Genomic DNA, 72,089 nt, shown 5'->3' on the forward strand with positions numbered 1-72,089 from the left:
CCACATATAAGGCATGTCCTCAATAACTCACAGCCTTATAAAGAAGAAAAAAAAACACATAAATGTTTTTCTGTGCTAAATTAATTGATTACCTCACTCAAAGGATTGCCTCACTTTTGAGAATATTTATAAGAATAAATTGAATTAACTAAATGTGAGCCATTTCCTTATGCAAGCCAAGAGGCTAACAGTATTTTCATAGTAAATAAAATCTTTGAGTAAAAAGATGCGGTCCTACATAAAGTCAGATTCACGTTCTATTTAATGCTATTGGCAGCTTTTTGGACTTTTTTCAAAGATCGAGATTCTTTAATCATTGTAAGTTTTCAAGATCAGATAAGGAATATGTGATTCCAAACACTTAAAAATAAATTGCTTTGCCATCTATAGGGAAAAAAGCGCATAGAGATGGCCTCAAGCACTGTTATCAGAAGCTGGAAATAAAATCAAAGACCCTGCCAGACTTCTCGGATCAAATACCTGTTCATCACTAGCCACTCTTTGCCATTTTTGTTAATTATACTATTGTTAAATAAAAACTGAAAAAACATGTAGTAATCTATAACATTGAAAATATTGCTAAATAACATTTTTAGAATGCAATAAATTAGAAATCAGTCAAAATCTATGGCTACTTAGCTTCTAATAATGATTTATTAAAATTTTGAACTTAACAAAAAGTTAATTAAATAATTTATAGGACATACCAGTGTGAATTGTGTAAAAAATTAATAATATTACTAAGGTTAACTCAAGAAAGTTTGTGCCTATAAATATACATAAAATGTCAATCTCTGTATGTAGGTACAGTACAGTGGGCCTCTATATCTGTGAGTTTTGCATCCTTCGATTTAACCAATCATGGATCCAAAATATTTAGAAAAAAAGGATAATTGTATCTGTACTAAATATGGACACACATTTTTTTCTTGTCATCATTCCTGAAACAATACAGTATAACAGCTACTTACATAGCACTTACATTGTATTAGTTATTATAAGTAACCTAAAGACAATTTGAAGCATACAGGAGGTAAGATGTTTATAGGTTATATGCAAATAATATACATCATTTTACATAAAAGACTTGGGCATCAGCAGATTTTGGTACCACCTGGGGCAGGGGTGGCGAGCTGAAACCAATTCCCCATGAATCATAAGGGTGACTGTATATAAACTGCCTAGCACCAAGTATGTCTTTAACACACAATTTTTAATAGAATTGCATTAAACCTATATAATAATTTAGAGAGAACTGACATCTCTTTCACGTTGAGGTTTATAATCCGTGAGCATGATATGTCTTCTCATTTATCTAGGTCTTCTTTGATTTCTTCCATCAGCATTTCATAATTTTTTGGGATACATATGCTCTGAAGTAAGTTTAAGTAGAACCGTGTTTTAATTTTTGACAAAAAGGTGGTTGGGTTTTGTGCATTGTTTTGTGCAACCTTGGGTTTTGTGCAACCTTGTTGAATTTGCTAAATAGGTCTAGGTTTTATAAAAATAGATTTTATAACATAGGTTTTATAAAAATAGATTATTTAGGAATTTTGGTGCAGATGATCACATCATATGCTAACAGGAACTATTTTATTTCTTCCTTTCCAATCTGTATAACTTTTTTTTTTCTCCGTTTTGCACTGGCTAGAACTTCTGATTGAATAGAGTAGTAAAACCAGACATCCTTACCTTGTTTCAATCTTGGAAGGAAAAATAGTCCATCTTTTAGTCTTAGGTGTGATGTTAGCTGAAAGTTTTGGTAGATGCTCTTAACTCCACTCTATTTCTAATGTGCTGAGAGTTTGTTTCTTTGTTTTAATCATAAATCAGTGCTGGATTTTTGTTAAATGCTTTTCTGTGTCAACTGATACAATCACATGACTTTTCTTGTTCAGCCTGTTGATATGGTGAATTAAACTGATTGATTTTCAAATGGTGAACCAGTCTTTCATACCTGGGAAATATTCCATATATAATGATGGTTAATTATTTTTATACATTGCTGGATTTAATTTGCTAACGCTAAGGGCTTTTATGTCTAAGCTCATGAGAAATATTTGTATTTTCTCCTTTTTACCCTTTTTACTTTGTGCTGTTTTTATGGGTTTGTATGATAGATCTAGATAGTATCTAGACGACGGAAATTTGAAAAGCTCTTGGAACCATTTTCTCACAGCTTTTTTGTCTTTTTTTCCCCAACTTTGCAGAGATTCACCCTACACATGCACATCTTAGTAAGACTCAAGAAAAACCTGATCAGATTTCTAGATTTCTGTATAGATCCCTCTTTTTCACAACTCTGCTCTATAGCTTCCAGTTAATTTAGACTTTCTAATCTGTGTCTTCTCAAATCAGTGATACTTCTGTGTTTTTGGGGGGTGAGGGAGAATTTGTCGCTATGATGGTTAATTTTGTATGTCAACCTGGCTGGGCCATAAGGCCCAGATAGGTGGTTATATTTATAGATGTTCCTTTGAGGGTGACTTTTTTTTTCTTAAAATTAACTTTTAAATCTGTGGACTTTGAATAAAGCAGATTCTCCTTCATAATGTGTGTGGGCCTCACCTAATCAGTTAAAGGCATGAATTAAACAAAAGACTGACCTCCCCCAGCATGAGAAAATTCTGAAGCAAATGAATTTCAGTCTTAAACAGCAACACTAGCTTTTCCCTAAGTCTCCTACCTAATGGCCTTTGGACTTGAACTGGAGCACCGGCTCGGCCCTGAGTCATCTCTAGGCTGCTGGCCCACCTTGTAGATTTTTGACTTACCAGTCTTAATAATGCATGAGCCAATTTCTCAAAATAGTATATTTTTTTCTGTAAATACATATCCTATTGGTTCTATTTCTCTGGAAAGCCCCGACTAATGCACTTTCTCTGCTCTGTGATCTGAAATATATCTCCAGGAAGAAAAATTGTATGACATAGTACTCACTTTTATTTGCTTCATTTCTCTCAGAGACCACAGTTCTGTGCTGCTTGTAGTTCAATGTTTAAAAATTTATTTCATATATTTTTCTGTATTTCATATAGTTTTCTGTTTTCTAATTACTTTTTAGGGTGTGAGGTTAAATCCAGTTCCTATTACTTCATTATGACTAAGTCTAGCTTAATTTAAAGTCTAAGAAAACAACTCAATTTCCACATCCTCTATAATGTTTTGTTTCTGTTCTCCAAATACGTGTTAGTCCTTTAATTAATTTGTAAATGGAAATGTGAATGCTTTTTATTTAACAGAAAGAAGACATAACATTTGTCTATAGTCAAATAAATACGAGTTTACATACTAGCTCCACCACACACTAAGTGCTATGAGCAGTTTATATGCCTTCTCATGTCTATTATTTCCTCATTTAACAACTGTGAGTAATAATTGCTTAATATAATTATTGGATGTAAAGCACCTGGGACACACTGTACCCTCAATAATTGCTAGTGTACTGAGAACAATTTCCTGGGAAATTCTCTACCCTTCTCCTCCATGTCAATGTAAAGTAAAGCCATAATGCCGTTTTGTGTATTAAGTCTATGTTTTCCAAGCTGCATTCAGTATAGGTGTAGACACCTGGTAGTTGTAAGATTTAAAGCTCAAGTATTGTATGCGGCAGCCATGTTTCCTATCATCATGAATAACAGAGACAAGAAGGATGAAGACAACAAGGAGGAGGACAAGCAGGAGGTAAAAGAGGAAGAGGAGAAGCAGAAAGAGAGAGAGAGAGAGAGGATTTCTGGATGACAAAATATTTTTCTGGTAATATTCAATTTTTGGATTAATTTTTTTCTTAAGGTCCAGACACGAGCTGCATTCCATTCTGTGAGTTTCGTGAAACACCTCAGTATCTTTACAATGAAGTTTCACCTTGATTTGAGTTAGGTTAAATTTAAATTTTGAGCTTTGCAATCCAACAGTTTTCCACTAATAGTGTTTATCTGTTCTTCAGCCTTGATATTCTTTGTTACCTTGGACATTTTAATTCATATATTTTTCCTTCTGTAGTAACCCAGATAATGATTTACTCTTTCACTCTCTAATACTTTGTAAGATTTAAAGAGAGTTTTTAAACAATATATATTGAGTTTATTAATGGTGTGCGGTACAGAAGTCAGCATAAAGTGAGTAGCAAAACTACTCATCCTATGAATACATTTTATTAGCCTTTAAATGTCCCCACTTGCACTGTTTCTCATAATCCTAAATCTTTAATTATAAATAACTTTAATTACAGTCCTTCTTTGGCATGGCGAAAGCAATGAAATATGGAACTTGTTGTTGGCCAAACTTACATGAATTCATAACTTAACAATTGGTGTGAAATATGTAAATATTCAAACACGTCTCCAGTGTAACAAAAAAAATGTAACAGTGAGTCACAAAATAGGTTCACCCCAGTTCCACCTAAATAAACACTGCATAAAGCATTATTCAACATTAATTTATTTGTTCAATAACTCACTGCAGTGACAGAAAGTCCCAGGCAACAGTTTCAAAATAATATGAACTATCTTCAAGAGAGACCCAAACTGGATCTAGCAATCAGAAATCTTGACTTAGAAATCTAGAATGGACATAAAGAGAATATCTGTCGCAGATTCCTGCTTTCAAGTAGTTGATATCATCAAACTTTATTTTATGTACAGGTAACTGGGACCTAAAAATATATAATTCTTTGGCTAAAGTCTCATTCTCTTTTTGAAAATGAAATCATGGCAAGAATCTAGTGTTCATCTATTAATTCAATTATTTACATAGCAAATAACTATGTAATGAATACTTATTACATGCCAATCACTGTGTTAGTTGGTATGGGTAAATGGCAAATGAACCAAGCAGAAGATTGGGTCTTATAAATTTTATTTTTAAAAAATTACATTTCTTCTACATATATTATTTACAAAGAAGGTTTCTAATTTTCTGTATTTATGCTTAATGAAATCATCAATTACCTAATCAATAGGCTACAACTCTCTCTTATCAGTTCTTATTTTAATGCTCAAATTCTCACAGATCTGTCCAGTGGCAATGAATTAAATTTGGATTTTATGTCCTTTTGGCTTATAATCATTGCTGTTTAACAGCTTTCTTATTTTCTGAAATATCAAGTTGTTTCAGGATTATTCTGAATATTCTAGTTTCAACTCTGAAATTAGGCATTTCTCAAGGCAGTCCTTTGTTATTGTTAGTGAAAATAGTTTCTAGGAACCCATATGTGGGTAATGGTAGTCATTGCTAGATGTCTCTCGATACAATGCACTAGAAGGACTCAATGCCATATCTGTGGTATATCTCCTGAATGCGTAACATAAATCTAATCTTGAGTAGACCTCAGACAAGCCAAATTGAGAGGAAGTCTACAAAATAAATGGCTCACACTCTTTAAAAATACTAAGGTAATGAAAGAAAAATATATTCTGAGGAAATCTACTATACTAAAGGCAACTAAAGAAATATGACAACACAATGGAACATGTGATCCTGAATTGGATCCTACCACAGAAAAATTATAGTACACAACAAACTATTTTAAGTATAATTGTGATTAGTGCTACCATGGAAAAGTGGAAGATGCAGTGATCTCATGAGACCAATATGGAAAAGAAGATAAAGGAAATGCAAGTTATTTACTATATGGAATTTCCTGATAGCTTGGTATGATACGATGAATATCAGTTTTGGATGAAGAGGACACAAGTTCAATTCCCAGCCTTATTCGAGTATTAGTTCCTCAACTATGAGTAAGTCACTTACTTACACTGAGTCTCATTTATTGTGAGATAATTATGTGAAAATGTTTTAAAAACTACAAAGCATTTTATAAATAATAATCATTGTTAAATATAGATTAGTGTAGTCTTCTTAATCTATTTCTTTGACTTTAGTCTGTTATCCTGGGTCCATAGTTCACAATGTTACAGTTTCACCTCCCTCAACCAAAGTTACTGGAAAATATTTTCTTCGTGACTGCTGCTCCATAAAGCATACATTTTTCTGTATGCCATGACATAGACTGAAACCAACTTGATGGCAAGGAGTGCTTCATTGTCTTCATATCTTGCCAGAACAAAAAATAAAATACCTGGAGAAAAAAGGATAAATTCAGTAATGTTTGATGAGTGAACAAATGATTATGGGTAGCTGGTAAAAGCCGTTGGATCCGGTATCCAAATACCTCACTGTACTATCTTAGGAAAGTCAACACACTGCTCTCATTTTTGCTTTCTTACTTGTAAAATCAATAAAATAATATCTGCCTTAAATGGCCCTTGTGAGCCAATGAAAATAATGCGCTTGCATGTGCTTAGCACAAGTAATATGCCATGTGTATTAGTTTTCTAGGGCTCTTTTAACAAAGCACAACAAACTTGGGGTAGCTTAAAACAATATAATATTTTCTCATAGTTCCACAGTCCAGAAGTCTAAAATGGAGGGGTTAAGAGGGTTGGTTCCTTCTAGAGGCATTGAGAGAGAAACCGTTCCATCCTTCCCTCCTAACTCTTGGTGACTTCAACAATCTTTTATGTTCCTTGCCTTGCAGATGCATCACTTCAATCTCTATCTTCATTTTTGCATAGCTTTCCTTTTGTGTCTGTGTGTGTCTGTCTCTTCTTTTCTGTATGTGTATAAGGATACTTGTCATTTTGTTCAGAGTATTCCAAAAAGGGGGAAGGGGAAGAGAAGATTCTCTCATTTCCTGAATGGAATTTGATGTTGCTTCTATGCATTAGTGCTTTGCTAATGATGACAGTGTCTCAGCATTTTGATGGGGTTGATATGGTGCGCAGCACCTCTGGTGGTACCCCATCCAAGGTTGTATAGATGATAATAGCTGATAGCCCACTCTGTGTAGTAGGAAAGGCTGGTGCAATTGGTAAAACTAGATGATAGCAGTTTGGGAATTTCTGCAAATATTTGTCCACCAGGAATACTGGTAGTGATACCCCTGTACAATTTTATGGGCCCAGGCAATATTAACAATAGCCCAATGGATTGCAGATAATAAAATCATAGAAGAAGATGGAAGATATCAGATAGAAGAAACATAACCTAGAGAGTCTTCAGAAATAAGTGAGACTATCTGGCGTATCAAAGGTCTAGCAATTTCTAATATATGTGAGTTAGGAAAATATAGCTATTTCTTTGTTTCAGGCCTGTGAGGTTGTAAAACTTAGAAGCTTCCCACAAGTTATTTAGGCATAACATTCCCTTTTAAGTTATTAAGATATCTAAATGTAATGTATCTGGATAATTTAATTCAATAATTACTTATTGAATCCATATGTCTTAGGCAGAATGTTCCCCCAAAGATGTCCATACACTAATCATTGGATTTTAAGAATAGATTACCTCAGTTGGCAGAGGAGACTTTGCAGATATAATTAGAAGTAGAGAATTTAAAATGGGGAAAGTATTCTGGGTAGTCTGGGTGGGTTCAATTTAATCACACATTGAAAGCTGATATGTTATTGATTAGAAGTAAAGAGTTTAAAATAGGGAGATTATTCTGGATAGTCTGGGCAGGCTGAATGTAATCACACAAACTGTTGAAATCAGAGAAGTTATTTGGTGGGGGGCAAAGGAGGTGTACAAGAGGGCAAGTCAGAGAGAATCAAATCATGAGAAGGGCTTGACTTGCCCTTTCTGGTTTGAAGATGGTGGGAGAAACACCATGAGAATGCAGGTGGCTTTATGGAGCTGTGGCAAGCTCTCTGCTGACAGTCAACATGTATAGAAGGACCTCAGCTATACAGTCACAAGGAAATGAATTCTGCTAAGAACTTACATGAGCTTGGAAGTAGATTCTCCTTTAGAGCCTCCATAAATAAACTCGGTCCTATTGGCACCTTGATTTTGATCTTGTGAGACTTAAAACAAAACAAAACAAAAAAAAACAGATAAGCCATGCTGTATCAGGATTCTGACCACAGAACTGGGAAAAGTCGTATTGTTTCACCCACAAAGTTTATGAGAATTTGTTACCATAGAAACAGAAACCTAATTCTACAATTAATATAGAAACATTTTTCTAGGTGCTAGAGACATATAGAAATTAATAAAATGTGATGGAGCCATTTCCATTATTTAGAGTTACAAATAAGAAAAGGCAAGAAAGTAGAGGGATTTCTTTTGATTCAAAATATTAAGAGGGACTGCCTAGAAAAATTAGAATATGAATTGAGCTAAGAAACATTTTCAAGATAAAGTGAATTTTGCTAAAATGAATATTTACGTCAATTTATGAACAACATCCTCTGTTCTTTCCGTAAAGTTAAGAGTGATCATTCCAATCTAGCTTTCTTTGAATGTCCATATAGTCTGGTCAAATGTTAATTATCCCTACCTTTTCTGATGGATGGATAGATCAGTAGCTAGCAGGATAATATACGCATAACCATTCAAGAATGGATTGTCTTAAGTATAATGCACATGAATTTATATGAAATACACTTGATTTCCCTTTTTTCTTTTCTTTAACCTTTTTGTAGATTATAAAATTAATGTTTATGTAAAAAGTTAAATATACCAGGACTTCAAAGAAAATAAAAATCACCTGAAGTCATATCAAGTGATAAATATATTACATATTAGAATGTATTTTTCTAGTCCTTATTCTAAACAATATATTACACAAATACAGTTATTTGTTTAACATCATATTGGAATCACATAACATTAAATACTTTTATAAAGTCCCTTTTCACAATATATTATTATATTATATAAAATATTACATGTCATTGTTAATGCTGGCATAGCAGCAACACCCTATGTGTCACCAATTACTTGGAAAAATAGATTGTTTTCCGAATTTTTGCTATTTTAAGATATGCTGTAGTAAAAACTATTATAGAATAATCTTTCTATAAATAAATTATTACTTCTTTAAAGGAAGCATTCCATCTTCATTAAAATGTACTGCCTTAAATTGTCCCATAAATGGTGTATCATGGAACCAGTGCCTAAAGGAGACACAAAGAATCAAACTAGAAAACAACAAAACAACCATATTTTGAGATATGGAGTCAGGGTGTCAGAGTTATGAAAAGGGAACTATAGTTCCTATAAATTAGTTTTGAGCAAAAACCTGGGAAGATATCCAACTGTGGAAGTATGAAAAGTGCTTTAATTTTTTTAAAACAGGGCAGCTATTAAGTTGCTTTTAGCTAATGAGTCTTCTTAGTATTATATTCTTATACCAAGGATCAGTCAGTAATTATTTTGATCAGGATTTTAAAATTTCCCTTGCACAACAAGTAAGAGATCTATTTTGGCCTTAAAGCTAATGGATTGTATAGATTTCCAAACCCAATTCTCCTTGCTAAAGGAAAAGAAAAGCAACAAAAAACTGACAGCAACAGAATGCCTTTTATGAGTGGGCCACTAGTCTGGCACTTTATAGATCTTATTTAATCCTCATCCCAAACCCTGTGAAATAGATAAATATTTACTCCATTTTGTAGATAAGGAAACTGAAAGTCTGAGCACTTAAATAATATTAATATACCCGAAGTAGCATTGTTAATAAATTGAAAAACCGTAATTCAAAAACCACATCTGCACAGTCTTAAAACTCAGATTTTCCTCAAATAATGCTGTTCCCATGAGATGAAGGAGTGGAATAAGGATGTAGTGAAGAAGAGAAAAGTATAAAAAGAAATGAAAAAGAAAAGAACAGAGAGAGAGAGAGGAGAGAAGTAGGAGAGAGAGGAAGGGAGGGATGGAAAAAAAGCGTGACAGTGTGATGTCAACACTTTTTTCTTATGCCACTAAGTGTATTAGCTTGAATGACATAAATAGAAAAATTGTACGATTTGCCTTAGACAACACCCAAAGAAGAAATAATCAGCTTTTGTTTTCAGTAGTTTTTCTTTAAAATATTTTTATAAAAGTATGAAACTATAATAGAATTAGTTTTCCTCATCTCTTAGAGGCTTTTATTTTTTCCATCTTCATAGTTGGAAGGAAAATCAATGGTATTGCTGAAAGAACTTCATGGCATTAAAGACCTAAACTCTAAAATCTTCATATTCCATTTGTTTTTAGATATTTATGTATCTCAAGCTATGAAGCTTAAGTTACTTTCGCTTTTGAGTTGGCTGATTATTTCAGCTAATTCTCAGAAATCTATATATCCCATCTCTTCATAAGAAAACATTCTAAAACCTCCTGTCACTTAGAGGTAAGGCATTGTATTCGGCTACTTCCTTCTGTGGACTGACTCTCTTGTTTCAAGGTCTGGAATAGCCCCTTCAAAGCCAAACTGTATTGTCCGTCTCCAGACTGTGTCCATGTCTTCTGTGTTAAGTGCCTAGCTATACCCACATATATATATATGTAAAAACTGATATGGAGATTAAACCTCAATGGATAGCTCAAAATAAAACAAAACAACAATTATCTATTAGAAAAAAGCTGATGATTCTAAAACTTCTATTGAATGTAATACTTACTGAATACATCTAAAATTTTTTGCCATAGAAGGAAAATAAGTTGTTCACCATGGATCATTATTGGTGTTTTCTCTAGGTGAAAAGCATATCCAGAATAGTTATTTTTTTTCTAAAAGGGACTTTAAACAGAAATATAGTATGTGAGTCCTTAAATGCATAAAAACTTTATTCAATAATATTTTCAACCATATTTTCGTATGATTTTTTTCACACTCCCTTTAATTTTACCTTACCATTATTTCATATCTAAACTCCAAATTAGTAGTACTGTGGATAAGCTGATCCAACAGAATAAGTAAACAATCATCAGCCAAAGTTTTCACCTCTGCCTTTACAAAGACAATACATCTGAAAAGAAAGACCTATCACCAAGGAAACACCAAATCACTAAGGTTTCTATTTCCCAGAACAGACTTGTAAACCAGTACCCACCTTTCAGGTTCAGTTACCAAATACACTATTGAAATTTACTCATGCAGTTTTCTCTTTCAGACACTAGCTGTGTCAATATGCATTCCTTTTATATCTCATTTTTCAGTTTCCTTCAAGAAAAAAAATAAGATAACATAGAGTAAATGAATGATGTCTTTTTGGGCTGTATATAGGAACCCCATTAAAAATGTTTTTATTAAGATGCATATTACTGTATATGGTGTAATTCCAATTTTAATGTAAATATAAGATTGCTTATGCTGTATGTGGAATTGTCAAAATTACGCCATTTGTGTTTTGTAGCTTGCGCATACACAAGTGTTTCATTCTTGCCAGAGCAGTGAAACTTAATAAAACCAAAACAACTGCTTTTGCTTTACTTCTTGATACCTGCACATTCTAGTAACATTTTCTACTTTTATCTTAGTAATAAGTGAAGAAGGATTGAAAGGCAAAGAAATGATGTTTCGTTTTATTTTTCCCTTTCCTTCTATGTTATTATTTTCAGTGCAAGTGGTTGGCTAATACAGAAAAGTAACATGAATGAGAAAGGATATGACAAGGTTCTTTGGTCACTCATGTTTCTTAGAACACAACTGCCTTCTTTCTGCATACAAAGAAAGTTTCGGTTCAATTAGAAAGCATGTTAGTGCCACTAAATTAGTTGTAGTCAGAGCATACTTGTCAGGCACACACTCTGAGTCTCTCTGCATCTCAAGTCTACCAGAATTCTATGTTCATGGTACACTATTACTATGTGTCAGTGGAAAACGGGACATACATATTGTACACAATCCATTGTTCTATCTGGACATCACTTACAAAGTATAAGTTCAGAGTTCCTAGATAAAACTATTAAGACTTTCAAGATAATGACAGCAGAGCAGTAAACCAAGTATTTACCCCTTCTGAGCTTGAGGCCCTATATGAATGCACAGTTTGCATGTTCATAAAGCCATTCTTGTAATTGCCATTCATTGACTGCCTGCATATTCCCAGTGCTTTACATGCATTTTATTTGTCAATCATGACAAGATTGTTATCTTGATTTCACAGAGAATAAAATAAATTTTTGAGAGTAATCATTTACAAATTAACATGTTCAATTGAAGATTGAGTCAGAGATCAAACTACAACATAATCTGGACTTGGATAATTTTAACTAGCCCTTTAATATTGCCAGAACGTATAATCAAAATTGATGGAATTGTTTTTACCACATGGCTTATAGAAATAAGTATTACACGTTTATAATTATACTGCAGGCAGTCCTCACTTGCATGGTATTATGTTATCTGAAACTTACGCATGTTAGTGTAATGTAATCACTCTCCATTACCATGAAATGGTGCAAAGCAAGTACTACTTACGTAATTCATTATGTTTATATAGTGGTTTACCATTTGCCATTTTTATTGTTGTTGTTCATTAGGTATTATTTACCGTGCTATGAGGGTTAATTCCAGCAGACCTAGAATTAGCCTGAGTTGTCTTGCTAAAGTATCTGCGTAATACTGACCCTTGGGCAAGGCATGAAATGTACTTAATATTGTTGCTTTGTAATCATGTGTCCCAGGACTTTTATACTAGTTCGTTAGTATTGTTTAATCAATAAAATAATACTAGAAATTTGTACCTGGCCTCAGGGCGAACCCTAGAGCGTTCTGCCATTGAGGCTAGTACCATAGTAGGAATATGCTTACATGGCCTACAGAGTATTAGGTATTCCCTGGTTCCAAGGTGAGTTGTGCACAAATTGGTAGTAACTGATCTGAGAGAAAAAACGCATCCACACTGCCCTTACACACAGCTGGGAGTCATGCCTTGCCTCTCAGGACCTCTTGTTGTAAGGCCTTCGGCTATGATACATATCCTTGCTTTAATGCTATTTCTCTATTGCATTCATTTGTGAACTATAAATTTGTATGCATTGTCGTTTGGAATCCTAATCACCTTTAGCAAGCAATCCTGTCTACCACCATTAGTAAATGTACATATGATATTTTCCAGCGATTTTATGTGAAAAATATTTTGAATTTTGTTACTTTTAAAAATGTATATAACCAATCCCATAATCAGGATATAGGTAAATTCTCTTACCCCAAGATATCTCTTGTGCCCCATTCCACTTGATCACTGCTGCCCTACACCATGCAACCAGGCTTAAAATGTTCATTACAGGAGGAGGGGTGGAGCAAGATGGCAGAATAGAAAGGTTCACTGATCATCCCTCCGCACAAGGACACCAACCTAACAACTACACAGAAAAAACACGTGCATAGGAACCAAAAATCAGGTGAATACTTACAGTACCTGGTTTTAACTTCATATTGCCGAATGAGGCACTGAAGAGAATAAAAATACAGCCCTGAATCTCTTACCCCACTCCTCCCTCATCTCCAACAGCAGTGTCCTGGTGTGTAGACGTTCTCTGGGTACTGGGGGCGGGAGAACAAAACAATTGTGAGGAATTGAACTCAGTACTGTTCTGTTAGACCAGGAAGGAAAACCAGACAAAACTCAGGTGAAGTCTTCCCACAAAGGGAGCATTTAAATTAGTCTTAGCAAAAGGGGAATCTCTCACCTCAGAAGTTCAAACACGAGTGCCTGCATACCTCTCCACTGAGGGCCAAAGTGCTCTGATTCCCTAAGTAAACTTGAAAGGCAGTCTAGGCCATAAGGACTGCAAGACCTAGGTGAGTCTTAGGGCTGACCTAGGCCTGGAGATAGTAGACTAGGGGTGGCGGGGGTCACTACGATATACTGAGACACCAGCTAGGGAAGTCAAGCGAGCGCTGGCATTACCCCTCCCCAATCCCAGGCTGCACAGCTCATGGCTCCAAAAGAGATCCCTTCCTTCTGTCTGAAGAGAGGAGAGGAAAGGGTGGGGAGAACTTCATCTTGCATCATGGATCCCAGCTCAGCCACAGCAGGATAGGACATTGGTCAGAGTCGTGATGCCCTTGTTCCAGGCCCTAGCTCCCAGATGACATTTCTAGACACACTATGGGCCAGAAGGAAACCTGCTGCCTTGAAGGAAAGGCAGCCTTTCCAGCCACGCCAGTATTAATCACCTGCTAACTGAAGAACCCCTGGGCCCTGAATAACCTGCAGCGATACCCAGGTACTACATCAAGGCCCTTGGTGAGCCTCTGAGACTTGCTGGCTTCAGGTGAGACTCAGCATATTACCAGCTGTGGTGGCTATAGGGAAAAACTCTTTCTGCTTGAGAAAAGGAGAGGGAAAAGTAAAGGAGACTTTATCCTGCACCTTAGATACCAAAACCACCATAGGGGTAGAACACCAATTGAGCTCTTGGGGTCTCTGACTCTGGGACTTGACTCTTGGATGGCATTTCAGGACCTTCCCTGGGCCAGAGGGGATCTTATTACTCTGAAGGGTGAAACCCAGGCCAAGCAGCATTTACCACAACCTGACTTAAGAGACCTTCGGCCTTAAGGAAACATGTGTAGTAGTCTGGTAGCACTGCTCGTGGCTAGGGTTGGAGGTAGCTCTGTGGTGAGGCTCCTCTGCCTTGAGTGGAAAGGGCAGGGAAGAATGGGAAAGCCTGTGTCTTGCGGTTTGAGTGCCAGCACAGCTGCAATACAATACAATACTAGGTCACCTTCTAAGGTTTTTGATTCTAGTCCTTGACTCCCAGACAGCACTTCAGGACCCACCTGGTGAATAAGGAACAACATTGCCTGCCCTGAAGGGAAGAACACAGGCTTGGATGGTTTTGCCACCTGCTGATTGTACAGCCCCACAGCCTTGAGCGAACATAGACAGTAGCCAGAGAGTGATTACAGCAGGCCTTGGGTGAGACCCAGTGCTGTGCTGGTTTCAGGTCTGACCCAGTGCAGTCATAGTGGTGGTGGACACAGGAATGCTTGCGTCACTTCATGCCCAGCTTTAGGTGGCTCAGAACAGAGAGAGAAACTGTATGTTTGGAAGAAAGTAAGAGAAGAGAAGAGCCTCTGCCTGGTAATCCAGAGAATTCTCCTTGATATTTTCCAAGACCATCAAGGTAGTACCTGTATGAGTCTGCAAGAACCACAGCATGCTGGGCTTGGGGTGCCTCCTAAGGCACAAACCACTTGCATTACAACACCCAAGTTCATTCAAATATCTGGAAAGCCTTCCCAAGAAGGAGAGATACAAATAAGCCCAGACAGTAAATACTACAATAAATAACTTACTCTTCAATGCCCAGGCACTGAAAAATATCTGCTAGCATCAACATCATCCAGGAAAACAGGACTTCATCAAATGAACTGATAAGGCATCAGGACGAGTCCTGGAGAAACAGAGATATGGAACCTTTCAGACAGGTAATTCAAAATAGCTGTCTTGAGGTAACCCAAAAGAAATTCAAGATAACACAGAGAAGGAATTCAGAATTCTATCAGATCAATTTAAGAAAGAGAATGAAGCAATTACAAAAGAATCAAACAGAAATTCTGGAGATGAAAAAATATAATTGGCATACTAAAGAATACATCAGAGTCCTTTACTAGCAGAATGAATCAAGAGGAAGTAAGAATTAAGGAATTAATGAGCTCGAAGACAGACTGTTTGAAAATATACGGTCAGAGGAGACAAAAGAAAAAAAAATGAAGCACACTTACAGGACATAGAAAATAGCTTCAAAAGGGAAAATCTAAGAATTTATTGACCTTAAAGAGGAAATAGAGAAAGAGATAGGGGTAAAAGTTTATTCAAAGAGATAATAACAAAGAATTTCCCCAACCTAAAGAAAGATATCTATATCCAAGTATAAGAAGGTTACAGAATAGCAGGAAGACTTAACCCAAAGAAGACTACCTCAAGACATGTAATAATTGTACTCCCAAATGTCAAGGATAAAGAAAAAATCCTAAAAGCAGCAAGAGAAAAGAAACAACCTACAAAGGACTTCCGATATGTCTGGCAGCAGTCTTTTCAGTGAAAGCCTTACAGGGCAGGACATAGTGGCATGACATATTTAAAGAGCTGAGGGAAAGAAAACTTTTAGCCTAGAATAGTATATCTGGTGAAAATATCCTTCAAACATGAAGGAGGAATACTTTCTCAGACAAACAAAAACTGAGAGATTTCATTAATATCAGACACACCCTACAAGAAATGCTAAAGGAAGTAGTTCAATCAGAAAGAAAAGGACATTAATTAAAAATAAGTAATCAACTGAAGGTAAAAATCTTACTGGTAATAGTAAGTGCACAGAAAAACCCAGAATGTTATAACACTGCAGCTGTGGTGTATAAACTACTGCTATCCTAAGTAGAAAGATTAAATGATGAGCCAATCAAAAATAATAACTACAACAACTTTTCAAGACATAGTACAATATAATATAAATAGAAAAACACAAAGTTAAAAAGCATGGGGAAAAAGTGAAGGCAAGTTTTTATTAGTTTTCTTTTTACTTCTTTGTTTATGCAAATTGTGTAAATTTGTTATGTCCAAATAATGGGTTATAAGATAGTATTTGCAAGCCTCACAGTAACCTCAGAACAAAAACACAATAAATACAAACAAATAAAAATAGAAAGCAAGATACTAAAATCATATCACCAGAGAAAATCATCTTTGCTAGAGGAGTGAAAGAAGGAAGAGAAGAGCATAAAATGACCAGAAAACAAATAACAAATGGAAGGATTAAGGCTTTACTTATCAATAATAACATTAAATGTAAAATGGACTAAAGTCTCCAACAAAAAGACATAGACTAGTTCAGTGAATGAAAGAACACAACTAATTGATCTATTGCCTACAAGAAACATACTTCACCTATACAGACACACATAGACTGAAAATAAAGGGATAGAAAGAGATATTCCATGCCAATGGAAACCAAAAAAGAGCTAAAATTGCTATACTTATGTCAGCCGAAATAGATTTCAACACAAAAACAATAAGAAGAGACAAAGAAGGTCACTGATATGGTTTGGATTTGTGTCTCCGCCTAAATCTCATGTTGAATTGGAGGAAGGCCTGGTGGGAGGTGATTGGATCATGGGAGTGGATTTCCCCCTTGCTGTTCACATGATAGTGAGTTAGTTCTCTTGAGGTCTGATGGTTTAAAAGTGTTTGGCACTTCCCCTTTTGCTGGCTGTCTCTCACGCCACCATGTGAAGAAAGTACTTGTTTCCCCTTCACCTTCTGCCATGATTTTAAGTTTCCTGAGGTCTCCCAGTCATGCTTCCTGCTAAGCCTGTGGAAGCGTGAGTTAATTAAGCCTCTTTTCTTCATAATGTTTCCAATCTCAGGTAGTTCCTTATAGCAGTGTGTAAATGGCCTAATACAGTCCTATATAATGATAAAAGGGTCAATGCAGCAAGAGCCTGTAACAATTTCGAGTATATATGAACCCAATACTGGAGCACCCACAGAAATTAAACAAATATTTTTAGAGTTAGAGAAAGAGAGGCTCCAATACAATAACAGCTGGAGACTTCAACGCCTCACTTTCAGCATTGGACGTATCTTCCAGATGAAAATCAACAAAGAAACATTAGACTTAATCTGCAATATAGTCCAAATGGATCAAATAGATATTTACAGAACACTTCATTCAACGGCTTCTGAAAACACATTCTTCTCCTCAGCATCTTAATCATTCTCAAGTTATATGGTTTAACTGTGCCCCCACCCAAATCTCAACTTGAATTATATCTCCCAGAATTCCCATGTGTTGTGGGAAGGACCCAGGGGGAGGTCATTGAATCATGGAGGCTGGTGTTTCCCGTGCTATTCTCATGATAGTGACTAAGTCTCATGAGATCTGACAGGCTTATCAGGGGTTTCCTCATTTTTCTCTTGCAGCCTCCATGTAAGAAGTGCCTTTTGCCTCCTGCCGTGATTTTGAGGCTTCCCTAGCCTTGTGGAACTATAAGTCCAATTAAACCTCTTTTTATTCCCAGTCTCAGGTATGTCTTTATCAGCAGTGTGAAAATGGACTCGTACAGTACATTAGTACCAGTAGAGTGGGGTGTTGCTGAAAAGATACTTGAATATGTGGAAGTGACTTTGGAGCTGGGTAACAGGCAGAAGTTGGAACAGTTTGAAGGGCTCAGAAGAAGACAGAAAAATGTGGGAAAGTTTGGAACCTCCTAGAGACTTGTTGAATGGCTTTGACAAATATGTTGATAGTGATATGAGCAATAAGGTTCAGGCTGAGGTGGTCTCAGATGGAGATGAGGAACTTCTTGGGAACTGGAGAAGAGGTGACTTCTTATGTTTTTGCGAAGAGAATGGCGACATTTTGCCCCTGTCCTAGAGATTTGCAGAACTTTGAACTTGAGAGAGATGATTTAGGGTATCTGGCAGAAGAAATTTCTAAGCAGCAGTGCATTCAAAAGGTGACTTGGGTGCTGTTAAAAGCATTCAGTTTTAAAAGAGAAACAGAGCATAAAAATTCAGAAAATTTGCAGCCTAACAATGCAATAGAAAAGAAAAAAACATTTTTTGAGGAGAAATTTAAGCCAGCTGCATAAATTTGCATAAGTAGCAAGGAGCCTAATTTTAATACCCAAGACCATGGGGGAAATGTTTCCAGGGCATGTCAGGGACTTTCACGGTAACCCCTCCCATCACAGGCCCAGAGGCCCAGGAGGAAAAGTGGTTTTGTGGGCCAGGCCCAGGGTCCCTGTGCTGTGTGCAGCCTAGGGACTTGGTGCCCTGCATCCCAGCTGCTCCAAACATTGCTAAAAGGGGTCAAGTTACAGCTCAGCCCATGGTTTCAGAGTGTGCAAACCTCAAATCTTGGCAGCTTCCATGTGGTGTTGAGCCTGTGGGTGCACAGAAATCAAGAACTGAGGTTTGGGAACCTCCACCTAGATTTCAGAAGATACATGGAAACACCTGGATGCCCAGTCAAAAGTTTGCTGCAGAAGCAGGGCCCTGATGGAGAACCTCTGCAGTTTGGAAAGGAAAGGTGGGATCAGAGCTCCCACACAGAGTCTCTCCTGGAGCACTGCCTAGTGGAGCTGTGAGAAGAGGGCCACTGTTCTCCAGACCCCAAAATGGTAGATCCACCTACAGCTTGCACCGTACACTGGGAAAAGCTGCAGACAGTCAATGCCAGCCCATGAAAGCAGCTGGGAGGGAGGCTGTACCCTGCAAAGCCACAGAGGCGGAGCTTCCCAAGGCTGTGGGAACCTACCTCTTGCATCAGCGTGACCTGGATGTGAGACATGGAGTCAAAGGAGATCATTTTGGAGCTTTAAGATTTGACTGCCCTGATGGGTTTCAGACTTGCATGGGCCCTGGAACCCCTTTGTTTTGGTCAATTTCTCCCATTTCAAATGACTGTATTTACCTAATACCTGTACCTGCATTGTATCTAGGAAGTAACTGAATAACCTGTTTTTGATTTTACAGGCTCATAGGTGGAAGGGACTTGCCTTGTCTCGGATGAGACTTTGGACTGTGGACTTTTGAGTTAATGTTGAAATGAGTTAATACTTTGGGGGACTGTTGGGAAGGCATGATAGGTTTCGAAATGTGAGGATATGAGTTTGGAGGGGCTAGGGGCAGAATGATATGGTTTGGCTGTGTCCTTACCCAAATCTCAACTTGAATTGCATCTCCCAGAATTCCCACTTGTTGTGGGAGGAGCCCAGGGAGAGGTAATTGAATCATGGCGGCCAGTCTTTCCCATGCTATTTTCATGATACTGAATAAGTGTCATGAGATCTGATGGGTTTATCAGGGATTTCTGCTTTTGCTTCTTCCTCATTTTTCTCTTGCTGCTGCTAGGTAAGAAGCGCCTTTTTGGCTGGGCACAGTGGCTCACACCTGTAATCCCAGCACTTTGGGAGGCTGAGGCGGGTGGATCACCTGAGGTCAGGAGTTCCAGACCAGCCTGGCCAACATGGTGAAACCTCATCTCTAATAAAAAAAATACAAAAATTTAGCCAGGCATGGTGGCACATGCCTGTAATCCCAGCTACTCGGGAGGCTGAGACAGAAGAATAACTTGAACCCGGAAGGCAGAGTTTGCAGTGAGCTGAGATCATGCCATTTGCAGTGAGCTGAGATCATGCCATTGCACTCCAGCCCGGGTAACAGAATTAGACTCTGTCTCAAAAAAAGCAAACAAACAAACAAAAAAAGTGCCTTTTGCCTCACACCATGATTCTGAGGTCTCTCCAGCCATGTGGAACTGTAAGTCCAATTAAACCTTTTTCTTCCCAGTCTCAGGTATGTCTTTACCAGCATCATGCAAACAGACTAATACATAAAGGATAGACCAGATGTTAGGTCACAAAACAAGTCTTAAAACATTCAAAATAATTGAAATCACATCAAGCATCTTCTATGGCCACAATGGAATAAAACTAGAAATTAATAACAAGAGGAATTTAGGAAACTATGCAAGTACATGGAAATTAAACATTGCATTTCTGAATGACTAGTGGGTCAATGAAGAAATTAAAAAGGAAATTTTAAAAATGTAAACAAATGATAATGGAAACACAACATGCCAACATCTATGTGATACAGCAAAAGCAGTACTAAGAAGGAAGTTTATAGCTATAGGTCTACATCAAAAAAGAGGAAAAACTTCAAGTAAACAACCTAATAATGTGTCTTAAATAACTAGAAATGCAAGAGCAAACTGAACCCCAAATTAGAAGGAAAGAAATATAATAAAGATCAGAGCAGAAATAAATGAAATTGAAATAAAAAATACATAAGATAAATAAAACAAAAAGTGGATTTTTTGAAATGTTAAACAAAATTGACAAATGTTTACCCAGACTAACTAGAAAAAAAGGGGAGTAGGGGAGAGAATATTCAAATAAAGTCAGAAATAAAAAAGAAGACATTACAACTGATACTGCAGAAATTCAAAGGATTATTAGTGGCTACTATGAGCAAATATATGCCAATAAATTGAAAAATCTAGAAGAAATGGACAAATTCTTAGATACATAGAATCTATGAAGATTGAACCGGGAAGAAATCCAAAATCTGAACTGACCAATAACAAGTAATGAGATCAAAGCCAATAATAAAATTCTCCCAGTAAAGAAAAGCCCAGGACCTGATGTCTTCACTGCTGAATTCTACCTAACATTTTAAAAAGCACAAATAGCAATCCTACTCAAACTATTTCAACAAATAGAGGAGAAGAAATATTTCCAAACTAATTCTACAAAGCCAGTAATATTCTCATTTCAAAACCAGACAAAGATATATCAAATAAAGAAAACTACAGGCCCATATCACTGATGAATATTGATGAAAAAATCCTCAACAAAATACTAGCAAACAGAATTCAAAAATACATTAGATCATTCAACATGACCTAGTGGGATTTATCCCTGGGATGCAAGGATGGTTCAACATACAGAAATCAATCAATGTGATACATCATATCAAAAGAATGAAGGATAAAATCCATATGATATTTGAATTAATGCTAAAAAGCAATTGATATAATTCAACATTTCTTGATAGTAAAAACCCTCAAAAAACTGGGGATAGAAGAAAAATACCTCAACATAATAAAATCCATATATGACAGATACACAGCTAGTATCAAACTGAATGTGGAAAACTGAAATTCTTTTCTGTAGGATCTGGAACATAACAAGGATGTCCACTGTCACTACTGTTACTCAACATAGTACTGGAAGTTCTAGTTTGAGCAACCAGACAAGAGAAAGATAGAAAAGGCATCCAAATTGGAAATGAATAAGTCGTATTATCCTTGTTTGCAGATGATATGATCTTATAGTTGGAAAAATCTAAAGACTCCACAAGAAAACTATTAGAACTGATCAACAAATTCAGTAAATTTTCAGGATACAAAATCAACATACAAAAATTGTAGCATTTCTGTATGCCAACAGTGAACAATGTGAAAAAGAAATTTAAAAAGTAACCCCATTTACAATAACTGTACATGAAATTAAATACCTAGGAATTAACCAAAGAAGTGAAAGATCTCTATAATGAAAACTATAAGACACTGATGAAAGAAACTGAAGAGGAAACAAAATTGAAAAAATATTTCATGTTCATGAATTGGAGGAATTATTGTCGTTAAAATGTCCATATGACCTAAGGCAATCTACAGATTCAATGCAATCTCTGCAATGCAATTCAATGCAAAATACCAATGACATTCTTCACAGAAGTAGAAAAAAAGCAATTATAAAATTTATGTGGAACCAGAAAAGACCCAGAATAGTCAAAGCTATCCTAAACAAAAAGAACAAAACCGGAGGAATCACAGTATCAGACTTCAAATTATACTACAGCACTATAGTAACTATAGTAACCAAAACAGCACAGTATGGCCAAGAAAGAGAAACACAGACCAATGGAACAGAATAGAGAACCTAGAAACAAACTCCCACAACAACAGTGGACTCATTTTTGAAAAAGGTGCTAAGAGCATACACTAGAGAAAAGACAGTCTCTTCAATGAATGGTGGTAGGAAAACTGGATACCCATATGCAGAAGAATGAAACTACACTCTTATCTCTCACCATATACAAAAATCAAATCAAAATGAATGAAAGATTTAAATCTAAGACCTCAAATTAAGAAACTACTACTACAAAAAAAAAACACTTGGAAAAATCTCTAGGACCTTGGTCTGGGCAAAAATTTCTTGAGCAATACCCCACAAAAACAGGTAACCAAAGAACAAATGAACAAATGGGATCATATCAATTTAAAAACCTTCTGCACAGCAAAGGATACAATCAACAAAGTGAAGAGACAACTTACAGAATGGGAGAACATATTTGCAAGCTACCCATCAAACAAGAAATTAATAACAAGAATATATAAGGAGCTCATACAGCTCTATAAAAATAAAATCTAATCATAGGATCAAAAGATTTGAATAGACATTTCTCAAAAGAAGACATATAAATGTCAAACAGGCATATGAAAAGCTGTTCAACATGGCTGACCATCAGTGAAGTGCAAATCAAAACTACAATGAGGTATCATCTCACTCCAGATAAAGTGACTTACATCCAAAAGATAGATAATAAATGCTGGCATGGATGTGGGGAAAAAGAAACCTTTGTACACGGTTAGTGTGAATGTAAATTAGTATAACCACTATGGAAAATGGCTTGGAGGTTCCTCAAAACACTGAATATTGAGCTGCAATCCCACTGCTGCATATATACCCAAAAGAAAGGAAATCAGTTTATCGAAGAGATACCTGCACTCCGATGTTTGCTGCAGTACTGTTCACAATAGCTGAGATTTGGAAGCAATCTAAGTGTCCATCAACAGATGAATGGATTAAAAAAATGTGGCACATTTACTTAGTGGAGTGCTATTTAGCCATAAAAATTAGATCTAGTCATTTGCAACAACATGGATGGAACTGGACATCATTATGTAAAGTGAAGTAAACCAGACACAGAAATACAAACAACTCACATATTATTTTTAATCGTGGGATCTAAAAATCAAAATTATTGAACTCATGGACATAGAGAGTAGAAGGATGGTTACCAGAGGCTGGAAAGGGTAGTGGAGGGTTGTGGAGAGGTGGTGATGGTTACTGGGTAAAAACATGTAGAAAGAATGAATAAGACCTACTATTTGATAACACAGCAGGGTGACTACAATCAATAATAATTTAACTGTACATTGTAAAATAATTTAGTGTAATTGAATTTTTTTCAACTCAATGGTTAAATGCTTGAGTAGATGATACTCCATTCCCCATGATGTGGTTATTTCACATTGCATACCTGTATCAAAACATCTCATGTAGCCCATAAACATATACACCTACTATGTACTCACAAAAATTAAAAAAATTTTGAAAACTTTATTAAGTATTTAAATTTGCATTTCTGCTGTCAAATACTCTCTCTCTCTCTTTCTCTCTCTCTTCTTCCTCCCTCCTTAGGAAATTACATGTAATTCACAGGGTGCAGTGCAATATTTTACATATTTTAAGGGAATATAGATACCACACGAATTACAAAAGTTAATTTGTTAAATTGGATATAATTAATTCATAAATTGAACTGTTACATGTGTTTTTTAGCCTGGAGCGCTCTGAGGAAATCATTGGTATGTTAAGAGCTTTTGAACCAAGGAAGTTTGGAAACTTCTGATATATATCTCACTGTGAAGAGAAAGGCAGTTGGTACTGATTGCTGAATGGTGGGAAAGGTACATGCATTATGATTATATTGGTGTAAACCACAGAAATTACAAAAACTAATAATGGCTAAAACAAATAGGAGTTGTTTTTCTTAAGAATCAAGAAGTTCAGGACAAGGAGTTCATGACTAAAATTTCATCAAGGACCGAGGCTGTCTTGATCTGCTGTAAGTAGTGTATGACTTTCAATGTCACGATCCCAGCCTGGTTGCCGCACTCCCAGCATTGCATCTATTATCCAGGAAGGAAACAAAGCAGCTAGAGGTGAACTGACAAACACATTCTAACAGTGAAGTCTGAATTTAAAAACTCCCTTAAAAACTAACCTAGAAACTCCTCTTGCATTGTATGTGATCCAGAAGAGGGTTATGTGGTAATGCTTAAATTCAAAGGAGGAAGAGAAATTAATTTTTGTTTTCTAGACATTCGAATAGAGGCATTAGTTGGGAAGCATGCTATGAACGACTTTTGAGCACAAGTAAACGTAGGAAATATCAGTATTCTAATATTTCAATATTATTTCACAAAAGAGCATATTGTCGGTAAATGCGCTAATACCCTGTTTGTAAGTTAGCTGCTTTGGTGTAGCACAGAAAGAAGTTATGAAATGTTAAACATTGCTTTTTAGGGGAAGAAAATATCTAGTTTGAGTGCTAAATGAAATAAATCTTTACCATTATGTAGAGGTTCTGTATTTTGTGGTTATATCTTATGCCATCCTATAAAATCCTAATGATTTCTCATAATTTATTGTGGTAAAAATTGTCTGTTTGCTGGACTTTCAATTTTTTGAGCCCTTACCTACAAATCGCATGAATAATGTCATATTCAACCAGGCAGCCTTCCCAATCCCACCTCATGTACCTTATTGTGTAATAATCAAACATCCAGATACAGAAGATTAGAAGATGTTGATGGAAACTTGACTATGATGGACGTTTAATCCACAGGTGGGGTTGGCTTTGACAGTTTTGAGATAACTGATAAATGTATGAATTTTTGACAGCTGTCAGAATTTTGTGGCTAAATTAATAGTGAATAACTAACATGTTATTTTTGTAAATAGACATTTTGTAAGTAGACATAGATATTTAATTCATTGTTTGGACATTAGATGATACCAAGAAGTGAATTTAAGTCAGGATTTACATTTTATGTACTAAGCTTAATGTCCAGCATTTTACAGGGCATTTATTATTTTGCTAGCTGAATTTCCTTTTAAATAACTTAGAATAAAAAGTACATAGGACGTATTGTGTGCTAGCAGTCTGTGGTTGAATAGATCTGTTTTACATTTGTTTCTACTAGAAAAGTGTACACAACATCTATCTTTTCATATTTTTGTGGTTCATTTTTGCTTAAAAAACATTAGTTCAAGTCTTACAGATAATTACAAATGAAAATGGAAGCCATTTTGTGCTGATGTGGGTGAGTACTCTTCTACTCACATCTAGATATTATTGATAATATCTTTCAAACCCTTTTTAATATAAAGGTGAGCTCAATCATAAAATGTAAAGTTTTCAGAATCAGGAACTAAAGACAAAACTCAAAATCATGGGCTTACACAGTAGTGACCCATGAGATACTTGACTTCAGCTGGCATTCCACTGCTTATGGTGGGAAGAAGGAGGGGCTTGGAGTTTTTCAAAATGGAACAGTTGAAACTGGACCTACTTCAAGTAATTTTTTAAAAGTGTTTAGCTATTTAAATCAGTAAACATAGTGTTTACTGTAAACATAATAGTATTTAGCTAAACAGTTAACATAATTGTGACTATTTAAAATAGTAAATTTACTGTTTAGTTAGTTTTAAATATATGAAGAATTAAAATGATGGCATAGAAGAAATAGAAATAAAGGTTTCTGAAGTCCCTGTTACATTTGGAAAAAGTTAAAAGCATCTGTTAAAATTAGACTTTTAAAAATTAAGAATGTATGCTGTACTTGCTAGGAAAAACCCTAAAATAAGAAGACTATAAGATGTAATTTCTTGTCAAAAGGAGTGGAAAATCATTTTAAAATATTTAAAAGATTCAGAAAAGACAAAAAAAAGATGAAATTGAGTACAGATAAGGTGGACACTAGGGTAATACTGTATTTAAATAAAAATGTGTCAATAATTTATTACAGGCAAACGACAAATTTCCAAATTCTAACTATGGTATAAATAATTATTATTGAGCTTTAAAAACCCATTACTACCACTTTCAGCTGTGCAAACATGGGGAGGTTATTTAAAGGTTAAAGAACTAAATATCAACTTTCTAATCTGATCTCATCTTTAAAATGCATGATTGCTGTATTAAATGAAATTAATAATTAAACATAACTGCATATATTAAAGCTCCCATTACAGTGCTTTGCACATATACACATTTAAAAATTGTCACTGAATAATAGAATCAAAGGCTGGAAAGTAGCATCCATATTTTGCCACTTGATCTATAGTTTCTTAGAGCTTTTTGCTGCCGAGTAATGGCAGATTATCCTCTTAATCAGGGGTCAGAGTTGAGCACGATAGAACATCTTTTATGTGATTTGAGGATTTCTACCTATGTATAGTGCTCTACCTCATTTTAATCATGGGCTTCCAAAGATGTTTCTTCTCCCTTTGTACCATAATCATGGTACATATATTTTTGCGCAGTACTGTTCATAAAGATGCTGTTACTTTTAAAAACTGTAATCTCTTTGTTAACAATAAGCCTAATTTGAGTGAGTGAGAATTACAGTTATAATTCTATATAAACAGAAGAAAAATATTAGAACGCGGGAAATGCAACTTCAGTCCTAAGCATTACTGTCTTACATTATCTGCACAGAGGTCTTGAGCAAATAATTTTTTTTTTTACATTGTTGAATGGCTTGAATGAGGATCACTGACTAGGTTGATAGAAAGACGTGGTTTGATCTTGACATTACATAGAATTTTCTGGTGACTCAAGCTGCGAGACAATAGAATGAGCTGTGTCAGTATTTAATAATTTCTTTGCCAGTGGACTCTTCTCAAGTATAATCTGGCACATTCTTTAAGGCGAGATGGAAGGAAATATCAGCCAACTAGGGTCACTGCTTTTTAGCCTGTGATATTCCGCAACATCATTCTCCCGTCTCTTTGTGGACAGTTTTGCTATATAGTTTTGGGTATTTAAAACAGAAAGAAATATTTCAAGTTGATTGGATTCTAACGAAGTTAACATTATTTCAGTGATTACGGTCAGCCAGAAGCCACACTGTAGGAGCTTTTACATTATTGTTACCCAGGCTGGAGTGCAGTGGCACCATCTCAGCTCACTGCAACCTCCACCTCCTGGGTTCAAGTGATTCTCTTTCTCAGCCTCCTGAGTAGCTGGGATTACAGGCGTGCACCACCACACCCGGCTAATTTGTATATTTTTAGTAGAGACGGGGTTTCATCATGTTGGCCAGGCTGGTCTCAAATGCCTCAACTCCATGACCTGCCTGCCTCATCCTCCCAAAATGCTGGGATTACAGCATGAGCCATCATGCCCGGTTAATTTCTGTATTTCTCTAGTAGAAATGGGGTTTCACCATATTGGCCAGGCTGGTGTCAAACTCCTGACCTCAGATGATCCACCTGCCTTGGCTTCCCAAAGTTCTGGGATTACAGGCATGAGCCACCATGACCATCCTTTTACATTTATTTATTTAACACTTACAATAACCCAAAAGATATTATTTTCACAATTTTATAACTCAATGACTGCAAACATGTTCATGATGTAATGTTGAATAAAACAATACAAAATATTATGTATGATATGTTTCCAATTATGGAAAACAGTGATTCATCACACCTACTCATCTGTGTGTCCACATACACACACATACACAATCACCGCGCACAGAAAAATTGTCAACATTGTACACACTAAAATGGCCATTGTGGCTATCTCTAGTTTCCGAATTATGAAGACCTTTTAATTGACTTCTTGGATTCTTCTGATTTTCTGCATCATCTACAATGACAAGAATTATTTTCATAATTAGAAAACAGCTACTAGATTAATGTTTATATAACTATTTAGAAAAATATATACTCAAGATGACAGAGAAAGTAACTGGCAGAATTCAGCAATGTTTCTTAATGTAGTAGTTGAAGGGAGGGAGTTCACTCTTACCTAAAGCCGAGAATTTTGAGTTGTTTTTTTGTCCCATTATTTTCTTCTAGGCAAGTTTCACTGCCATTGCTAGAGGGCAGGAGAAAGAATGGCCCATTTGTTTAGTGATGACAAATAGCAGCTTTGTTCCTTACCTGGGAGGCTGTGTTAACCTGGGCCTGCCTTTTGTGTGTGCCTATGGGCAGCAAGTAGGAATTCAGTGTGGTAGCTGGAACCTGGCTGGGCTCCAATTTGGCGTGTGTCTAACATTGTTTGGGGAACACTTTGTGCCTGCTGAGGCGCACTCCTCTCTCAGTGACTAGAGCTAAAAAAACAAAAGCTCCTGGTGCCAAGGCTACCGGCCTTATCTATAAATCACTTATTCTTTCTTCCTGTCTCTTCAAGGGTAGTTTGACCTTAGCTCAGTGCCTGTATAGGCACAACTCATCAATTTTTCACTGACAAGTTAAAAGACCAAGTGCAAATGGCTTCTCTGATTCCTGAATATGAGTACCTTTTTTGACCTATTGGTGACTAGTACCTCCAAGAATATGTGTGTGTGCATGTACAAGCTTGTGTGTATGTGTTTACCACTCTGTATACATTACCATTAATCTAAATGTATATAAGAATTCATTTTACTTTTTGTTTTTTTAAGAAATCAGAGTTTCAACAATAGCCAATTCATTCCTGTCTATATCTCTGAATATCAGAATGAAATTTTGAAACAAAGAGAAAGAAGGATAATAGGGCTTTTGTTTCTAATTTTGATTTTTATTGGAGAAAGTCATTAGTGATTACATAGCTTTACTTATACACTTATAGAGGTAAAAATGAAGACCAGAGAACAAAAGAAGCACTCGAGGTCATAGAGCTAATTCACTGCAGAATACACTAAGGCCTTAATCTCTTAAGTTTAACTGAGTACTCTTTACACCAAATTTTTCAGGGAAGGTTATCTTGGTATCATGAAGCACTTGCAAAATGTGATTATATAATCCATCATTATTACAATAATAACTTCCTTAGGAAAAATGACTGGAACCATTAACAGGGATTATCTTGTGGAAAAAGATTGCAGGTGATTTTATTGCTTTTGCTGTTATCTGAATTTTCTAAAATTTCTATAGAAATATTTGTTACCTTAGTGATAATATACATTTTGGCATTTATATTAGGCTTCATTTTCTGAGTGTTCTGCTAGGCACCTCACATGGATCAGTTTTGTTACTTAATTTTTATAATCCATCTCAATAATAGGTTCTTGTAAATGTGTATTGAACATAACAGAATACAAAGGTAACACGGCCAAAAGGTTACTCTAAAAACCTACCCTTTCGACTCCTACAATTCTTCTTGAGATGTCTGCTTGACTTCAAGTGCAATGTTCTCCTAGTAACAACAGGTGATTCCAGAGAGGGCTCAAACTTTAATGCTTTTCTAAGAAGCCTTAAATAGGAAGAGGAAAGTTTCTATTCTGAATGGGTCTACATTGCTCTCAGGTCACTGACCAGGAACATTTACCCCACAGAGTCAGAAGAGAGGCAGCTGTTCTGGTTGTTTTTTAATTCTGTACAAATAAAGACTTAAAATGATCAATTATATCTGTACCCATTAAATACTAGACATGAAAGTCTTCAAAATGAATAGTGGAAGCGGAGGAATTTGGTGGTATGTTTTATGTCTCCTTTTATTTACTAAGATGCCCCCACCCTTTTTGGCTTGCTGTCTAACACAGGACTCAAAGTTGCAATTTAAACAATAGACATCAATTATTCTTTGAGGAGCCCCCCAGCTTGCAACCAGTGTTAATAACTAACCATGAAGACTAAGTATCACCCACACAGACCTTTAGAAGTAATTGTCTCTGTTTCGTCTGGGACAGGAAGGAACACGACTCCCTGTGTTTGGTCCTGCTCCAGCTCATACTTTGCAGTGATGACTTTTGTGTCCAGCATTGGATGTGCCTTACATGTTTCTCATGAGTTAAAATCCCAAAACTCATCTTGAATGCCTTTCTGGAGCAGAATAAGATTTAAGGAAACCTACAGGTAGGAGGCTTCTCTTGTAGAATTTGCAGCTCTGGGCTTCAGGATGCTCACCCCTGAATGCACATAGAAGTTGCCAGCATGTCTTTTGGTCTGCATCTTGTCTCCTATAGCTTTTGCGTCTAGAAATAGATATGGCTGTAGTCATTCAGAAATCAAAAAAGCTGTCCAGAGACACATGAGATCATTCGTCAAGCACTACACTCTGACCCTGCATCGCCTCACTTTGGAGCCAGGTCAGTGAGTGTTGTCTCTTGTACTCTTCTAGGAACTCAGAGTTATCCCCTGAGTGGGGAAGGCTGCTGACCATCACTAGTGTCTTCTCTGGACCTGCTCCCTGACAAATCCACATGCTCTCTGGATTTTGAGTGGCTTGCAAAACTCAATAAAATTCCACCTATGCCCCCAAAGAATTCAAGTGTAATGTTAGAGTTAGTAGCCACTGCTATCATCACTGTCAGGAGTCAGAGGTGATAAGAGTTGTTTATGGTTCAGAACCGATTTATGGATCCACAAACTCTTCGGTGTAGCCTAGAAAAAGTAAGAGAATACTACTCTTTGGTATGCAGTCGAAATCTCCAGTCCTTTATTTACTGAGGAGAGTGGCTATTTTTGAACACTAACACCGTGACTATGGCTTTGCTGCCTAACTATGAGGAGAGTTCTAATTTCTACCTGGGCCCAGACCCCTGCCTACTGCTCGATGGTCCCCTAGGTTATCTCTTCTTTGACCTCCATGACAACAAACTCTTATGTGGGTGGTTAGCATTTGCCTGTCTCTGGACCCTGATTTTAGTCTACTACTCTTTTTCTATTACATGTAACTGACTTATCTTTCATGTCTACCTGTCTCCCATGGACATCCAAATAACCATCTCTCTGTTTCATCCCCGGTGGAATAAACATGAAAATCCATGTTTGTGATCTATATCTATAAGTCAGAGAGCAGCTTTGTTACCATCAAATGCTATATTTTTATAATATTGACATCCTATAATCAGAATCATTCTTTGGAGCACATATCAAAGAGAAAACAGAAAGCCACAACAGTTCCCAGTACTGTAATAACAAAACAAAATAAACAAGCAAAACATATGTTGGGAGTTTCATATATTGGGGTTACCTGTTTAGTATCAATGTGATACCATGAGTAAATTTTTGTTGTTTCTATTTTGGTCATCAGTTTTCTTATCTATAAAAAAAGACAATTGCACTTACTGTTCTCTAGAGTCCTTCTGAGCACAACTCACCTAAAACTCCCTTTTTAAAACATCAAACTGTATATTAACAGCTAACCTTAAATGAGAAGATAGGAAAACTAAGTGTGTAACTGTGGCTTGGAGGACAGGATAAGGAGTTGCCCCAAACTGTCCTGTGCTTCCTGTCTGCATCAGCTTCAGGTGAGTGCAGAAGAGACTGACTGTGTCTGTGAACACTCACATAGATGTTTTGACTACTTGGTGGTAAGCACACCTCTTTCAGGTAGGATAGGCTGTTTCTCTGAGTCACTGACCAGCCCTTGTTGACTGTAATCATCAGAGGAATGAGAATATCATCCACAGAAAAAGGGATTATTGTTTTTTTCTGAGGATCACAAAGAGACTTGTAAATGGTCTTTTAATTCCATTTGTCTCAACTCAAGAAGATACGGCACTTGTAATTCCTGCCTGCAATACAGCTCAGGTTGAATTGTCCTGAAAAGTGCCATCTAATTTCAGTAGCTAACCATGACTACTAGTGTCACGTGCATGTGTTTAGCCTTTCACTGATGTTTTCACATCTATTATCTCACTTTATTCACAGAATAGCACACCAAGGCAGGTGCAAGAGATAGGATCATTTAACTGATAAGGAAACTGAGACTCACAGAAGTAAAGGCACTTGTCTGAGTCACACAACTAAAATCCGGATTTTCTGACTACAAATGGTGATTTTTCTTCACAATCTCAAATATGGAGATATTTTATATTCTTCCTGATGTCACAGTGCCATCTGTATTCAGTAGCTATTGACCACATGTTGTAAGTTCAGGTATTATAGTCCATTACATGCCTCTAATAGTACACGCAAAAGCAAGTATGTCATCCCGGCGTTCCTCTTTATAATACAAAGTCACTCAGGTGCATCTCTAATAAACGGGATGGTTTCTTGCGGTGGCTTTTGCTACAGTTTCCTAATACCATGTAGTCAGGGAAAAGGTACCCCGGGCAAGGGCTAAACCTGTGCTTCCATTGGAAACAAGCCTAAATCTTCGTGCACGTCCGCTATTGATTCCTAATTATCGCCAGGAGATGGCGCTGTGCATTAGTAAATACCCGGCTTACAAAAGTACAGGGTTTCAGGGAAAGAATCACTGGGGAAATGGTAAATGAGATAAATGTTTGTGAGGGAAAAAATATTGAACAGCTGATGCAGGACAAAGGCACATTTGTGGGATTTAGAAGATGGAGTATAAAATTGTGACTTTTTAATAAGGCATGTAAAACAATTATTTCGCTGTTACTTATTAGAATATTGCTGGAGAGTCAAATCAAACAGAAATTGTTCTATTCAACGCAGTGGATAGGTGCTCAGTAATACAGGCGAATGTTCGCACTCTGTTGACATCAACCTAGCTCTAGAAATGTTAAATGATTATCCAGTTATTTCCCAATCCGAGAGTTCTTTCTTCTTTGTCCAAACTGCTTACTCCAAGCTGTTTCAGGTATGAAAGTAACCTTTGTCTCTTATGATCATCCTCCTTGTGCTTATTTTTATATGTAAAAAATTTTAGGCTCATAGTTTTTTAACGAATTTAAGAAAACATTGTTCTTGTTTATGTTACTGTTTCAATGACAGTGAAGGGTTTTCACATCTTGCAGACTTAGAGCCCCCTCGATTTCGTCAAGGTCTTGCAGTCTGAGGGTCTAGCAGTGTTGTAGTTTCAGTTTCAGATATACATCTAAGATTTTTTATTTTTGAGATCTCATAATCTTGCAGTATTTATTCGTAGGTTATTACTTAAAACAAAGTCCCGAATAAGTGGCCAAGAAATTTAAAAGAAAGTTAAAATGAGTCTAATTAAAGCTGAAATTAATGAAAATTTTGATAACATGAAAATTTTAGCGTTTTGGTGGTCCAAAGTATTTGGGGGCTGAGCCAAAAAGAAAAGAAACAACTGCTTTGATTCCTAGTGATTCCATTCTAAGCCCTGCCAGACAGATTAAAGCTGCAACATCTCTACGAACATTTCAAATTCTGCTTGAAGCAACAAACTCTAGCTAATAGAGGAAAACAGAGGAAAGTGGATCACTTCTTAGAGAAAAAGAAACAAAACTATATATAATAAATATATGCAGTATATATATTATGTATAATATATATTTTATATATATTTTTATATTATATAGTATATATACTATACTACATATATGCTATATATAATAGTATGTAGTACATACAGTATATATGTAGTATACTACATATACTATATATAACATTTATACTATGTATTTATGTATTACTTTAGTATTTCCTTTTATACACTATATTAGCATAAAATGAAAATTATAAAACATGAATAAGTAGGAGAATATGACCTATGACAAGGAAATATTCAGTAAATAAAAAGACATTTAACAACCAAATGTTTGAATTATTAGACAAGAACTTCAAAACAATCATATAAATATACTAAAAAATTTACAGGAAAGGACAGATATAATGAGTGAGAAAATAGGACATTTCAGGAGAAACTTGAAAGCAATTTAAAAAATAGAAAATCTATAACTAGTAAATATAGTATCAGAAATAAAATTATTGAATGTTATTAAAAGTAGATTGAACATAACAGAAGAATGTATCGTGAACTTTCTATTTGTTGAGTCAATAGAAATCATCCAATATAAAGCACCCAGAGAAAGAAAACATAGAAGAAAATGGACAAAGTCTCAAGGACTTCTGAGAAACTATAAATTAGTCAAACATATGTATAAATGGAGGGCTGTGAGGACAGAAGAGAGGACACTGAACAAAGTAACATTTGAAGAAATAATGGATACAAGTTTTCAAATATGATTTTTGAAAACACAATTTATAGATCCAGGAAGCTCCAAAGACAACCTCCAAAGACAGTGAGTGCAACAAACAGAAAAGACTATACTTAGGAATTTCCTAGGAAAGCTGCTGCAAACTAAATGTTAAAATAATACAGTCATGCATCACTTAACCATGGAGATACATTCTGAGCGATGTGTTGTTAGGTGATATTGTTGTCATGCGGACCTCGTAGAGTGTACTTACACAAACCTAGATGGCATGTCTACTATACACCTAGGCTCTATGGTATAGCCTGTTGTTCCTAGGCTGCAAACCTGTACAGCGTGTTACTGAACTGAATACTGTAGGCATTTGTAACATAATGGCAATTATTTGTGTCTCTAAACATATTTAAACATGTAAAAGGTACAGTAAAATACAGTGTAAAAGGTTAAAACATGGTACACCATATAGGGCACTTGGCATGAATGGAGCTTGCAGAACTGGAAGTTGCTCTGGGTGAGTCAGTGAGTCAGCAGTAAGTAAATGTGAAAGCATAGGACATTACTGCACACAACTGTAGATTCATAAATACTGTACACTTAAGCCACACTAAATTTGTTAAAAATGATTTTCTTTCTTCAATAATAAATTAACCTTAGCTGACTATAACTGTTTTACATTACAAACTTTTTAGTTTTTTTAACTCTTTTGTAATAACACTGAGTTTAAAAAACAAACACATTGTGTAGCTATATACAAATATTTTCTTTATATCCTCACTCTTTGTTTCTACTTTTAAATTTTCTTTTTTTAAACTTTTTTTTTGTTCAAAACAAAAAATAAACACATATATTAGTCTAGGCCCACACAAGGTCAAGATCATTATACCACTCTCGTCTATGTCCACATCTTGTTACACCGGACCGTCTTCAAAGGCAGTAACATGCATGAAGCTGTCATCTATGGTAACAGTGCCTTCTTCTGGAATATCACCTGAAGAACCTGCCTGAGACTGTCTCACAGGTAACTCTGTCTATATATCTATATCTATCTATCTATCATCTATCTATCTATCTATCTATCTATCTGTCATCTAATTAGAAGGACTACACTCTGAAGTAAAGATAAAAAGTGTAGTATGGGCCAGGCGCTGTGGCTCACGCCTGTAATCCCAGCATTTTGGGAGGTAGAGGTGGGTGAATCACGAGGTCAGGAGATCGAGACTATCCTGGCTAACAAGGTGAAACCCTGTCTCTACTAAAAATGCAAAACATTAGCCTGGCATGGTGACATGCACCTGTAGTTCCAGCTACTTGGGAGGCTGAGGTAGGAGAATCACTTGAACCTGGGAGGTGGAGGTTGCAGTGAGCTGAGATCACACCACCGCACTCCAGCCTGGGTGGCAGAGCGAGATTCCATTAAAAAAAAAAGTGTAGTATGATAAATACATAAACTACTACATAGTCACTTATTATCATTTTCAAGTGTTATGTAGTATACAAAATTGTGTATGCTATATACCTGGAAGTAGAGTTGTCTTCTTTTCCCCAGCATCACCACAAACACAGAAGCATAGTATTGTTCTATCATGTTACAATGGCTATGAGTCGGTCAATAAGTGATAAAAATTTTTCAGTTCTATTGTAACCTTATGAAACCATCATTTTATATGTGGTTTGTTCTTGACAAAAACATTGCTATATGGCACGTGACTATATTTTAAAAGAAACTAGAGAAAAAGAGACATTTATATAGTAGAACAATAATAAGAATGACAAAATCTCATTAGAAACAGTGGAGGTTAGAAGACAATGACAAAAATATTTAAAGTGCTGAAAGAAAAAAAGAACTGTCAAACTCAATCTCTATGTACAGAAAAAATAATTTTATAGGTAAAGTTGAGGCATTTCACACAAAGAAAACCTGAGAGAGGCCAGGTACAGAGGCTCACGCCTGTAATCCCAGCACTTTGGGAGGCTGAGGTGGGTGGATCACGAGGTCAAGAGATTGAGACCATCCTGGCCAACATGGTGAAACCCCGTCTCTACTACAAATACAAAATGTAGCCGGGCGTGGTGGCGGGCGCCTGTAGTCCCAGCTACTCAGGAGGCTAAGGCAGGAGAATCGCTTGAACCCAGGAGGTGGAGGTTGCAGTGAGCTGAGATCGTGCCATTGCACTCCAGCCTGGTGACAGAACGATGCTTTGTCTCAAAAAAAAAAAAAAAAAAAAAGAAAGAAAGAAAAGAAAGAAAAAAAACCTGAGAGAATATACTGCAGTAAGACTAACACAGGAACATAAAAAGAAATTCTTCAAGCTGAAGAAAAATTACATCAGATGAAAGTCCAATTCTGTAGAAATATATGAAAATAACCAGAAAGTGTACATATGTAGATAAATATAAAATGTCTTTTAACTCTGTCTATCTAAACACACACTCACACACTTCTTATAACACCTATGTTTATGCAAAAGTTATTTAGGAGTCTATAACATATGGAATTGAAATACATGTTAACAAAAGTACAAAAAATATGAGGGGCAATGAAATTATATTACTGTAGGGTTTTTAAAGCGTTTATGAAATAGTATGACATTATTTGAGGGTAGCAGTGATCAGTTAAATTTTAGAAATGTATACTAAAACAAGTAATGATTGACCATAAAGAAGACTGGACATGAGGATCAGACATATTCAGAAAACAGGTGAAATACTTTTTTAAAATCCAAGATGGTTAAGATGGTAGACTTAAAAAATATACTCCATATAATTAAACTGGTTTAAATATTCTGTGTGAGAGGCAAAGATGGTCAAACTGAATATGGAATCAAGAACAATGATATGCTGCTTACAGAAATTACGTTTTAAATACAAATGCAGAGACAGGTTAAAAGGAAAAGTATGAGAGATAATATACCATACATATTCAAACATTTTAAAAGGTGGCATTTGCATATTAACATCAGTCAAAATAAATTTTAGAACAAGAAGTATTACCAAAATTAAGGAAGGATATTTCAGAGTGATGAAAGAGTCAATTCATCAAGAAGTCGAAACTGGCAAAACTGAAGAGAAAAATAATCATCATAATTGAAGATTTGAACACTATTTTTAGTAATTGATAGAATAAGTCTAGAATTAATAGAACAATGATTTTAATCAACTTAATCCTGCTGAAATGTATACAGAGCTTCATCAAATAATAGTAAAACGCACATTTATTTTACAGTTACTCTAGTTATTTTAAAGTCAATACTTGTGCGGTGTAGAGAGATAGCCTTCAAAGATGTACACATTCTAGTACTTTGAAACTGTGAATGTGTTATTTTACATGGCAAAGAGTTATTAATGTTAATCATCAGAACTTAAAGTAGGGATATTATCCTGTATTATCTGATTGGGCTCAAATGTAACCACAAATGTTCTTAAAAGTGAAAGAAGGAGACAGAAGATTTAGTGTCAGAAAAGGTGTGACAATAAAAGCAAGATTGAAGTGGTGTAGGGTAAGAACTTAACCTGCTATTTCTGCCTTTGAAGGGAGAAGGGAGACATGAGCCAAGACATGTGGGAGCCTCAAGGAACAGGAAAAGACAAGGAAATGGATATGCCCCTAGAACCTGCAGAAGGAACTCAGCTCTTTTAGAGCTATGAAAGGTAAGGAAAAATACATTATGCATATCCTTTTATTTGTTTTATTTCTAGTACTCTTTGTTTTTGTGTCTATGTGAATATCCAGTTTTCTGATTCTATATTTCTTCTGTCTGAAGAATTTTCTTTAGCACTTCTTGACAGCATGCCAGGAATCTTAACAATCAATTATCTCAGTTTTGGTTTCACTGAATAAGTCTTTATCCATTTTAAAAGAAATTTGCTTAAAGTATAGAATTCTGGGTTGTTAATGATTTTCTTCCAGTGCTATTAAGATGACACTCCATTGTCTTCTGATTTGCATAGCTTTTAATGGTAAGTCTACCGTAATTCTTGTCTTTGTTTCTCTCTATATGACGTATCTTTCATTCTTTAGTTGTCTTAAAAATGTTTTCCTCTTTGGCTTTCAGAATTTTGTGTCTGGCCTGTTTAAGTTCATATGAGTTTGTATGATAGTTCTACTGTTCTTGTAGCTCAATTACAAATATAGCTTGTTGTTGTTGTTGGATTTTGTTTTGTTTTGTTTTTGAGACAGGGTCTTGGTCTGTCACCCAGGCTGGAGTGAAATGGTGCAAACACAGCTTACTGTAACTTTGCACTCTTGGTCTCAAGCAATACTCCTGCCTCATTCTTCCAGGTAGCTAGGACTACAGGTGCACACCACCACACTTATTTAATTTTTAAAAACAATTTTTGTAGGGAGGGGGTTGAGCTCCTGTCCTCAAACAGTCCTCCCAGATAGGCTTCTCAAAGTGCTGAGATTATAGGTATAAGCCACCGTGTTCAGCTCAATTACATATATGGTAAACTTTTAGATATTTTCCACAAATTCTGAGAGGCTCCATCTTGTTTTTTATTTAAACAAGTGAACAAAACCAAAAGGTTTTATTTTCCCTCTTTGCTTTTCAACTTGTGTTATTTCTGTTGACTTACCTTAAAGTTCCCTGATTCTTTTTTTGACCATGTCAAGTTTACTGATAAGTCCATTGAAGAAATCCATTATGTCTGTTACTGTGTGTTTTACTTACAGCATTTCCATTTTATTCTTTCTTTTGTTTTCATCTATCTGCCGAAATTACACATCTGATTGTGCATAGCGCAAACCTTTCTATTACAGTCTTCAGTAGATTAATTATAGTTATTTTAATTTTTCTGTCTGATAACAATCTGTGTAACATTTGAGTTTGCTTTTGTTGATTGCTTTGCTTTATAACAGTGTGTTGTTCTTTATTGTTTATTTGTACATCTCTTATTTTTGTTTTTAGGCTAGACATCTTTTGCAGAGCAATAGAGACTGAATTAAATTGCTTTTATGCTTGGAAATAGGCATGGTTCGCCACCTTTTCAGCTTTTGATTACTCAACCTAGTGAGAAGTAGATTTGCTTTTGGGTTTTTCAGTTGTTATGGCTACTCTTAGTGCCATACAGGCTTTAAATGCCTCCAGTGTTACTTTTCATTTAGAATGGAGATGAGTTTTCCAGAGGGTTTTCTTAATATCTATTCTACTCTGAGCTTTGTCTTTTTTTTTTTTTTTTTGGTCCTGTACTTCAGAGAATGCCTTCATTCATGCTGTTTCCTTCCCTTGATAGTAGACAGCAGTTACTTGTTATCCAACTCTTATTAGTCTGGTTCAGAGGAGGTTTGAAAATATTCTGTTTTTAATTTCCCTTAGTTTTAGAAAGGCACTGTGTTCCTGGGTCTTATTAGAGGTTCTATCTTCTCAGTGGTTGTACTGCATTATAAGTCATAAGTTAGACCTCACTAAGTATTTATGACCTTCTCTCAATAAGAAATAGATTTATTTATTGCGCCGTTATCCAGCTACAGTGAGTTTCCACCAATGTCTTAAGCTTAACAGAATATATTATTTTTCTATCAGTGGTGCAAGTATTTTGTTATATAAGAGATTTAGAGGAGAAGAATCTAGGTGGGCTTTGTGCTTTCCCTGCAACAGCTGCAATCACCCTTCCCCATATCTGCATTATATGGAATGATTGCTCATATTCCTTGCCCTACTCCAATCTTTCTTGCTGAGCACCCACCTAGGTCTGTGGACAAAAGCCTGTGAGTCAGTATTAAATTTCTTCACAGGTTTTATTTTTTTATTTTTTGCTACCTCACATTCAGCCTTTAGCAAGTTTATGGTAGCAAATTTAGACAAATTTTTCTCACTATGGCCAGGAGGATTCTACCTCAGGTGATCTATGTTGCTGTTTATCTTTTCTTAGATTTTTGGTTAGTTGTTTGTCCTAATACATGAACTGTCTGATGCGTTTAAATAAAGTTGGGAATTTAAAAATTGGCCTCTTTTGGCTATTCTTGTGAGTGTAGGAGTAATACCCTTTTAAGCTTTTTACTTCCCTAGAAGAAGCTGGGATTTCTTATATATTTATTTAAAGTGCACATGCAGCATCTATCAACATTGATGATAAGCTGGGTCATAAAACAAATCTTACTAAATTTGAAAAGATTGAAATCATATAGAATATGTTCTTGGTCACAATAGAGCTAAGTTATGAATGAATAATAACAAAATATCTATAAAAGCATCCAATACTTAGAAATTTATCAACAAAATAACTCACCACCACCAATAAAAACACAGACAAATAAATGAAATAATAATTTAAACCAAACCACGATAAAAATTTAACACATCAGTATTTATGAGGTGTGCATAAAGAAGGTCAAAGGAAAGTTTATAGCATTAAATACTTATATTAGAAAGTAAAAAGTATTAAAGCCATAAAATAGGGTTGCAACTTGGGTATGTAAAAATAAGAGTAAGTTTACCTGCTTGATCCTGCTAGTAACAAAATAAAATAATTTTAAAAAATAAAATTTAAAAAGAGTAAAAGAACACCAATCAATAAAAAATTAAGAAAAAAAGCTGATTTTTTAAAAATATTAATAATATTGATAAATATTCTAGAGATACTGCTCAAGGGGAAAAAGAAAATATTTACTACTAATAAAGAAATGAAAAAAGACAACTACAGATTGATATTAAAAATATAAAAATATTATGAAACTTTACATGTATACATTTTACAACTTGGAAACAATAACAAATTTTCTGAAAAACACAATTTACCCAATCTGACATTCTTAGTTTTCTAATCCTGCATTAAAAGATATCCACAAGTGCAGAGGCTTAGAATGACATTGTCTAACATGTCTGTAGATCGCCAGTCCATGCATACCTCAGCTAGGTTCTCTGCTCATGGTCTCACAAGGCTGAAACCAAGGTGTTATCTAGGCTGTGTTCTTATCTGATGCTCAGAGTCCTCTTCCAAATCTTCCAGTTCTGGTAGAATTGAGGATGTTAGGTCCTTGAGGTCATTCAGTACTCCCTGAATCTCTACAACATGAAAATTTGCATTTTTTAAATCAACAGGAGAATCTCTCTTTTCAACAAGAGGCAGAATCCCTGTTTTAAGTGCTCCCTGATTAAGCCAGGTCTATTTGCAAGAATCTTGCTTTTGATGAACTCACAGTCATCTGCTTAATAACATAATCATACGATAAAATGCCATCATATGGGATTTTACAAGTCCTGGTGTATTTTCTCCTTGAAAGTGGAATGAACATAATGTGTTATGAGTACAAAAGAAAAGGAAAAAGAAAAGAAAAGCCAGGTGCAGTAGCTCACGCCTATAATCCCAGGAGTTTGGGAAGCCGGGCTGGTGGATCAGTTGAGGTCAGGAATTCAAGACCAGTCTGGCCAACATGGGGAAACCCCATCTCTACTAAAATAAATAAACAAATAAATATTTTTTTAAATTTGACTACTCATAACACTTTACAAGTTCATCCCACATTCAGGGAGAATATACCAGTCATGCACATTAGAAGGAAGGAATCTTGAAGGCTATCTCTCAGAATTCTTCCTAGCATACTGACCAATAAAAGAATCAAATCTGAATATTTCTGTATTTATTAAATAAAAGGCATCGTTTTTAAAAATTCTATTAATACATTTTAAGCTTAGCCTTACTGGTTGCTATACAAAATATTTAGGAAGAGTTAAACTAGTCTTACATAACTCATTCAGAAAATAAGAAAGAGGGAACAAGTCTAGACTTGCTTTATGAAGTTAGAGTAATCTAGACACAAAACTCTAATAAGTACAATACAAGAAAAAAATTAGACCAATCTTCCTCATGACCATAGACGTAAAATTCGTTAACAAATTATTAGCAAGTCAAATTCAACAATACCTGAAAGAGACAATACACAATGATCAAGTAGATTTTATCCTAGCAATACAAGTTTGACTTAACATTAAAAATTAGCCAATATAACGCATCTTAATGAGCAGTAGAAAATAACATAATCATCTCATGATGTGCAGAAAAATATTTCAACAAAATACACATCTTTTCATGGCAGAAATGACCAAGAAATAAGAAATAGAAAACAGTTTCCTCAATCTAATAAACAGCATCATAACAAAATGAAACTCACATCACGCATGCACCATATGTAATGGTGAAATGTAGAAATTTTCCTCACTAAATTCAAGTAAAAGAAAAGGATGTCTTTTAAATAGAAGATGTCACAACCTCTATTTAACATTTTTCTAGGACTCTTAGGCAATACAATGAGTCAATAAAAATAAATAAAAGTCATAAATAAATCAAAGTGAGATTTAAACAAAACCACCCCAAGACCTATTATAATCAAACTATCAAAAATCAGATAAAGCAGCAAGAGAGTGAAGCAAATAACATATAAGGGAGTTCCAATATGACTAACAGCTGAATTCTCAGCAGAAATCTTGCAAGCTAGGTGAAAGGGAGATGACGATCAAAATTCCGAAGGAAAAAACTCCCAACAAATAATACTGTATTTGGCAAAACTGTTCTTCAGCAATAAAAGAGAGAAAAAGATTTCCAAGACAAAGATGTAGAGAGTATCACCAGCAGGCCTTTTTATAAGAAATGCTGAGGGGAGTTATTCAAGCTGAAAGAAAAGGACACTACAGGTATACCCACAAAATATTGTGGGTTCAGTTTCAGACCACCACAATAAAAGCAAATATTGTAATAAAGTGAGTCACACTGGTTTTTTTGTTGTTTTGTTTTTTCAGTGCATATAACAATATTTTTACACTATACTGTAGTCTATTAAGTGTGCAACAGCATTGTGTCTATAAGAATAATATGCATATCTTAATTTAAACATAGTTGATCATTTGAGCCCAGGAGTTCTGGGCTGTATTATGCTATGCTGGTTGGGTGTCCACACTAAGTTTAGCATCAATATGGTGATTTCACAAAGCAGAGGACCACCAGTTTGCTTAAGGATGGTTGAGCCAACCCAGGTCAGAAATGCAACAGGATAAAATTTTCATGCTGATTAATATTAGGTACAGAGATAGCCAGCCCAGAGATTCTGGACAGGCCATCTGATATGGTACTAAGCAGAATTCCTGCTGGAGTCCTTGGGTTGGCTGGCCTGGAGCCTGGGTCAGCAAGTAGGTGAGCCTGCGGCCTGGTTACACTTGGGTGAATGTGTTGATTTGGTCTGCTAGGGTAGGCCTGGAGTCTGTATTCCTAGATCCTCCAGAGCTTCCCTGGTTCTGGAGCAAGACTGAAGTCTGCTGCCACTACAGTTTGTCTAATTGTGATCTGAACGTGAACCCCAGGGTTGCTAAGTTGAGTTGGTGAAGGGGCAATCCTGGAAATGCTATGGCAGGTCTAGCGTTGTAATGGGTCCACTAATAGCCTGTGAGTAGCCACTGCCCTCTAGCTTGAGCACCACAGTGAAATCTCATCTCTTAAAAAAGAAATAGAAGGCACTATAAAGGATCGTAAAGGTCTATAGCTGCCTCTTGAAAAACATAGGGAATAGGGGGCCGATCCACTGCACAGTCAAAAATCTATATTTAACTTTTGGTATCCCAAAAACTTAACTACTGATAGCCTATAGCCTACTGTTGACTAGACACCTTACCAATAGCGTAAACAGTTGATCAGCATGTATCTTATATGCTATATGTATTATATATTGTATTCTTACACTAAAGTAAGCTATAGAAAAGAAAATATTATTAAGAAAATCATAAGAAGGGTAAAATATATTTACTATTCATTAAGAGGAAGTGTGTCATCATGAAGGTATTTTCCTCTTGTCTTCATGTTGAGTAGGCTGAGGAGGAGAAGGCCGAGAAGAGGTTAATCTTCCTGTCTCAGAGGTGGCAGAGGCAGAAGAGATGGATGAGGTGGAATGAAAGGCAGGCACACTTGGTGTAATATTTATTTTTTAAAGATCCATGTGTAAGTGGATCCCCACAGTTCAAACCCATGTTGTTTGAGGGTCAACTGTATTATAAATAATTTTATGCTAACAAATTGAATAACCTAAAAGAAATGGATAAATCCCCAGATAAATGCAACCTGCCAAGATAAAATCACAAAGAGACAGACGATCTGAACAGACCAATAACAAGTAAGGAGACTGAATCAGTAATCAATAGTCTTCAGTCAAAGAAAAGCCCAGTGCCTGATGGCTTTACTTCTGAATTCCTGCCCCCACCAACTTAAAGAATAATGAATAATGAATACCAATTCTTCTCAAACTCTTCCAAAAAAATGGAAGTGCAGAGGAAACTTCTGAACTCATTTTACAAGGCTAGCCTTATCCTGATATGAGAACCAGTAAAGGACATGAGAAAAAAGAAAACTTAAAGAGTAGCCAGTATTCCTAATTAGAGGAGCAAGACTCCTCAAGAAAATATTAGGAAACCAAATTCAACACTGCCCTTCGAACAGAAAAAGAAAAAATATACATCTCTTTTGTTGCCTTTTTCCATGTTGCTCTCCCCTTTTCTTTATGGTTTTGTGGTAACATGTTATGTCTTAAGTTTCTGTGCATATGGAATAAAAAGACACTCACCTAGGATTTAGGAGACCTGTATTCTCTCATCCCCACTTCCTTTCTGCGTAATGATGGTCTTCCCTTTTTTAAAGAGGGAATCTGACCAGACAGAGATATATTCTCACATAATCCTTTTCTACTGTAATTGATTTCAAATTCAGGCTGCGTTGTTAGTATACCAAGGTTTAGCATATAGGATGCCACCCACATGCTGTGGGGTCATATGTGCTGCTTGAATATATATAAAATAAGCAAAAACAAAAATGAAATCAAATGGATGATTTCTGTGATGATAAATGTACGGGTTGAACTTCAGACGCCATCCTGTCATTATATATTTCCCTATCATTCACTTACAGATAATATTTTTAATCTATGAACTCCATATAGATGTTTGACATATTCAATAAGCTTGGTAAAGCAAACAGACTTAGAAGTATATAATCCTGAGACATGTTTCGTATTAGTAGTAACAAAAATAAAAAGAGGGCCAAATTTGGTGGCTCATGTCCGTTATTCTAGCATTTTGGGAGGCCGAGGCAGAAGGATTGCTGTGCCCAGGTGTTCAAGACCAGTCTGGATAACAAAGCGAGACTCTGTCTCTACAAAAAACTAAAAAATATATATAACAGAGTGTGGTGGCACATGCCTGTAGTTGCAACTACTCAGGAAATCCCTTGAGCCAGAGAGGATGAGGCTGTAGTGAACTGTGATTGCACCACTGCACTTCAGCTTTTGTGACAGAGCAAGACCCTGTCAAAAACAAACAGACAAAACAAATCAAAACCACAAAAAAAAAAAAAACCAGAGAAAGAGGCTTGGAGCATTAGGCAACATTAAAAGTAAAAATTAGAAAGTGAATCAAATATGAATCAAATATGGCATTACAATGACGAGGGAAAAAATCGAAAAATCAATTTTCCACATCAAAGCAAGCATAGAGTGTAAAAATACTTTCAGCCCCAGCATTCTAAACTTAGCTGCTTCCTGAGGTCTACTACAGCTCTGCCATTCTGTATTTCCAAGCTTCTTTCCTGCATGTTCACTTTCCTTTTCCATCAAGTCATGTTTGAGGGTTACTCAAATTCATGAATAATGAATCACCAGAAGAGTCTGGGTGATTCAGTCTATGGAGAGAAGTTAGAGTACAGATCCTGCGGTCAAATTTTCTGAATTCAAATATTGCATCCACCCTTTCCTAACTGTGAACTCTTGGGCAATTCACTTGTCTGTCTGGGACCTACTTTCTCATCTGTAAAAGGGCAGTATAGTAGTGACGACTTCATTGTGTGATTGTTCAATTACATTCATTAATATATGGTAAGCTTTTGGACCCGCGACTCACCTATGGTAAAATAGTCAATCAAGAGTTGCTATTACTATTTTAGTTCAATCTGTAACTGCTAAAGATAGATATTTTATGTAGTTTTGTCTGCTTCTCTTCCTTCCTTTCCTTTTTTCTCCTTTCCTTTTCTTTTTTCCACTTTCCCTTCCTTTCCTCTCCTCTTTCCTCTTTCTCCTTCCTTCCTTCCATCCTTCCTTCCTCCCTTCCTTCCTTCCTTCCTCCCTTCCTTCCTTCCTTCTCTTTTCCTTGTTTCTTCGTCACCTCTGTCTGTACCACCTTATAGTCTTAGGTGTGTCTTAGGAGACCTTCACTTAGTTACCAAATGCTTTGGGCACATCCTTCTTGGTCAAGAAAGCCAGGTACCAGTCAGCTTGCTGAGCCTCTCTAGTGTCCAGGCTGTGCTCATTGTAAGCTCCTTCAAGCTGCAGAGAGTGCCAGACATGGATTTCATTAATCCTACCATCAGTAGGTCTAAATTCATTGCAACTAATACAATACTTGTTTCTCTAACCATGCCAACATTTTCTTGACATCGTGTATGACCTCCTGTTATTTCTCAACAAAAGCTGGCAAGCACAACCTGGCTGGGGAAGTAAAACAGCCCAGCGGGCCACAAACTGCTGCTGAGTGCATCCATGCTTAAATGAACAGCACATTCCAAAAAGACCCAGAGAAGCTCAACTCAGAAGAAAAAAAAAAAAAAAGAATGCAAAATCCCTTACAGGAGAGAGTAATCCTCTAGGCCACTAGACTTCCATATTTATATTTCCTACATTGAAAACCAGAGTGACTTCTACTAAAAAATCCTTGACCATTCCTATTGTACTACCATGCTTTGAAATGTCATTCTTACCTTTCCCCATCAAAATTTACCCTCACAAAAAGAATCACAAATGTCCTCTTGATGGAACAAGTCTCTAAAATCTTTGAAGTCTCTGCCAGCAACACCAAAAGAGAAAGCAGCCTGCCATATGTGTGAGAAGGTTTAGTTACAGCTCAGCTTGGGCTAAAATCGCACTGGGAAGACTGCTACATAGGATCAGGTTGGTGCAAAAGTAATTGTGATTTTTGCAATTAAAAGTAATGTGCAAGGAAAGGTGGAGTTTGTTTAATTTCAAACGCTTTAACTTTTCCTTTATGATTTCCTTGAAAACTTGGTATTTTAAACCAATTTTTCTGTTCTATATCAAACTTTTCTATGAGCATAAGGTGAGGTTTTTGTTTGCTTCTAAAATATCAGATTTTCCTTGAAGTCTTCTCTGACAGAATGGTGCAAGGAATGTTAATGGAAAGAAAGCCCATTGACACAAACATTTTAGATGTCCCACAGTCTTTTAAGACATAGTTGTTGAACAGTACTCTTTCTAATCACTATCATAAGACCGAGGGAGAAAGATGAATAACATCAAGAATTTCCCTGCTCTCAAGGAACTCACACTCTAGTGAAAGTAATAGACATTAAACAAATTGATAACTATATAATGTAGGAATTGCTGTTAAGAAAATGTTCCAGGTTTTGTGGGAGAGAAAAACATGAGAATCTAGTGTAATTTGAATGTCATAAATAAAAAGACATAAGGAATTTTGGAGGAAAAAGTCATGTCCAGTTGCAATCTACAAAAAAAGTAAGTCTAAAAACTAAAACTGCCATATGGCATTATTAATACATTTATGTATGAGTATAACATCCACATATTTCTAAATAAAACTAGCTTAGGAGAGGATCTGGAAAAATAAGTAATGGGTACTAGGCTTATTATCTGGATGATGAAATAATTCACACCACAAATCCCTACGACACACGTCTACCTAGGTAACAAACCTGCACACGTACCCCTGAACGTAAAATTAAAGTTTTTAAAAGACTATCATTTAAAGAAAAGCTAGTTTAAGAGAGGATGTAGTTTAATGTGTTTAAATTTAGTCTTCTGAAGGATCAGAGGCTCTTCTTGCTGTTTACTGAGCTACCAAAGAATAACTACTGACAATTCTCTTCAAGTCTGCAGAGGCCAAGATGTTATTTTAAATTTTAATCTCTCCCGGTATTCTTCACTGTATTTAGCATAGACTTCAACATAGAGTAGGATTAACAAATATCTGAATGATAGTAAGGACCAGTTACAAATGCTTGCACAAAGCTAGGAAAATAAGTTTAAAAATAAGAAGTGACATAAGTTGGCTCAGATGAAAAAGGATTAATCTATGAACTGATGATAAGGCTTGAAAAGGAGCTTTTCTTGAAAACTAATTCCTGGATCTGAGCATTCACGTTTTCTTGCATTCTGCAGCCAGAGGAGGAAAACTTGGGTATCTGGCCCTTGCTCCTTTCATGAATACAAAACACTCACAGAGGTCTGTAATGAGTATTAATATAGGGGAAGTTAAGGCTTTCAGTGAAATGTTAAAATATGATGTTTATGATAAAATGTACTCACTAAAGGATAATGGATTTAAACATATAAAATACTATGACTCATCAGGCATTCATAAGCATGATAAAAATGATAAATAATGATGTTGTTGCAACCTGCGTCTGGAAAAATAGGTCTGTAGCTGTGCGCTTTGGTCAAATAATTTTCAAAGTTGAAGCTTGTTCATCTCTAATAGAAACTTCTAACATTTGAATTGTTTTTATGCATCACTTTTTACGTGCAGTTCCTCACTTAATTCTTGCAGCAATGCTTATGACAGATTTTTACTAACCTCATTTACGGATAGAGAAAATGAAGACTCAGACTATTTACTTGTTCAAGTTCATCTAAACAGAAAAAATGACAAAGACAGCACTCAAATTTTTGTCTTCTGATTCTAAATTTCATTCACATCCCAGCATATCACACATCTTCTGGATATCAGTTATATTGAATATATTTGAAAGTGTTTGCTAAATGGTGATATGTTGTATACCTAAGAGGGACTATGTAATCACTGAAAATCCATTTCATAATTAATTAGTATATTGATTTTTCCTTTAGCAGTCCTTTTCTAAATGCCAATAAATGTTTTCATCACTAACCAAGGTACTAGAGGAATATGAGGAACTGCTTACAAGTGCCTCCTTATTTCACTGTTACATTTGATTGCACCCATTTGAATAAAAGTAGATCACTGTACACCGGTGTGCACTGACCTGGTTAATATACATGTAAATGACAGCTTTTTCAATGGAGTCGTTTAAAGATAAGCAGCAAATATTTATATTCCTTTAAAGTATTGTTCCAAAAACGGCAGCAACAATTCACAAAAATAAGGCAGTTATTTGAGTTTAAAGATTTGTTTTATTACCTGGACTGAATATAACTATAAGTTCACACTTTGATGTATTTGCAATACTACAGAGTCTATTGAAGAACTCCAAGGGAAGGTGTTTGTTTGCATACGAGCAGTAAAACTTTTCTATCCAATAAAATCTGACACAGAGCTTTTAAGTAACAAGCACACTGTTGATTAGGTTGGTTTGATTTTCTAATGATTACCAGTCCTATATTTGGACTAAACTCTAAAGTGTATTTAATGATTAAAAATGATCTGAATTAGCTGTCTATGTTGAAATTAAACAGCATTATCTTACAATCGAGGTAATCAGTCTCAGAAAAGAAATATTTAATTATTTAGTATCAAATGTAAAGTGGTTACTTGTAGCTCTCTGCTTATACACTTTGCTTGCCAGTCTAATTTATTAAGCACTTTCACAGATATTTTTCCATAAGAGTACATTACATGCCTATTTAGATAGATTAAATTATATAAAACTGAGAATATTAGACCATATTTGTCCTATATAAATTTTAAATGGTTCAACTTCATAGATAATCCTGCTAATGAGAGATTTGAAATGCACTCTTCCCTTTTCTACATTTAATCAAATCAATGTTCCCATATTTTCAGGTGTCCTTATCAAACTTTTATACAAACTCATCCTTCTAACTAATTCATGCAACAAAAAATATTTTTTGAAGGGAGATTGTGCTGAGATGACAACATCAATTTCCTGTAAATGTAGTAATGGATAATGATATAGAAGACTCTACCCTACAAGATTAAGTATAACAGATAAAAATTCCAAATTATAAAAGACAAAGATACATTCAAATAGTTACTTCGATTTCATTAAAATACAGTATTTTGGTAAGGTTATCAGCAGTATTGTGAACCCCCAAAGACCCTGACAGTAAAGAAAATAAGCTTAGAGATGCTTAGAAGATATTACTGATTGAGTCTAGTGTTTGCCTTTTTAATGTCTTGTCATATTTAATTTTATTTATTTCATTTTCAAAAGCTATGTTGAAGTTGGCAATATTTCTCATCTCTGCAATGATTATTTTCCTCCTATGACTATATTATTCATATTTTGTGAGGCTCTAGCTTGGTCTAAGTAAGTTAGATCCCAAAGAATTCCAATCTTGATAGAGCAATTTTTCTGCCCTTCTCTGTCTATCTTATTTCTGGCAGCATGGGGCTATTTCATCTTAGATAGATCAGGCTTAGTATAATGGGTAATGTTCATGAACTAAAATGGAAGTCACTGGACCAGGGCTGGAAAAGATGATCCATGACCAGACTGTTCTGACCTTCCGGAGTACTGTCTGCTGACCTACTTGGCAAGTTGAATTCACTCTTCTCATTCATGCATAGCTGCAGTCACTTAAACATTAAAGGGTTGGAACTCATTTCCTTCTCATTTTTTGACCCGAGTCAAAACTCTGTTGTTATCCCTTGATCCGTAATGAGGGAAGATATGTAGGTAAATACATCAATGTAAATTGGTGTGTGTATACATATGCATGCCTGAAGTTGTGTGCATTTTAAGTAATGATTTATTTTATTTTATTTTATTTTATTTTATGTAGACAAAGTCTCACTCTTGTCCCCCAGGCTGGAGTGCAATGGTGTGATCTCAGCTTACTGCAACCTCCGCCTCCCGGGTTCAAGCCATTCTCCTGCCTCAGCCTCCCATGTAGCTGGGATTACAGGTGCCTGCCACCATGCCTGGCTAATTTTTATATTTTTAGTAGAGATGGAGTTTCACTGATCAGTTCAAGGTCAGGCTGATCTTGAACTCCTGACCTCAGGTGATCCGCCTGCCTCGGCCTCCCAAAAGTGCTGGGATTACAGGCATGAGCCACCGTGCCCGGCCAAGCGGTGATCTATTTTTAAAAATGGGGCCCAGTTCCATGGTTTTTTTTTCCCACATTCTATAAGGACATATGAAAATGGGGAATACCAGCTTAACCTACAATCAATAAGCACACATTAAGTCTTAACAGATATTTAGCACTTGTATATCCTCTTTCTAAGCCTTGAATGCCTTGTGTCTACCCTTAAAATATTCATAAGGAGCTGGAACGGGGAAGGCTGGTGAGAAAGAACAGAAAGAGGAAGATTGGAGAGAGAGAGAGGTTAGAAAGGGAAAGGCTGGAGAGGGGGCGACTGGAACAAGAACAGCTGAAGAGAGAGAGACAAGAACGGAAACAGCAGGAACTCCTGAATCGGGACAGGGAAGACAGGCAAGAAAGAGAGAGGCTGGAGAGACTGAAACGGGAGAGGCAAGAAAGGCAGCGACAAGAACAGTTAGAAAGGCAACAGCTGGAATGGGAGAGAGAGCGCAGAATATCAAATGCTGCTGCCCCTGCCTCTGTTGAGACTCCTCTAAACTCTGTGCTGGGAGACTCTTCTGCTTCTGACCCAGGCTTGCAGGCAGCCTCTCAGCTGGCTGAGACTCCAGCCCAACAGGGCATTGTCTTGGGACCTCTTGCACCTCCACCTCCTCCACCACTCCCACGGAGGCCCGCACAGGCTTCAGTAGCACTCCCTCCTCCCCGAGGGCTCCCTCCACCTCCTCCACCCCCATCCACTGGGCCTCCACCACCCCCTCCTCCCCCTCCTCTCCCTAATCAAGTACCTCCTCCTCCTCCACCGCCTCCTGTCCCACGCCTCCCTGCATCTGGATTCTTTTGGGGATCCATGTCAGAAGACAATCGCCCTTTAACTGCACCCGCAGCTGCAATTGCAGGAGCGAAACTTAGGAAAGCATCATGGATGCAGGATGCCTCTTTCCCAAGCAGAGGGAATGCTATTGGTGTGAACTCGGCCTCATCTAAAACAGATACAGGCCGTGGAAATACACCCCTTCCTTTAGGTGGTAGTGGTTTAATGAAATAAATGAGTGCCCTGCTGCCAGGAGGAGAAGAATTGCTGAAAAGGGATCAACAATAGAAACAGAAGAGAAAGAGGACAAAGGTGAAGATTCAGAGCTTGTAACTTCTAAGGCCTCTTCAACAAGTACACCTGAACCAATAAGGAAACCTTGGGAAAGAACGAATACAATGAATGACAGCAAGTCACATGTTATCTCCAGACCAAACTCCACACCCTTATTACAGCCCAGTGGCAATGGAGTCCAGACGGAAGGACTTGACCACGGCAGGCTGAAGCAGGACATCTTAGATGAAATGAAAAAGGGATGAACAAAGCTAAAAGAAGAGCTCATTGATGCAATCAGGCAGACACTGAGCAAGTCAAATACTGCATAGAGAAACAGAATAAGGTGAGATAGAACTTTAATCTGGAGGAAAAAAAAATCCTACTAACAACAACTGTTCACAACAGCAAACCTCTACATTTTATGAGCTGTAAGAAGAAAATGGAGACAAACAGAAGGAGGGAAAAATCAACCTACTCTGAAAATCTTCAGACATTATGACTCTGGCGATAAGCTCTTTCCCTCACAGTTGGCTGCTTTTTTCTGGCCTTTACAACAGAATGGAAGAGAATCATATAAGAATTCCTGTAACAGTTACGCAGAAAATACTAAAACCCATCAGGCAAGATCACTGCACATTGAAATATTGTCATGTCAGGATAAAATTGCACAATTTTCCACAATTCAGTGCTAAAATAAAGAGGAGGAAGGTTTAGAAAGTTTTTTTTGCAGAGTGCTAATAAAGAATTGAGCAAGTTTGCTATTGTATTGTAGTGTTTCTCCCAGGTTTGTTCTTCCTATCATGTCTGATATTCCATCAATAATTGAGATCAGCCCTATGTAAGTTAAGATCATAATATGTGGAACAAATGGAATTGTAAGTGCTTTCAAAGGGTAATATTTACAAGAAAGTGTCCTAAATTTGTTCAGCTTGACAGATTTTAGAATAATGGGAAGTCTCTTGAGTTAGCCTTCATGCAATTTTGTAGATTAAAACATAAACTTTGTCCAGAATTTAAATATTTAGACACCTTCCTAAATTGTTTCAATGCATTACCACATCTAAAGACTTCTACATAACACAAACCAGTGGTCAAATGTAAACCCTGTATTGTAGACTTACTGTAGGTTTTCCACCTTTTACATTTATGCATGTGGACATGCATAAATTTTTATAATGTAATTACAATCACCACGAAGTTAGCTTTTTAAATTGCAGATGGTAATGCATGTGACACTAATATGTAGTGGCCTTTTCAAGGCCTAGTTCCAGAGAAAACATTTTGTAGAGGATAGGGGGTGGGAGGAAGTGGAGAAATAATGTTTTATTTAAAGTTGATTTCTGCACTATCTTTTTCTCAATTACCTGCATGAATAATAATGAAGAATATTTTGTGACTTTAATTGGTAAATATGTTACAAAACCAAGTACTTAATCTTTTACTTCATGTCTTCAGCTATTTGTATTTTATTTATTTATGTATTTATTTATTTATTTTTTGAGACGGAGTCTCGTTCTGTCGCCCAGGCTGGAGTGCAGTGGCGCGATCTCGGCTCACTGCAACCTCCACCTCCACTTCCCGGGTTCATGCCATTCTCCTGCCTCAATTTCAGTGGTCTGAAACATGATTTTGAGCTTCACATAATATCTTACTGTGGAACTCAAAAGTTGGATCACTGAATTTGGCAGTTATTACCTAGGTACCCCTGCTGTTACACGGGTGTTTAGACACAGGTTCCTGAATGAAGCTGCTTTTGAATTTTGTTATGTTGAAATTTAAAAAAGAACAATGATGGCAGCAATTAAGGCCACAGAAATCATTAGGTAAAGGAAAACCAATGAGGAGTTCTGCAGTGTTCTTTTAATAAGTAAAGTGAGACTTAGGTTGTGGGAAGAAAGAATTAGATACTCTACCTGCCACCCTGTGTGTGTGTGCACTGGTGCACGTGCTGTCTATATGGAAGTCACTCCCTTTTCTTTCCTTTGAAATTGGTAAGGTTAAAATAGGGGAGAAATCCTATATGTTTCAATGACACCTTTTTGGAAAATTTAAGAAATCAAACTCTCTGGCCAGGCGCAGTGGCTCATGTCTGTAATCCCAGCACTTTGGGGGGCCGAGACGGGCGGATCATGAGGTCAGGAGAGCGACAACATCCTGGCTAACATGATGAAACCCGTCTCTACTAAAAATACAAAAAAAAAAAAGAAAAAAAAAATTAGCTGGGCGTGGTGGTGGATGCCTGTACTCCCAGCTACCCGGGAGGCTGGAGAATGGCATGAACCTGGGAGGTGGAGCTTGCAGTGAGCCGAGACTGGGAGGTGGAGCTTGCAGTGAGCCGAGATCACGACACAGCCCTCCAGCCTGGGCGACAGAGTGAGACTCCGTCCAAAAAAAAAAAAAAAAAAAAGAGACAAAAAAGAAGTCAAACTCTCCGTGCTCTCTATCTTGATTTATGCTTGAGTTATGTGCCATATTCGCTTTGAACTCTGATTATCAGAAGTTTTACTAAAATTTTAAAGAAATAATTCACTTTCATCTGCTTTCTAGATTTGTACATCTCAGTTCATAAAGTAAAGCTTGTTGATGGTGCAGTTTTCTAAATGCTACAAATTTGCAGCTATTACCACTACAAAGAAGTTTGGATAAGGGATTTTTTTTCTCTGTTAAAATAGTTCCTGTTTCTGTAGAAATTTCATTTTTAGATCAAACTGTGATGGATGAGCTATCATAATTCAAGTAAACATTTCTTTTTTTCTATCAGATATTCGTTGTGATACAATAGTAGTAAAAACATCAAAGATGCAGCAAGCTTATGAAGCACCACTTTCTAAAAGAAATAGGAGGCATTTTCATCTTTATTATTGTACTTTCGGTTATGCAAACATTTTGGTAATATAAACAGTTATGTCCCCTATAAATCTGTTCTTTTGATTTTGTTGGGTAAGTTAAATAGTAGGTACAGCACTGGGTACAAGTGGTCCAAACTAAGAAAAGAGACTAAAATAAAATTCTAAATCTTAAAAGAAACTGGGTTTATGCACTCAACATTTTGTGCCTTCATCTAATATTAACATGATGTCTGTGTAAAATAACAAAAAGAACCAGTGTTGAATCACGCTATGTTTTCCATCATCCCAGATTGCTAAATGTATTCTTTCCAAGAAGTCTGAATGAATTATTATATACATTTCCTGTCATGTATACATGGCAGTTATGTCATTGTTAGAGATTTCAGGAATTAAAATGGGTAACAGAAGCTCAAGTTATTTTCCTTATCAAAACTATGTTCCTGGAACAACATTATTATGATGATTTTTGTTCTCTTGTGCATTGGATGTCTTAAACTGAGTACGGTTTAGGGGATCCTTTCTAATTACAGGAAGGTATGCTTTCCTCAACACTGTGATTTGACCTGTGACAAATCTGTACTATCCGCTATGTACATGGCTCCCAAGTCAACTGCAAACAAACTGAATGGTGCTGGTGCTGAAATCTCTTCAGAATAGTCATCATGATTTAAAAGTTGGTTTACAAACTTGAGGGACTGTTGAAGGGCATGATTGTGTTTTGAAATGTGAGGACATGAGATTTGGGAGGGGCCAGGGGCAGAATGATATGGTTTGGCTCTGTGTCCCCACTCAAATCTCACCTTGTTTGTAATTCCTATAATCCCCAAGTGTCAAGGGCAGGACCAGGTGGAGGTAATTGAATCATTGGGATGGTTTCTCCCATCCTGTTCTCATCATAATGAGTGAGTCTCACAAGATCTGATGGTTTTATAAGGGTCTGTCATTTCCCCTGCTGGTGCACTCATTCTCTCTCCTACTGCCCTGTGAAGAGGTGCCTTCTGCCGTGATTGTAAGTTTCCTGAGGGCTCCTCAGCCATGCAGAACTGTGAGTTTATTAAACCTCTTTTCTTTGTAAATTACCAGTCTTAGGTATTTCTTTTAACAGTGTGAGAACAAACTGATACAAGTGGGGAAGGTAAAGTGAAAAGTTCTGGCTCTGTTCCTCATCCACATTCCTAGACAAGATAATACACCAAAACATCCCTACAGGAGAAGACATGAAATGTGAAAGTTTGTGGGATTTTTTTTTTTTTTGTATTACAAGTTAACACTCGTCAGAGGAAATCTACCATTGTCACAGTCCCATCGACACTGCAGTGCAGCACAATGGGCTCATAAGTGGAGTAGGCCTGATGGTGGAGATGGAAACTTAAACTATCATAAACCCAGCAATATGGGCTTCAAATTTCTAGCTGTTGCTTAATATCAACCTGCTATCAACAGAGACCATATGACCCTGCCCTGTTTCTTAAGCAGATCCATCAGTTATTTTCTTTTAAGATATTTACATTGAACCCCTTACATCAGAAAGGAACAGCAACTGAAATAGACAAATATTGAAGAATAGGCCTGCCTTCCAGTTCTCAGGGTTTTGATCAGCACCACTATTTAAGAATTTATAGAGTTTTGATGTATCACTTATGATTCTGCATAATACCATCTCAGAACAAGGAAGCTACTTTATGCCCCCCCAAAAAAAAGGTATGGAAGTGGGCATATCACATGCCCTCCAATCCTAAATCTGCCAACTTGATAGAGTAGATGCAAATAAGGCACCAACTTGGAGATGATAGCCTACAAAGATGATATGCTATTCTCCAGGATGGGGTTTACACCCTAAATCCATGACCATTTTATGGTACTACGCTTCCATTACATAGAATATGTGAGTCCCATATCAAAAATGGGAGATAAGAGTGGCCCCACTTACTCTCACTCCATTAACTCACTGGGAGGATTTGTGCCTTAGTCTCTGTTGGCCTAGCTGCACTATTCCTGGGGAGAAACTCCTTTACCAGCACCACAGTAACAGTCCCATAGAACTTTAAGCTAAAGTTGCCACCAAGTCATTTGGGCTGTTTATGCTAACAGTTTAGCAGATAAGGGAAAGGATCATTACATTGGCATGAGTAGTTGATCCTGGTCATCAGGAGGAGGATTGGCTACTGTTACATAACAGTTATAAGGAAGAAATGCTTGGCATTTCTTTGGCCACTGGAGCAATTCTTGGTAACATTTTGCACAATTTAATGGTAAATGGACAAGTGCATAAGACACAGCCTGAAAAGATCATGGTGACCAGGGCCTCAGATTATAACAGGGTTATTACTTGTGTCACTACCACATAAGTTACCCAGACAAGCAGAGGTGTTAGTTGAAATTAAGTGTACCTAGAATGGACTATGAACAAAAATAATGACTATCACTTGCAGTCTCAAGATGAACTGCCACGTGGGCCCTGCTGTTTGTCACATTAAAATTATTCTTGCCAGGCACAGTGGCTCACGCCTGTAATCCCAGCACTTTGGGAGGCCGAAGTGGGTGGATCACGAGGTCAGGAGATCGAGACCATCCTGGCTAACACAGTGAAACCCCGTCTCTACTAAAAATACAAAAATAAAAATTAGCTGGGCGTGGTGGCGGGCGCCTGTAGTCCCAGCTACTCGGGAGGCTGAGGCAGGAGAATGGCGTGAACCCAGGAGGCGGAGGTTGCAGTGAGCAGAGATCGCGCCACTGCACTCCAGTCTGGATGACAGAGCGAGACTCCATCTCAAAAAAATAAATAAATAAAATAAAATAAAATAATTCTTACAAGTTTCTCCAGAAAAAACACAAAGATCAACCAAAATACTACAAGAGTTGCTCCCAGGTGGGATGAACTTACCACTGAAGCAAGTAGAGCTGAGAAGCTCACAGAGTACATTACCAGGAATATTGTGTTACATCACCTAGAACCTGTTTCATGATGAAGGTACTTACTCTCTCAGATGCCAGTTGTATAGACTCCTGAGCTCTTCCTCAGGGACTGACTTCAGTTTAAGAGAGCTGCCCCCCTCAAGGTTAATCCCACTTCCAAAGTCAGGGTCCAAATCCTGGCCCTTTGCCTCAATTCTGAAGAGCTATCTCAGTTTCAGAACTCTCCATGGAGTTGGCTGAGGGCTTTGTTTTCACTGTATCATTGATCAATTTTTCTGTTTTCTAAACTTGCCCATATTCCTTTAGATATGCTGTTCCTGAGAGCACGCCTCTGAAAATCTCTTGCATGTATATCTGTCTATCTGAATCATTTTTCCTAAAAAAGATAACTTAGGACACAAGGTCACACAGAATATAAGTGACAACCAGAATTAGAACTCGGACCTACACACTCTCACAACAAAATTCTTTTCTCTACATCATACTGCTAAATTCTCTCAATATGTTTCTTATTTATGCTACTATAGGATGAGATGTAAATTATCTGTTTGTATGTCTGTGTCCCAAACTAGAATATAAACTCCTTGAAGACAATGACATGTATTATGAACATATTTATTTCCTAAGATGAAAATATTGAGTATCTTATATTAAGAACCCAATTAACATTATACTTAAATAACTACAATGATAGATAAATAATTTTAGCTTATTTGAAAATTATGATTATTATGAATTAATTTCTTTACAGAAATTAGAGGAGTTGTAGACAAAGCCATACTGCCTTTTCTGACTTTCCTCTTTATTACCTCGGCCAGTGCAGGGTATTCACAAAACCCTCTATTCCACTTCCTTCTCATTGCCGCCCTCCATTTATTGCTATCTTTATCTTCCTGAAACATAATTGCAAGTAGGTAAGTCTTTTGTTCCTAAGTCTATATGCATTCCTGTTTTCTAAAGGTGAGTTTAAATGAAGTAATTTTTTTTTTCTGGATGAATAGAAGTCTCTGTGTAATTTATTAACACCAAATTTTTCAATTTTATTTTCCATTTATTTATTTAATCCACCCTAAATGTCTTCCGTATTATTTTGATCTCACTATTTTCTTTCATCTTAAATGTTTTTCTAGACTCCATTATTCAAAATTTTAAGAATCCTGCAGGGTCCAGATCAACTGGTACATTTTCAGTCTTCATATTTTTCTAATGACTACCTCTCCCATGCTAAAAGTAAGCCCTTTCTACGTTAAATCTTCATGCTTCTATTCTTAATTCTCTTCTGGAATGTATCATTTAAAAACATGTATATTATGCACATTTGTAGTTGTCTTATCCTCAATCCTCATTTTTTTGTTCCTTTTCCCAGCAATGTGGCCTTGTAAATGGTAGTTACTATGTAACTTTTACTGTGTGGATGAGATACAAATGGATGTTGACAATAAATTAGTTGAATGACCAGCCATGGAACTGATCTGTGTTCCTTAAGATATATGTGTCAAATACATTTAATTACAGATGGTAAGCCAAGTAAATGTGAGGAGAGACATTAGGGATAGAAAATATTTCAATATTTTTGATTAATATTGATGTAAAAATCCTCAATAAAATACTGGCAAACTGAATACAGCAGCACATCAAAAAGCTTAGCCACCATGATTAAGTAGGCTTTATCCCTGGGATGCAAGGTTCAACACACACATATCAATAAATGTGATTCACCAAACAGAACTGAAGACAAAAACCACATGATTATCTTAATAAACAAAGAAAAGGCATTTGATAAAATTCAACAAACATTCATGTCAATAACTCTCAATAAACTAGGTACTGAAGGATTATACCTCAAAATAATAAGAGCCATATATGACAAACCCACAGCCAATATCATTCTGAATTGGCAAAAGCTGGAAACTTTTCCCTGGGAAAACTGACAAAGACAAGGTTGCCCTTTCTCGCTACTCCTATTCAATGTAGTATTGGAAGTTTTGGCCAGGGTAATCAGGCAAGAGAAAGAAATAAAGGACATCCAAATAGGTACAGAGGAAGTCAAGCTATCCCTGTTTGCAGAAAACATGATCCTATAGCTAGAACACCCCATAGACTCAGCCCAAAAGCTTCTAAATGTGATAAATAACTTCAGTAAAGTCTCAGGATACAAAATAAATATGCAAAAATCACTAGCATTTCTATACACCAACAATAATCAAGCCAAGAGCCAAGTCAGAATGACCTCTCATTCACAATTGCTACAAGAAGAATAAAATACCTAGAAATACAGCTAACTAGGGAGGTGAAAGATCGCTACAAGGAGAACTACAAACCACTGCTCAAAGAAATCAGAGAAGACAAAAAAAAAAATGGAAAAAAAAAACATTTCATGCTCATGGATAGGGAAAATCAATATCATTAAAATGGTCATGCTTCCCAAAGCAATTTAAAGATTCAATGCTATGCCTATTAAACTACCATTGGCATTCTTCAAAGAACTAGAAAAAACTATTTAAAAATTTGTATGAAACCAAAAAAGAGCCCTAGTATTTTTAAACAGGCTGCAATGTCATTTTAATGATTAGTGTTAGCCATAATTTTTGTTACAGATGCCTACCTTTTAGGGGTGTTGAAATGTTAAGACACATTTTTGGTATCATGATATGTATTTTATTTGAGTGTAATTAAAAATACAATAGAAAACAATTAGTACTTAAGTGATTTGATACTTGGAATGCAATTTTAGGGACTGATTTCAGCACCTTGGCCAGAGCAATGTGTTGGAGGTTGTTTTTGTTCACTTTGTGCACCTTGGATTCAACAGGACAATTATTGCTTCCTCATAGCAATAAATATATGCTCAAGAGTGAATCTCCAGGAGGCTGAGACAGAAGAATAGCTTGACCTCGACAGGCGGAGGTTGCAGTAAGCTGAGAAGCTGAGATGGCGTCATTGCACTCCAGCCTGGACGAAAAGAGCAAAACTTCATCTCAAAAAAAAAGAGTGAGTGGCAAAAATATGTAAGAGCCAACTACAATCATTTTGCAAATATCCACTAAAGTCTTCAGACAGTTTTATTTTAATAACCATCCTTTTTAAATAACTAATCAACCATAGAGCCTTGGAGCTGAAGAGAACATTAAAAAATTACCTAATCCAAAACTCTTTTCTCCCGTTGCCCAGGGACAAATACCTGTGCTGAAGTAATTTTTTTCCGATTACAAATTTGTCCATAAATTAAAGTTCTTTTTATCTTTGCAAATATGCTTATTAAACATGACATTTTCTTATACAATAGGTTATTTAGTAGAAATTATCAGGAGACCAATGTTCTATATCTAGTTTTTTCATGTAAATTGGACTAAGTAATACTAAAATTCTGAATCTAAGATTTTTTTATTTCATAAAATTAAACAAAGAGTTGTAATGATACTCACGGTATTATAGTTGCGTGTATATTATTCTTTTATGAAAGTAATGTGATCAAAGTATGATTAGGACTCACAATCTGTTAAACTGCTTACAAAGGCATACCCTTCATAATTGAAATGACTTAGGATCCTTCCTGAAAAGAGAGGTTATTCTCAATGTTAATAAACCAGAGAAGAAATGTGCCTCCTTGGATAGGATACTTTAATGCTTTCCAGTTTGCATATAAAAATAAGTTATTTTTAGTCTTACTCACAAAAGAGTTAAAATGTTTAGGAGGGAATTTCTGAATGGTGCGTGTTAAAGTGGTACCATTCACATAGAAATACAACATTAGTGCTAGGATTAAGTAATCTAGTCTATGCAAAAATAAAAGACAGTGGAGTGCCTTTCTTTTCTCTCACTATCATATCCTTCATCTTTCCCTTATTTCCAGATTTATATATTAATAATAAATTAAAATACAACATGCACTAGAAATATTGAAAAAAGACAACCACAGAAAGATAAGAAATATGTGTGCTGTAAGCCAAGTTATTTTACTCTTCTTTGTGTTTATTTTCTTTTTTTCTATCTTGGGATTGTCAGCAATTTTAAGAGTTACAATGTATAATAAAATACCACACAATGCAGTCATAAAATAATAATAGTTATATATGTTGATATGAAAACATGCATAATGAATTCACATATTCAAAAACTAGTCAATTCTGCATAACAAATGGCCAGTTTATTTAACAAATCAATGCTGTATAGAAAAGTATTAAATAACTTTGGCTGTTATAGAATAAAAGAGTGTTACAAAATAAAGGTTTTACTAAGAAGTAAATATTAAACTATATTAAGGAATTAATATTAATTTTATTAGACGTGATAAGGGTCTAGTGGTTACTTAATAATTGAACATGTATATTACAGTGATTTGGGTGAAATGGCATGATATCTTATACCTGTTTTTAAAAACTCAAAATGGTGATCATAATATAGTAGTAGTTCTGAACAGATCAAACAAGGATGTGACAATGTTGATAATTGTTGAACTACATGGGGCTCATAAAGGATTTTCCCTATTTTTACATGTTTGAAAATTTATACAACAAAAAGAAAAAAATCAGCAGTTCCCAAAGTCACTATGCCCATTTCAGTATACTTCTCACCTTTTCTTCTCATTTAAAAAATACTTCTCATCTTTGCTTCTACACATAAACGTGTATTTTTTTGCTGTATGTATATTGCTCTATGTGTTTAGTTTTGTTTTCTAATATGTATCATAGAAGCATACGTGATTAAAAAATATACCAATGTTTTGTAAAAATAAATGATTATCTTTCTCTCACAATGCTAAGGGAACAAGAGTCTTATCAGAGATCATATATTGAAGTAAAGAACATGCCTTATGGGTCCAATATATATTGATGGTAACAATAATTACAGGGAAAGAGATCAATTCAAGAGCAAAATGATACCGTGTTGAAGAGTCATCATAGCTTGATTGGCCGCAAATTTCCACTCTCACAGTCTCTGTCACTTGCTGAACTACCTACTTTCTGATTGCACTTTTCACAGGAGCTATATTCAATTGATCTATGTGGTTTAGAAAATCTTTTCCAATTCTCATAATTTGCATTTCCAAGCTTTCTTATTCTACATTGATGTGTTTCTTTAGAGATGATTATAATAGTAGTGATTATAATAATTAACATTTCTGCATCTTACCAAATATGTGTCAGGACTAGTTCTAAATATTTCAACGTAACTCATTCAATCATTGTGTCAAAACTCTAGTTAAGCACTATAGTGTTGCCAATATTACAAATGAGGCAAAGTTCTAAAGAGGTTAAATAATCTGCATAAAGCCATGTAACTCTTAAGTAGAAAATTAGCATCTATTCTAATTAGTGTAGATATGAGCCTTTTGGGGGAACTTAACAACTGATTATCTTACATTTGGGTTGAGTCTAGGCATAATAGGAAGTCTGCTTTAACCAGCCTTTGTAAAGTTGAGGGCTAAATGCTTCTAAAATCATTCAATATGTCAGCATTCCTCAAAATGTTGGTTATAACTGACTCCAAAGCATATTGATTAAATTTAAAATCCATGGATAAAAAGATTGGAATAAACATATTCTTAGTTCTTTCATATTTAATAAGATTAATATTATTTATGTGGTAAAAATGTTTTTTTCTTTCATCTTTTATGTATATGCTTTTGTACCTACACAAGCTGAGCCATCCATCTCTCATGTGGTAGTGGGGTTAAAACTGTTACAGTAGTCATACAATGGAAAAAAATGTTAAAATTCAGCTGTGATGTTGAACACAGTATTACAGATATATAATAATAGTCACATTTCATAGAGATAAAATTATTTCCTAGATGGGGTTGTAGAACTCGATCATAAACAAGCTAGAAGAGAAAAGAGAAAGCAGGTTGTCATATATTTGCTATATTCTTCTCTCTATTTTGATTAAAGCCTTGGACAGCAGGGGCACCTTAAAAAGAGTAAGATGAGTGGCAATGACATAATGGCACAAAGGTTTCTGCCCTGCTTTCCCTTTATGATTCTGGAAGGAAATTTTGTCCCAGGCTCCTTCCCACACAGCAAACTCCACTCCTTCTCCCTTCACAAAGTTGTATCCTACATTTTTTTATCCACACAAAATTGTTCTCATACGTACACACATAGGTATTCAATCATTGTGTATTATAGACACTGACTGCCTTTTTGCTTCAATCAATTAAGTGTACTTTATTGCATTTCCTACAGCAATGTATAAAAGGACATCTTTCTCCACATTTCTTGATAATGTTTCTCCACATTCCTGTACATTATCATCCTGAATTTTTGCCAGTTTGAAAAGTAAGATTTAAAACTTAATAAATAAAAGTCTCAGAATTAAAGTAGTGTATTATTTTATTCAAAAATAATGAAGAATTCGTACTACATAACTAGGCAATTAATAGAAGGATTTGAATAAATAAGAATCCGGAATGGTTACTTCTCATAGTTTAAATATCATCATTCCATTTAGAAATAAAACGTCTTGAGTATTTGTTGCTTAAAAATGTCTAACACAGTCATATAACGTTTTTCCTCTTTCCATTGCACATATTTGACAATTCTTTGCTTTAGGAGGATAGAGATTCATCACAGATTCATCACCATGACTTCTGGTAATTACTTTTGCTTATTATGTCTCTTTAGCTTTTCTCCAAATTGTTTTGATTTTGATATTAGCAAAAATATAAATGACAGGGAAAAAAATGTCATCCCAAATTCTCTTTTTTTCTATTGCTCCCCACCCCAAACACTTTTTGTTGTTTATCTAGCTTCTGTTTTTTCGCTTTGTCTATATATACACATTTTAAAATTAAATCATTTCATATAGTGAAGTTGCAATTGTTTTTAAATAATTTAATACATATTTAATAATTGATTCCTTATATATAAGAATATATAAAAATTCCTAAATTTATATGCATATTTCAGAATACAATATGTTATCAGGGAAAAATATGTCATTAGGGAATCTTTTATAAAACCATAATTTAAGAACGATTGATAGTATCAGAAAAAAGTATTTATCAATATTTTGCATAAAAGTAATTTTTTGACAGTCTCTATCTTGCCAAAATTATATTAAAAAAATCTGTTCATGATAATGTAATGAGCATCAGGAAAAATAGACATTGAATCAGATTTCTAGATGAACAATAATTTTATGATCTTATAAGCAAATAGAGAAAGCAGAAAGAGAAATATTAAAGTATTCAAATATATAAAATAAATTTGGATACACTTAACAGAAATCACTGCTGTTTGCATTTTGCAATTATTTGGAGGAAAAAAGAGGAAAAGGAGGGACTGATAAATTAGCTTACTTTGTTATCTGCAATATGTAGGAGATTCTCTCTTCCTTTGATAATAAATGACCCTATAAAATATGATCCTTGGATAAAATGAGTATAGGTTATATCTATAATGAGAAAATAATGTACATTATTTACAAAATAAACCACTCAACTCAAAATTCAAGACTCTCATCAATTGACAGAATTGACCAGAGAGTTTAGGAGACTCAATGACAGTTTTTTAGCAAAAAAAAAAAAAATTAGGTGTTAGTCCTGTTGATTGCAGTAATTTTATTAACTTAAACTTCCAAATCAACCCTGAAAATTCATATGTCCACCAGAATTTTCTTGAGTTTTATTTTCAGAATTTTCTTGGGTTATATTTCAATACGTTAGAGCTATACCAAATTTAGGTTGGCAGATGTGTTAATATCAAATGTAAGATTTTGCAACATGAGGCAACAAATTATTTAAAAGCAGTGCATTAGTCCGTTCCCACACTGGTATAAAGAACTACCTGAGACTAGGTAACTACAGAACTGTGAGTCAAGTAAACCTCTTCTGTTCATAAATTAGAAGTCTCAGGTAGTTATTTATAGCACTGTGGAAACAAATTAAGAAAAGAATGATAAGGTCTAGGGCTTTTTTTCCTTTTGCTATTTATTTTGAAACTTTTTTTTTTTTTTTTTTTTTTTGAGACTGAGTCTCGCTCTGTCCCCCAGATTGGAGTGCAGTGGTATGCTCCCTGCTCACTGCAACCTCCGCCTTCCGGGTTCAAGCGATTCTCATGCCTCTCAGCCTGCCGAGTAGCTAGGATTACAGACATGTGCCACCACGCCTGGCCAATTTTTGTATTTTTAGTAAGGACATGGTTTCACCTTGTTGGCCAGGTTGGTCTGGAACTCCTGACAAGTGATCTGCCCACCTCGGCCTCCCAAAGTCCTGGGATTACAGACGTGAGCCACAGCACCGGTCCTCAAACCTCTTAAAAGTTTGAGTAAATACTTTTTCACAAAACAACTACAGTTTCAGGAAATAAGCAGTGAAAAAGTGTAGCCACAAGAGGTTCCCACATTATACATATATATAGTTACATTACATATAATAAGGAATGTTGAGCTGGGCACTGTGGCTCATGCCTGTAATCGCAGCACTTTGGGAGGCCAAGGCGGGTGAATTGCCTGAGCTCAGGAGATTGAGACAAGCCTGAGCAACATGGAGAAAACCAGCCTCTACCAAAAATACACAAATTTAGCCAGGTGTGATGGCATGCACCTGTGATCCCAGCTACTTGGGAGGCTGAGGTGGGAGGATCTCTTGAACCCAGAAGGTGGAGGTTGCAGTGAGCCAGGATTGCATCACTGCACTCCAACCTGGGTGACAGAGTGAGACCACATCTCAACATAAAAAAAAAAAAAAAGAAAGAAAGAAAGAAAAGAAAAAAGAGAATTGAAAGTAACCTTCATATGAAGAGGTAATTAGTTAAATATGTTATAGTACATTCACAAAATAGCCATACCATGCATTAATTGAAAATCATATTGCAGAAAAATTTTAATAACCTGAAAATATGATAGTTTTTTATGAAAAAGTACTTATAAACTTGCTGTTTGATATTATATATATACAGATTCACATATACATATGTGTGTATATAAAATTTATTACACATTTTAACACTGTTTTACTAAAAATATGTAAATTCATATGCAAATATCTTAACTGAAGTAATTTTTGGAAATTTAAAGTTGTAGGCTTTGACATATTTATTTGGTAATTTATGACTTGCTGATAAGCGCCTAATGATTGCTGAAGAGAAGTTCATAGAAACTCAAATTTGTTTTACTGTACATTTGCACTCCGGTTCATCTCAAAAAGCCTACTCTATTTGTCCAACTAATATTTCACTCTCAACAGCCACTTGTGAGTCCATTTATTGGGAGACCTCAATTCATTGGAATATTAAGAAAAATTATCTTTATTTTTCCCTTTGGCTGATTTTAGCTTTGCTATATTGAATTATACTTTCTATTTTGAGATAAATATCATAAATATTATGTCGCTTTTGTCCATGAAACTGAGTCCATGTGTTTTAAACTTTAATCTTATAGCTGGTTGGACTGATAATATTATAACCGATCTCCCTTTTCCAATGTGGGTTAAACGTGTGGTCCAAGGCACTTAAGAATGGAGGAGAAGGTCCATTCTTGACATACTTTGTTTTCATCTCTTATAATTTGGATTCATATCTAGCAAATGAAATGAAGTTTAGCCTATTCTTAGTCATAGTTGCTGCTTCCCTGGATAGCATGACTAGCTATTGGTGTCCTTTATCTGGCAGAAATAGAAGTGCTGTTTTTTCCCACATATTGTGGACATATGTCTTGGTTTGGTGACAATAACCTAGGATTATATCTATTGCCCCAACATAGCTTCCAGTTTAGTATTTGTCACTCTAGAAATGTCATAGTTTGGACAACAAATTATTTAGTTATGCTCCTGGTGTGATATATTTGTGGGGTCTTTCTAGGGACCTGAAAAACTTCTACATAGCTTTGCCTTGACCATTTCTCACAGCTCCTTCTCCTAACTTCAGCTCACACTATGAGTTGTCTAATCTACAGCCTCTTGCAGCTCAGGTCATTGCCTGGGAGATGGGTGGGGAACATAAAGTTAAGATGTCTCAAGTTTATTGAACAGAAGCTTCTGCTGAACTTCTGCAGTGTTTCATCAACCACAGTCATTATTTTGTCTTGAAAAATGTTGGGTATCCAGGTTACTCTGCTGTCTCCTCTTTCATTGCCCTGGATCCAGGTCATGTTGCTGCAGCCAGTGACTATATAAGGAAAAAAGATTACATTCCCTTTCTTGCCATCATTCCTCATCTTCGCACGACTGTCTTGCATACCTCCATTTGCCTGCAAAGGGGAAGTTTCCTCCCCCTCTTCCTCTAACGGGGGAAGGGTTAGGAGGGTTAGGATAGGCTCTTTTCTCATTGTATGTTCCAGAAAGATGATGCCCACTACCATATACTCTCCCTAGTCCTCATGTTATATGTGCAGTACATTTAAGATCTTTACAGAAATATAGGAATATCATGTTTAAAAAATGACCTATAATTTTGAAACAAAACTGGTGGATATGCATCAAGAACAGCTGGTAATTTTCACTACCTACATTCCCATAATTTTGTCTATAAAGGGTATGCCTGCCTCAGTCTTGAAAAATTGAAAACCTTTAAAAAGGACATCTATGAAAGTTGGATACCTTTAATAGTTACCGTACTGATACCAATGTCAATCAACATTAAAAGTGATGCTTTAAGGTTACAAATAACATATCTAAGCTGTTGTCTTGACTCTTTTGGATTTGATATACACTACTTCCCTTTTATTATTGATAAAACATTCATAGAAGCTGTGTGTTTCATTGTACAGAAGCGCCTGCTGCATTTCAAGAATATACACACCATTTTATAAAAACCTACCCTTCAGTCAACTGTAAAAGTTACCGTTCTCTACAGAGGCCCCACACTTTGTGCTGTTGAGCTTTTTGTTCTACCTCTACCTCTACCTCTACTTGTTGCAATTCTAACTTTATATCCAAAGAATGTTTCTGATACCATGCCTTCAATGAATCCTTTCCTAGTTTCCCTCCACTTACTAACTGGTAAAGTCTTTTAAGACATGAGCTATAGTGCCTAGAACATAAAATTTCACTTTGAAGACAACAGGAAAACAGTGGGCATTTGTTGAGTTGAATCAGTAAAAATATCTCTAACTGATTTAACAGCGTTGCATTTTATCAAGTGTGAAGCTTTTCATTTGAGAATTAAATTGAAATGGATTTTTACTCTATGTGAAGGTGAAGATTGAGGATGTATGATAGAAATTTAACATATACACAGTCCTTAAAAGTTATAAGATTATCTCACAAAACTGGTAAACATATAGGACAAACACTATTATCTCCATTTTACATGTGGATACACTGAAACTGAGAAAAGTTAAATTAATTTCCAAGATTGACAGTTATGAGTGGAGGAACCTACTTTTTATACTGTAGTCTTTCTTTGTCCATAATATCACTGCACTGTAGGAAAGGGAGTAGGAATCTCTGTATTTGGATCAACTGACATAAATAAATTCTAATAATTACTATACATATTAAATGGTCTTCTAGAAGCCCATTTCCAGGTCACTGAAAGGATATTTCCATTCATTATCTAGGGCTATGCTGAGTCACCAGCCATTTTTACTCTCGTGGTTAACAGGATGGCTCCCAAGAAACCTGATTCATCCCTTATCGTTTCAAAAGGAAGCAGCCTGCTAATTACAACTACTGTCAAAATTTGGAGGGAGGACAACAGGATGGGGTAGGTGGGACTAGTCATGGTTCTGAAAAACAATGGAAGAAAAGGCTAAAGCTCTGGCAATCGGGTGCTCTAATTCCCCAAGGAGGCTGAGATTCCTGGGGTGCACACACGGCTGTATTCATGGGTGGGGCCACATGGCACAGTGCAGATGCCACTTCCAGGTTCCACCCAAGACTCCCTGTGGGCCAGGGGGTGGAAGAAGAATAACTCTGTGGCTTCTGGAAGATGGAAAATCCTAGGAGAGCAAAATGAAAGGAAGGTGTGTTTTGCCTTTTGCCTGATTATAACAAGGGATTCTGAATTCTCAGTGCATACTCATTACAGAGCTTTTCTTGCGTCAACTTCACAGCAACAGGAGGGCCCTGGGGGAATCTTTATAAAGCTCCTGAGATAGTTGGGCCTTATCCCTGAGGGGCTAGTCATTTGGTATTAAGGACTCTCTTGAAATAAGAAATTACCTAGAAATACCCTTTCTATGCCTTATTCTTTCAGATTGTAAACTTGGCGTAGAAATAAGAAACAACAACAAAAACATCAGTCATGTTCCTGAAAAGATATCAATTAACCACTGATTTCCAAAGTGTGAGGATAGACTGCCTCCAGTGTGTTAGAATGAGTCAGCTTATAAATATGACTATTCACTGTTTTACTTTCCCTTTCAGTTATACTGAAAAGGAATGACAGTAAAGGGAGTAATGCTATTACTTGAATGGGTATAACATTTATTTTCTGTATTAAAGGAAGAAGAGAAAGACTTTCATAAGGATCATTTATACACTGCTACTTTAGGCTTTAATATTAGTAGTAGTAATTGAGAAAGAGATTTATTTCCCTTTATTTGAATTTTTTTGTTTAAGAAGCATATTAATACTTTTGACCATGATAGCCCACCTTTTCCATCCTCCTCATCCAAATTTCTGAAATGGTTTTCAATGTATACACTTCTCTCTTTTGAAATGATAGAGGATGAATTAGGTCTCTTGTGAACAAACCCTGTTAGCAATAATGAGATTCTTCAGCACCAGAATATCCTTCTGTTGAAAGTAAGCAAAGGTTTAAGAGTTCCTCCATACTTTACACTTCTATCTCTGAGGTTTGTAATAGTCTCCAACAGTCTGTTGACTGTAAGCATATTTGCTAGTGCCAAATATTATCATTATGTGTGATAGTGATAGATACAGGAGACAGCCAAGTGTCCCCAGTGAAACCCTGCCTTCAAGCCTAAAACAGCCTGGAGGCTGAAAAACCGGACTGCTGGTTCCAGATGAAGCCTGCCGTTTCCCGACTGAGTCTGTCCAAATAATGCCCACCTGTGCACTGGGAAGATGGGGAAGAGCCTGAAGAAATTCGTGTCCGTTTGCAGGAGTGAGGAGCCTGGCCTCTCCTGTTCCCGTGTGGTGACCTGGGATTTCAATATGTAAGGCAGGAAACCTGCCTGCAGGACTGTTTGCTGAAAGTTATTTTTCCTTTTCCCTTTTTGCCTAATAAATTCCACTCCTCACCATTCTGTGTGTCCGCGAGCCTAATCTTTCCTATTCGTGTGACAAAAAACTGGTTTTAGCTGAAGAAAGGAGAAAGTTCCGCAACAATAGGAGAAAAGGTGTTAGACCTAACATCAGCACCAGGGTTTATCTTGGGCCTCAACTATTATAATGTGGCCCATATAACACTTAGAACCAGTTTTCTCATCTTTAAAATAGAAATAAAGACATGAAACACATTGGGATAATATGTTTGAAATAACTTATATCAATTACATCCCTCTTCAAGGATTATTTAAAGTGAGTGAAGTTTATTCATAGTTTTCTCCAAGGCAAAAAATTAACACTGTAAGAAAACTAAATAAAATCCAGGTTTCCATGACTGATAACAAGATAATCTCTATGTAGTGACAGGTTACTGCCCTGAGATGCAAGTCTCAAATCACTGTCTCTTGATGTTAATCTTTCCCTGAGGAAAATATGGCTATATACCTATACAGTGGCCTCAAGATAATCCTGCTCAACATTTTCACATGCGGTTACCCTAGTCTTTTCATAATTCCTCATGGTATAACTAAAATCAATCTAGAACATTTAACTGAGGCTTTATTCATTTGAGGTGGAATGTCACAAAACTAGAGAATATTTTGTGAGATGTCAATTGCTCTTTAAGCTCACAGACCTTATCCCATGTTGGCTTCTGTCATGCTTTTGTAGGGTGAGTGTTATCTTAACACCATTCAATAATCTATTCCTAATCATAGCCTTGCTTGAAATCCCAAACCAGATTGCTGACATTTTTTGAGCACATAGATCCAACCATACTGGAAATACAAACATCAACGATGAGAGCCAATTATTCCCTTGCTTTGATTACGCATATTT

The 72,089-nt window shown here is 36.0% G+C and overlaps 1 pseudogene; it reads left to right on the plus strand.

Annotated features, from left to right (window-relative positions):
• The first annotated feature begins 3,510 nt into the window (after nt 1-3,510).
• On the plus strand, nt 3,511-52,642 carry LOC129032974 (protein enabled homolog; annotated as a pseudogene).
• The last annotated feature ends 19,447 nt before the right edge of the window (nt 52,643-72,089 follow it).

The sequence above is a fragment of the Pongo pygmaeus genome, chromosome 2 (assembly GCF_028885625.2).
Source record: "Pongo pygmaeus isolate AG05252 chromosome 2, NHGRI_mPonPyg2-v2.0_pri, whole genome shotgun sequence".
NCBI classification, from domain to species: Eukaryota; Metazoa; Chordata; class Mammalia; order Primates; family Hominidae; genus Pongo; species Pongo pygmaeus.